Source organism: Tenrec ecaudatus, chromosome 1 (genome assembly GCF_050624435.1).
Source record: "Tenrec ecaudatus isolate mTenEca1 chromosome 1, mTenEca1.hap1, whole genome shotgun sequence".
Taxonomy (NCBI): Eukaryota; Metazoa; Chordata; class Mammalia; order Afrosoricida; family Tenrecidae; genus Tenrec; species Tenrec ecaudatus.
This window is the reverse complement of record NC_134530.1, coordinates 58,298,597-58,370,685: the sequence shown is the minus strand read 5'-3', so window position 1 is coordinate 58,370,685 and position 72,089 is coordinate 58,298,597. Positions and strand designations below refer to the sequence as shown.

Below are 72,089 nucleotides of genomic sequence, written 5' to 3'. Positions count from 1 at the left end.
ATAGGCCTTGGAATTGGGAGTCCCTGGTTGGTGCAGATAGTCAACATGTTTCATTACTAACCGAAGGGTTGGAGTTTCAAGTCCACACAAAGTGCCTTTGAAGAAAGACTGAAACCCTTTGGACTGCAGTTCTCTTCTGACACACAGGGGGCCGAAGAGCAATTATTACTATGGTTTCGGTGGTGCCTGATGCCGTGTGATGGGTGAGGGAGATGATGAAGTAAGTCCTAGGGTGCGGGTTTGAGCCCCAGAAGAAAACTCTGTGCCATCCACTCAGACAGGGACGACGGCAGGGAGGGCCGACTCTTCTCCTTAGCATGCCCTGCTGTAATCACCAAATGCTGTCTGTCCCTTCCAACTGCAAGGTGAATCTGTCCCAAATGGTCTTCCCCTGTATGGTCCAGGGGCATGCCACCTGGCAGGAGAAGCAGCACTGAGGGAGCCAGCCAAGACACAGGGGAAATGGGGCTCATAGTGGTGGACTCATTGATTGTTGAAGTTCTTTGGGCATTTGAATTTTTATTGGTCACTAAGGCCTCTGTGCTTGTGGCCTATTTCCATAAAAAATCGTCACAGAACTTAAATTTTTTAAAAAATCAGGTCAGTTAAATTAAGCTTCCTTCTCTCTCTCTCAATATCCTGGAGAGACTGAAGGTCAGTGACTCCAGTGCCAGCACTAGCTAGTGACTTTGAGATGCACAGACTCCTCCACGTAACCGTTAGGTAGTTAACCAATTCTGGTGACGTTCGTTCAGCTGAAATTGACAGATGGAAACAGAAGCAGCTTTGGGGTCTGGGGCAGGAGCCAGGACTGAGTCAATATTTGGTTTGTATTGAGAATAAAATCAGAATTGCTGAGCTTATCGGGGCTGCCCATTGGCAGGGCGCCTACATTCCCTCGGCCACCTTCCCAGTTCAGGTACTTGTCACCTGTCACCTGAGCCGTCCTGAGATGTCTTAGGTGATGCTTTGCCTTCCTTTCCCTCATCGTTCCTCAGAGACAACACCGATGGAAAGCTCTGTCTCAAGTGCCAGGCAAGGAAGATCGCATCCTCCCATAGAGCCTTTCCCTTAATAGAACATTTTGTCTTTAAGCCTTTCCCTGTCTTCTCTTGCTCTCTGCTTTGTGGTGCCCAACAGTGCTGACACCTTGCTAGACCCTGTGCAGGCCCTGCTGACTGCCATCTTTACCTCTGTTGGATTCTCTACAGAAGATAGCTTCCTGCTTCCTCTCCACCTGAGCTCCGAGGGCCTCTGTACTCATTACGTGTGTAGACCCTGGGATAAGACCCCGGCTCTCTCACAAGTTGGATCTGTCACTTATATGAAATAAAATAGAGAGGGTGCTAACCCAGAGCATGACACATAATAACTGTGTAGGCAATTTGTCCTGTGACAGTCTTACTATTCCTAGGTATTGCAAAAGCAGTAAGCTCATTATCATCAAGTCAATTCTGACTCATAGCAACCTTATGGACAGAGTAGAATTGACCATGTGGGTTTCCAAGGCTATAAACCTTTATGGGAGCAGAAAGCCTGCTTTTTCTCCCACAGAGTGGCTGGTGGAGTTGAACTTCTGATCTTGTAGTTATCAACCCAATGTGTACCAAGGTGTAACCCAGTATGCCAGTAGGGCTCCTATGCATCACCTCCTTTTATTCCCATGATCACTTCTTTCAAGAATTCTTTCCTGAGTGACATCAGACTGGTCATTCACAGGTAATAAAACCTCCCTGGCCAATCAATTTAGGGCAGGAGGCTTTTCAGAGGCTCTGAACCTATGAATAGAACCAGGATTATTTTTTCTATTTCTGACTCCTTTGGACCCAATAATCAGTATGCTTTTGGTGAATTATTGAAGAATTGAGGTTTTCTCTTAGTATCAGATTACCCATCCATCCACTCACTCACTCACTCATCCATGCATGCATGCATCCACCCATCTATACAGTTTCTCCCTTCCATCCATCCATCCATCTTTTCATTCATTTTCCCAACTATCCACTCAACCATTCAGCAATATTTGGAATACCTATTATGTGTGCAGTAGAGTCCTGGTAGCATAGTAGTTATGCATTGGGCTGCTAATCATAAGGTCAGCAGTTCAAAACTACAAGCTGTTCAGCAGGAGAAGGACAGGGGCTTTCTACTCCTGTAAAGCATGGCAGTTTCAGAAACACATGGGCAGTTCTACCCTGCCTTCTAGGGTCACTATGAGTCAGCATTAACTAGATGGCAGAGAGTTTGGTTATTGGTATTATGTGCCAGGCACTGTGTCAGGTGGAGTGAGGTGGACAAGACAGACCCTGCCCTGTCTTCCTGAGGCCATAGTCCAGTGGAGAGACAGACACGTGCATCGGCAATTATAATACAGGGTTGCACATGCTCTGATGAGGGATTCCTTCCCAGAGGAAGCAAGTCAGGATGACTAAACGATGGCCAGGTGAGAGGTAGGGGTGGGGGGGGGCTCAGGTGAAGAGTACTTCAGTTGAGGCCACTGTGTGAAAAGACTCAGAGGTGAAAGAGAGATAGGGTGTTGGAAAGCTGGGCGGGATGTGGTGTTCATGCATGTTTCTATGTTAGTATTTGCCTTTGTGTATTTATGCCTGCACTTTGGAGGTGGAAGCATGGGATGAGGCTGGAGAGGCAGCCAGAGTACATGATGTGCAGGGATTGATAAGCCATACTAAGGACTTTGGACTCGGAAGGCGAGGAGTGACGGGCAAGGCATAAATGTGGGCTGAGAAAGTGCTCAGGAGTGTTTCAGTAGCAGGATGGCCTGATCGGGTGGATAGTTTAGAAATATCGCGTTGGCTGTAGCACAGAAAAGGCAACGGGGCTGGTTTGTCAGTCGCTGGGACAGAGTCTGCCTCAGCTCCTTCCTCAAGCACTCCTGTGTCCACCTGGGCTTGAACCCCATCTGCTCTGTTTGGCTCTTGCTAGCCCTGCCCCTGGGGCTTAGACTCTGACTCTTCTTTTGAGCTGTTGGCACAGTTCCTGCCCCAGATGGGCAAGTGAGTGAAGCCAAGATCTTGCCACTCTAGCGACAGTCTGGGGACTACTGCCCACTTGACTGAATCACTTGCATATTGATTTTTGGCTCCCAGTTTGGTCTGATCTTGAGACAACTGCATATCTTTGGACCGCACAGTTGGGACCTCTGGATAGCACTGCATCACCCACCTAATCATTTGTCTCAAGCATTACCTGGTTTTCTACCAGGCCCCACAGTGATGTGCTAGATCCTGGCCACTCAGTGGTAAGCAAAGCCAGTATAGCTCCATTGCCTATGACAATTACAAGAACTGATCCAAAAAACACAAACATGAATTATCCGATCTAATAAGGTACCAACCACGTGACAAAGGGAACCTGACTTACCTTGGATGGCATGTCAGGTATTTTATTTTTGATCCTTCAGATGCTATATTCTTGCCACCCTGGCTTCTGTCTTATTTGGCTGACCTGGAATTGGCCACCTCAATGGGGTCTCTTACCACCCTTTGGATACTGGTTGGGCTCAGCCAGAGGGAAGCCCTAGTAGGAGATTAGAGAGTGAAATTGGAAAATGTATTTCCCGAGCTCTTCCCGTGCAGGTGGCCCTGGGCTGGTTGCCTCTGTTTTCCTGACCATCATATTTATAACATAGTGTTGGCTCCACCCTATCCCTGGTGGTCCTCTTTGGTCTTGCTCAGATTATTATAAGTAATTCTTCTTTCAAATATCTTGAATTGCCCTAATGTGCCTGTGCCATTGTTTTCTGCCAGGACCCAATGAATACAGATGGCAACAGAAAACTTCGTGAGGAAGTGACATTTAAGCTAGACTTGTGGGATGAAGGAGCCAGCCATGTGAAGAACGGGGGAGGAGTGACACTCCAGGCAGAAGGAAATTGTGTGTGAAAACTGAGGTGGGAATGAGCTCAGTGTAGTGTTCAAGGCACAGAGACCAGGGCAATGTGTCTAGGGCACAGGGAGCAGGGGAGATGGCAAGAAAGATATTTAGGAGTTAGCTAGGAGCAGTAATTGCAGTTTCGTGAGCCCAGTAAGAAATCTGGATTCCATCCTCACCACAACTAGACAGTCCCGTCTTCCTGGTCACTTCTGGCCTCCTGGCAGTCTTTCCAGAGACAAGTGTGGTGACTAATGCTCACTAGAGGGGCATGGGTGTATCAGGGATAATGTTCTCCCCTTCCATGTGGAAGACCCATGTTCCATTCTGAGCCACCGTAATGCAGCCAGATCTCACCTGTCAGAGAAGGTTTGGATGTGGCCGTGACGCTGAGCGCCTAACAGCAAAGCTTCCGGACTAAGATGGTCTGGGAAGAAAGGCCTGGGGACCAACCTCCCAAAGTCAATGAAAACCTCCGCATCGTACAGGTCTCGTCCCACCTGCCATTGATCATTTCATTCCATTGTGCATGGGATAGCGATGAGTGAGGGGCAGATTCTACAGCAGTGGCTAATACCAGCAACAAATGATTAAACACTCCCTGTGTTCCAGGCACTGTTCTGTGTACTTTAGATGCACTGGTCCCTTGAATCCTTCAACAATCCCCTGGGCCTTGCTCTTTTCCACACTTCACAGATAAGTCAACCGGGCTTCAGAGAGCTTGAATAATTTATCCAATGGAACAGCTGGGATTTGAGAAGTCGGGTAGTCTGGAGCCAGGGCTTAACCTAATCACTTGGCAATATCTCCCGGAAACACATGATTGGGATACCTCTACTCCAACTTGCTCCTTATTTTATGGGACTCTGCACACCCATAGTGCTTTCCTTTATCAATGACCTCGAACGGCGTTCTGTTTTGTTAACTGCTTAGTAAACTGCACATTTATTCAGCTCTCCGAACTATGGATGGACTGGAAGACCTGGATGGAGTCTTTGAATTCTCCACACCCCGTAGAAATGTGCAGACGAGTGAACACAAAGAAAGTGCCCAGAGACGCTTTTGGAATGCATGCTTGATCTAAATTAAACAATGAGTGTAAAGTAATAATGCCTGGAAAATAGAAGGTGTTTAACAGATGGAACCTGTCACTTGTGCTTATTAGGAAGGAAGCACGAAGGAAGAAAATTCGTTTCCTTGGAAATGGATCCCACATGAGGTCCTCGGATCCCCACACTAGGTCATCTCCATGGTGCCTGCCGCCCGGACTTCGTCTTCGCCAAAGGGGCTAAAGGGCGGATTAGAGGAGCGCAGTATTGTTCTCCTACATTCCGCGGAACACCGCTGTTCTCTCTCAAGAATCTAGACTGTCGCTGCAAGTCTGGGAAGCCTATGTTAATTCCCAGATGCATCTCCTCTGTGGAGGATGAGTTGGGTAACTGCTTCCCACTGCGGGAAGGAGCACTTCCTTTTATTGGTCCTGGATTTACTTCCTGCAAGTTTGAAACAACCCTCCCCCCATTCTCCCCTATTTCTTTATCTTCTTTGGGAACGAACACCTGGGCATGGTGGGCAATGCCCTATCCTCCACCCCCAGTGCTGTTCTTGGTTCTCCAAGAGGTCTCCCCTCCTCTGCCAGCCCTACACACCCTACTGCAACGCTATTATTCCTCCAGAGAGATTGGTGTTTTTCCCTGGTCTTCAGGCCGTTTCTTTCATCTCTCCTTGGCAAGGTGGAAAGAGTAGAACAGCCTTCCAAAAAGTAATTTTCCTCAAAACGAAGGCAATTTTTAGGAAAGAAGCAGAAAATACAATGTTGAAATTGTCCAGTGGCCAACACATGAAGCCCTCCATTGAAGCAGAGAAGCAGCTCCCCACGTCTCCAGTTCTCAGGCACCAAGAAAACCATGCTCATTTTTCAAATGCTTGGCTCACTCGCCACCTGATTTCTTGCCTGTCCTTTGGCCAGGTGGTTCCCAGAGACTTACCTGCTTCCTTGTAAAAACTCGCTTGCCATCTTGTCCCATAAGCAAAGCATGTTGACAGAGAAAACACTGTTTATATCAAAAAGTAAAAATACACAAATGAATTATTTTTGTAGTATAATTATGTTTTCTTAAAAGTAGTTTCTTTTTAAAAATATCATTTTATTGGGGGCTCATACAATTCTTATCACAACCCATACATACATCCATATGTCAAGAACATATGTACATTTGTTGACATCATCATTCTCAAAATATTTGCCTCTACTTGAGCCCTTAATATCTGCTGCTAATTTTCCCCTTCCTCCCCATTCCCCCCTACCTCATGAACCCTCCATGATTCATAAATTATTATTTTGTCATATATTACACTGTCTGACGTCTCTCCCCGCCTTCTTCTCTGCTGTCCCTCCCCAAGGGAGGAGGCTATACATAGATTCTTGTAATCAGTTCCCCCTTTCTACCCTACATTCTCTCCACCCTCCAGGCATCACCACTCTCACCACTGGTCCTGGAGGAGTCATTTGTCCTGGATTCCCTGTGTTTACAGTTGCTATCTGTACCAATGTACCAATGTACATCCTCTGGTTTAGCCAGATTTGTAAGGTAGAATTGGGATCATGATAGTCGGGGTGGGAAGTATTTAAGAACTAGAGGAAAGTTATATGTTTCATCGTTGCTACCCTGCACCCTGCCTGGTTCATCTCCTCCCCACAACCCTTCAGTAAGGGGTGTCCGGTTGGCTACCATTGGGCTTTGAGTCTCCACTCTGCACTCACCCACATTTTCAATGATATGATTTTTTGTTCCTTGATGCTTGATACCTGACCCCTTTGACAGCTCGTGGCCACACAGGCTGGTGTGTTTCTTCCATGTGGGCTTTGTTGCTTCTGAGCTAGATGGCCACTTGTTTATTTTCGAGCCTTTAAGACCCCAGACACTATATCTTTTGATAGCACCATCAGCTTTCTTCACCACATTTGCTTATGCACCCGTTTGTCTTCATTGATCGTATCACAGAGGTAGGCACCCACTGATAGGGTTTTTAGCTCTTTGATGTCTGATAACTGGTCCCTTCTACACCTCGTGGTCAGCCAAGCTGGTGTGCTTCTTCCATGTGGGCTTTGACGCTTCTCAGCTAGATGGCCTCTTGTATATCTTCAAGCCTTTAAGACCCCAGACGCTATATCTTTTGATAGCCGGGCACCATCAGCTGCTTCACCACATTTGCTTATGAACACATTTTTCTTTTAGTGGGGAGCCAGTGGAGGGGCTTGAGGGCTTGGCCCCCAAACCAGCTACGTGGACAACTGTCCCTCACCCCAGAATAATTTACTTGAGAGGATGGCACTGAAGCTATAGTTAGGGGAGAGGGGCATGTCAGATCAGCACAAATGGGAGCAAAAGAAGGGAGAGGAAGAGAGAGTGGAGCACATCCTGGCCCATCAAGCCTGGAGAATGATATCCCCGCTCTGAACAGCCAATGGACAGAGTGGACAATATGGCTGATCCCACTAGGAGACACACCGTCCATTGTTGTCCCAGGGCCCTAAGGGGGACAACACTGTAGACTCAGGGCCGGGATTGGCCCAGACTGGCCCTGTGACACTGAAGCAAACCACTGAAAGCGTGCGACACGGCAACCGTGGGAGCAGAGCAGGGAGCCCCCAAGGGAGTACAAAGGACAGACTCTGGGGCCAAAGCACAGTATCCCATTGGACCTGACTTTAGGACATCCCTAGAGATAAAAAATCAGACCTTTATCTATTTACAGGTTTTTCTTTCTTTTTAATTTTTTCCTTTTAATTAATTTATTCTCCTATGGGTAATTGGTTTGCCTTTTTATTGTCATAGCTGTGTTCTCACTCATTGCTATCTTGCAATGACTTAATTTTTGGTGCATATTATTATCTCTACAGATCTATCTAGATAAGATAGACTGGATGAATAGTCTGGAGGAGAAAACAACAGGACCAATGGTTCTGGGGGGACATGGGAGAGGGGGGGAGGGGTCAAGGAGGTGGTGCTGACCAACCCAGGGACAGGGGAGCAATAAGTGACCCTAAATCAGTAGCAAGGAGGGTGTGAGTGGCCTGGTAGGGATTCAGCAAGGGCAAGGTAACCGAGAGAAATTACTGAAACCCAAATGAAGGCTGAGCATGATAGTGGGACAAGAGAAAAGTAAAAGGAAATAGAGGAAAGATCTAGGTGACAGAGGATATTTATAGATGTCCAAAGACTGGAATGTACATATGTAAATATATTTATATGAGTGTGGGGAAACAGATCTGTGTGCATATATTTATAGGTTTAGTATTAAGGCAGCAAATGGGCATTGGACCTCCACTCAAGCACTTACTCAATGCAAGAACACTTTGTTCTAATACATTGGCATTCCAGGATGCACACCTTCCCGACACAACTAATTAAATTGTATAACCAAGTAGTCAACATTTCAGACATCCCTGAGTCTCTCAGTCCCGGTGTCTTGCTCCTTCTCAGAACTATCCCCTTTTCCTGAGTTTCATTGCATTCTGACCTTGGCTTCAGGGTCTACCCTTGGGTTACTAGTCCATCCTTGTGAAATCAGGTAAGAGTGTGGGATGGGTAGTCATGCCATATATGGTATCTGCCCTTCTTAGAGGTCATGACCACATGGGTAGGGTAGGCAATGAATAAGTCTTGTAGAGGGGAGGTGTCAGTTGCACACTTAAGGAGGGGGCAGGGGCTGAGGGACAAAGATAGGAAGGCTGATTATTCTTTAGACCAAATCAGAAATAGTTTTCTGAATGATAATGTCGATTTATTGATTTCAAAATTTCACTTCCCATAGAAACAGTGGTTCTTAACCCTGGCTTTGTATTAATAGCCCATGGGAACTTTGCACAAAACAAGCAGAGCAGTATCTTACTTCCCCCAATAACCCTATCACCCCAATGGAGGTAAATCAGAAGCTTTAGGGTCGGTACCAAGCATTAGGATTTTTAAAAAGCTGCCAGATGAGTCTTAAGTACATCAAGGGGTAAAGTGCAGACAGACAAGCTCTTATCCTCCAAGCATTCTCTCACTTCTGTCTGTGCTGCATGTCCATAGCCCCAGGGTTTAATGGGTGGGGATGAGAGGCAGTGCTGAAGATGTGTCAAGGGGTTTATTGTTCCTGGGACATTGATCAATGAGCTCTGTATTGCCACAGGTTTTTAGTTTAATTACTTTACTGTAATTTTAGGACCCAGTTCCATTTTCTATCCTGGAGCATATCTTGGTTTATAACTGAGTTATAGGGTCCACTCAAACCCATTCATTAATTTACTCATTTATTTGTACATCCATCCATTTATTTACTCACTCACTCACTCACTCACTCACTCACTCACTCACTCACTCACTCACTCACTCATCTATCCCTCTGCCCATCCCATCCAGCCATTTATGTATCCATTGATTCACTCACTCACTCACTCACTCACTCATCTATCCCTCTGCCCATCACATCCGGCCATTTATGTATCCATTGATTCACTCACTCACTCACTCACTCACTCACTCACTCACTCACTCACTCATCTATCCCTCTGCCCATCCCATCCGGCCATTTATGTTTCCATTGATTCACTCACTCACTCACTCACTCACTCACTCACTCACTCACTCACTCACTCATCTATCCCTCTGCCTATCCCATCCAGCCTTTTATGTATCCATTGATTCACTCACTCACTCACTCACTCGCTCACTCACTCACTCACTCACTCACTCACTCACTCACTCACTCACCTATCCCTCTGCCCATCCCATCCAGCCATTTATGTATCCATTGATTCACTCACCCACTCACTCACTCACTCACTCACTCACTCACTCACTCACTCACTCACTCACTCATCTATCCCTCTGCCTATCCCATCCAGCCATTTATGTATCCATTGATTCACTCACTCACTCACTCACTCACTCACTCACTCACTCACTCACTCACTCATCTATCCCTCTGCCTATCCCATCCAGCCATTTATGTATCCATTGATTCACTCACTCACTCACTCACTCACTCACTCACTCACTCACTCACTCACTCACTCACTCACTCACTCATCTATCCCTCTGCCTATCCCATCCAGCCATTTATGTATCCATTGATTCACTCACTCACTCACTCACTCACTCACTCACTCACTCACGCACTCACTCACTCATCTATCCCTCTGCCTATCCCATCCAGCCATTTATGTATCCATTGATTCACTCACTCACTCACTCATTCACTCACTCACTCACTCACTCACTCACTCACTCACTCACTCACCTATCCCTCTGCCCATCCCATCCGGCCATTTATGTTTCCATTGATTCACTTGCTGTCCCATTAGTTTTTCTTTCATTTCTTCAGATAGTCACGAGCTCATTCGTCTCTCCTGCATCCACCCATTCACTCACTCAGTCGCTTACTCATTCATTCACTCATCCTTTTTCCATCTATCACTTTTCCACCACTCTCTGACACTGTGAGATGAAGTTCTTGAACCTGACTCTGGGGAACTCCGATGGATGCACAGGCAATGGGTTTGTATTTGGAAACAGAATTTACTCATTATGTGGGGACAGAGAACCCTGGCTTTTTGCTGCCCTCTGTGATCAGATATAGACAGTTGGGTGGGCAACTTTTTACCTTCTTATTGGGAACTCTCTACAGTCTCTACAGCTTCCCCTAGGACAGGAGTGAAAAGTCACCTTTGGGCACAGAAAACGTCCCTGAAGTGTTAACTGGTAGGGAAGAATGGGAGGCAAAATGAGTGACTGTTAATGTTTGTGGTTTAGGATGAGTCAGCTGGTTAGAGCTATGCCTTCTTACAATGGATCCCCTTTTCAAGAAAACAAAATAAATGATAAGAAAGTGGGCTGAAATCAACACAATAAATGGAGAAGAGAGAAAGGGGTAAAACCAAACTGCTGTTGTAAACACAGCACTTAAACAACACAAATATCAACCCTCCAGAGACCAGTGGGACTTGGAGGGTCAGTTCAGTGAAACTTACCTGGTGGGGGTTCAGGACAAGATTGGTATCTTCTAGATGTAGACTGAGGTTCCCTTGATTGCTCATGGTTAGGTTACCTGGCCCTGAGTTCTTAGGAAGCAGGTTCTAGCTCTTCGTGTAGGTGTTTGATAAGAGAAATGGACTCATTATTTCATCAAATGTTTTCAGAGTGGGTGGTCCACTATCTGCTTGCAGCTTACGGCGTAGTAAGGAAGACAGACGGCTGGACAAGTAGTTATACTCACATGTGATGAGCACCATCATATGCGAAGGAAACATAGCATGATACCACTATCTGCCTGGCATGCCAAGTACAAGAAGAGAGGCAGGAAAATAGAAGTGTGCTTCATCCACTGTCTTTCCATCCAACAAACTAACTGAGAACGGCTACTCTTTGCGTAGTTCTAAGTACGGTGCTGGGAATGCGAAGACAAACGGCGGAGGAAGCACCATGAGGAATCTGCTTTGTTTCTTGGGTGCTTCATGGTCCAATGAAAATACCTCAAAGCAGGCTTAACCAGACAAAACAACAGAGCATCCTGACAAATGGCTAACCGGACCATCTCACTGTGTGGGGGTTTCACACCAGTGGGACTCGGCCCAGAGAGGCAGTCGTGGAGCTAAAAGATGGGGATGGAGACGAGAGTCACCTTGTGCAGCTGAGCCTCAGGGCAGTAGACTCTTGCAGGCTCGGCTTTCCCAGGATTGCAGTGACAATGTGCAGACTGGAAGGGGCCAAAGACTTGAGAGACATTGGCATGTCGATCTGTATGGCCAAGTTGAAGTGCCACCAGAGAAGACCAGGTGGTCTGTTTCTCCCAAGGATTTACAAAGGAAGCATTTTTCTTTGTGAGTTCGACCAGGCTTGGGTTTAACCTTACAGGTCATGCCCTAGAATTGTGTAAAATGGCCAACAAGCTTCATGAGAGGTTGATGTTTCGCCACAGGCCCCACCGAGCCAGCTTGCCAACCCCTCAGAAGAATGGAGACTTCCGTGTCTGGCCTGAGCATTCCCGCCCAGGCCACGCCACACTAGACATGAACTTAGACTGCAGTCAGAAGCACACTGGGAGCAGCAGTCAGCATTCCGAGCTGGAAGCAGAAGCTCTGGCTATTTTAAGAACTTTCTGTATTGTGTGGAATTCAGTCCTCCCTCAAATTGTTGGCAGTCTAAAGCCGGGCCTCCAAGGATGTCTGAGTTTGGAAGGAACTCATCAGGGGATGTGCTGCTTTGGACAATATCTGGGTGATGTGGGATCGGTGCATGTGTGTGCGCGTGCGCAAAAATCACGGAGGTCAAGAGTACCCTGCTGTGGCTGTGACCTGGGACTCAGGAATCCTCTGCTACTGTCCAGTCGCCTAGACACTGAAGCATAGAGCGTGCCCAAACCTATGGGGTCTCTATCGACTTGCTCGTTATCAGAGTAGCAACAGAGTAGGGAGAAGGTCCCTGCCCTCGCGTTCTCCTTCCAAATCTCACCTAAAGCCAGCTGCCAACAACTCAGTTCTCACTCATGGCGACCCCCTGTGAGTGAGACTAGAACTGCATTTCATGAGAGTTTCAACGACTGGTTTTCCAGAAGTAGATTGCCAGAGCTTTCTTCCAACTCACCTCTGGAGGGACCACCGGTCTCTCAGCTAGCAGGAAGCACATGGGCCCTTTGTACAACCCAAGGTGAAACAGCAAATCCATTCCAACTCATGGCAGCTACCCAGGGGCTCCAAAATCTCACATGCATTGGTGAAACCTCTTTCTCAATCAGAAGCCTATGCATGAAGGAGTCTGGGACATGGAGGTCTTTCTTCCTTTTAGCCTTTCCAGGACAGGAATGCCCAGTTTCAGGAGGAGGGGAGGCATCCTGAAAGAGACTTGACCATTTGCAGCACATGTAGAATTAGGACTGACTAATGTGAGGCTAAGCCATCCTGAAGAACCCACCTCTACATTTGTCGCCAATATGTTGCTAGAAACGGATGGGTCTTGCGGTGGGCCACGAAGACCTGACTTTGGTTAGGATGGACACTTCAGTGGTCCCCTAAGTCCCTCTTCTTATTCTGTGCCTCTGTGGCTGACCAGTCCCATTTGGGTCCACAAATAATTCTTCAGCTGTAGCACTCCAGTCAAATATTTGGAACAACTTGGTGATCTTGGAAAATCCTTGTACAATTATTTGTACCCTTATGTTGCATAAGCGTGACTTGCAGGATACAATCATAAAGCAACCTTGTTTGGTTCTCCCGTTGTCCCAGTTTGAGCCCATTCCGTGGGGGTTACTTTCTTCATCTGTCTCTGGATGACAACCCAGCCAGGTCCACGGTACCTGTAGCTGTCACAGGTCTTTAAAAAATCCTCTGGTTACTTCATTTTAACTAGATTTCTGACTTAGGAATTCAACCAGGCAGCCCCATCATCTTGCCTTACCAGTGAGAAGTCTTCCTTCCGTCAGGCCTGCTGCAGGCAGGAAGCTGGTGAGAAGGACGTGTGTGGTTGGTGTCTTCTCCCTGTCTTCACTTAGTGATTCCGGTGCACTCCCATCTGGCTAGACCTGTTTGTGATGCCTCTGGGGTTCGACTGGGGAGAGATTAGCAAGGTCAGAGGGTTAGGGACCTCTTCCAGTGGCCATTCACACAGTGAGGATCCAACATGGACATTTGCTGGATTGAATAAGTATGTACAGTGGATTTTCTCTTATGGGTGTTTTTCTGGGACTTGAGGGATGCCCACATCCTCATTAGGGTGGCCCCCATGCAGCCCCAAGCTTAGTTGAATGGCTACCTGTTGGCTTGCTTCTGCCGATGTCTGCTTTCCCTTCTGCATAACCCTCTAGGACAGGACCTAGGATGACCCCACAGTGGCGTACTATTGTACTTGACTGACTTCAGACCTAGCGGAAACCCTTGCCATTCCTTTGCGATGGCCAACCCTGGAAGCGCAGTTATTTCCCACGCCCTAGCCCTCTCCTCTGCTGTTGCAGACTGCCACAGTCAACTCTTGACAATGAAAATCTTCACGTGAAACGACACGGGACTCGCAGGAAGGCCAGTGGTCCCTCAAAGCCACAGTCTCTTGATTTGGGGGTGGGCTGCAGCACCTATATGCTCATCAAACTAGGTGATGGTATGCAGAGTTAAGAAGTAGCCACACTCCCCGACAACCAAAGTGGTGAGTAACAAAAGTGAATTTCTTGCTCTCATCTCATCACGGATCCAGGCAGCCCTTCAGGGAAGTGGCTCTCAGAAGGTCAAACTCAGTCTCTTATGGTCTTCTGGCACTTCCATGTCACATGTGCTTCGTCCTAGCAATTCCACGCCAAAGTAGGTGCCCAAGAGACTGGAGAGCAGTGACTCAAGGAGACTCTGGTGCGACCGGGCTGCTTCAGCCCTACTCCAGTGCCAGAAGATAAACACAACGAAGGGCCCATCAACGGATGGGTGAATGAATAAACGAAATGCTGTCTGTACATATAATGGAATAGTCATCAGTCGTAAAGAGAAACGGAGTCCTGATAATGCCACAACATAGGTTAACCTCGAAAGTAATGCTGAGTGAAGTAAGTCAACCACCCAAGGACAAATATTTTATCATCTCACTAATCTGGAATGCCTAGAATAGCAAATGCAGAGAGACCAGAGTCGAGTAGTTTTGACCAGGTGGCGGGGGGCTCACTGTCTAGGAAGTCATGAGTTTCTGTGTGCGGTTGTGAGAAATTTGAAACAGATATTGGTGATGACTATATAACACGATTGATGTGACAGGGTTGACCAGATGGCTGTGGCTGTTGTCATTGGCCAGCACGTTGGCCCCTGACACACGGGGACCCCTGTTTTCCAGAGTTTCTTGGCTGGAATCTTTATGGAAGTAGTTAGCCAGGCTTTTCTCCTGTGGTGCTCCGGGGTAGGCTGGAGCCATTAACCCTTAGCTTAACAATCTGTGGTGAGCCACTCTCACCATTTGGCTCCTCTCAAACCAAAGTGCACATGTGGAAAATGTTGAACTGGCTGATGTTGTGCTACCTACATTTTAACACCCAAACGCACCACCATGGAGTCAATTCTGACTCCTAGTCACCCTAATGAGCGTTTCTAAGCCTGTTCATTTTTATGAGAGTGGAAAACCTCATCTCTTGCTCAAGAAGTGGACAATGGAGTTGAACGGCTTACCTTGCAATTAACAGCCCAATGCTTGCCACCAGAGATCAACATTAAAAATTTTTTTTAAAGTTTTTACAATTGCTATTGCATGAGCCAGATAAAGATGAAGCTATTTACCTACTCCTGTAAAAAATAAAATAAAATAAAAACTCTCTGAAACACATGGAGGAAGTTCTACTCTGTTCTATGGGGTTTACTGTGAGCTGGAATCAGTTCAACAGCAGTGAGTTTGGTTTGGTTTTGACTGAGTGGGAGAGGAGAACTGGTGGGCCAGGAAATGCTTGTTGTTTTTTCTGGAAGAGACATACTGGTTAGCCAAAGCCAGTCACCAGGGGACAGCTGACTTCAAAGTCCTTGTCGGGTGGAAACCCAAAAGCTGGTGACCGGTAGCAGTGCCTCCCACTCCTCCCCTGGGCAGGGGCGGATGCCCAGAACATTGACAACCAAGTTTCCACTAAAATATTGACCCCTCATTTAACTCTTGACCTGTGTATACACAGATGTGAAACTGCTTTTCACAACTTCCTTTGTAAATTCTGCATATGGTCTAATGCCTCCTTTGAAATATGAGAGCTGTTGTCTCTTGGTGCCCTGGCCAACCCTTCTACCTTAACCTCTGTTATTTATTTGCTCGTTGTCATTCTCTCACACCTGACATAAGGCCATGGAGATCAGGGACAGCAGCTGTCTTCTTTCTGGGACTGTGTTTTAGGCTGAATGCCTAGAACTGCACTGAATAGGTTGTACATTGTAGATGGTCTCTAGTTACTGCAGGTAGATGAGCAGGGAGCAAGGAGAGATGGAAATCTGGTGGGAGGAAAAGAGGGAATACAAGGAAGAAAGGCAGGGTGGAGTTGAGCCAGGGAGCAGAAAACCAAATTCCAGCATTTGGACTCAAAAATGAGATAGCTATCCACAGTACCAGGGGCAGATAGATGCAACATTTTAGGAAGTGCTGGTGAAGGAGTGGATGCTGAGGATTTGGGGACTGGCTGTAGGGGACTAGGCTCAGTGTTTGCTGGAGGAGAGATTTCACGCCCCCTTTGCTCCATCCACAAGGAGCCCTTGCTGGGGAGTGGTTACACAGTGGGCTGCTAACTGCAAGGTCAGCAGTTCGAAAGCACCAGCCCCTAACTAGGAGAACTATGGGCCTTTCTCCTCCTAGAAATAGTAAAGAGCTTGCGTTCCGGAAACTCACGGGCAGTCATACCCTGTCCCTGAGGGTCACTAGACGTGGGCATGGCCTTGAAGGCACTGAGTTGGATGTGGTTTTATTTCCTCCAGCCATCGGAGAGGGGAAGAAATGACAAATCCCTCATTTTCAAATGTTCGTTTTACTTGTATTATGATTTGGGTGAAAGTTTACAGATCAAATTGGTTTTGGATTTGACGGTTCATACACCTTTTTACTCACGATACAGACTGCCATTCCCACAATGCCCCCATCCTCTTCCCACGGCCTCCCTGGGTTTACACTTGCCCTCATCCCTCCTTCCTGGCCCTTCCCGCTTTCTGAGCTGTGTGCTGGCAAAAGTTGCCTTTGCTCTCATCGGTGTTCTAAGGAGTATATACCCCTGGCTGTATTGTTCACCTTCTAGACCTTTTTATCTGTGTTTGAATATGACTAAGGGCTGAAGTCCTAAGGGCTTGACCAGTCTCTCAATGTTTTAGACAACATTTTCCTCCCGCTCTATCCAGGGCCTCCTATTCTGATTCCTTTCAGTACCAGTCAGCAGTGGAGGCTGAGCACCATCTAGTACTTCAGGTCTCTGGCTGAGGTCATGGGGTTCACATAGTGTATCAGCCTCTGGACTTATTGAAGCAACACTATTTGTTGAATGCTTACTCTACACCAACAAGCACACCAGGGACTTCTCATAAGATAGCTTACCAAGCTTCCACAATAACTTTGTGGTTGCTCGCTTCTAATAAGCCAGTTCCCAAATCATGGGGACCTCATGCGCTCCAGAAGCAGACTGGCTTTCCTCGGCTGACTTCCGGAAGTAGATAGCTAGGCTCTTATTTCTAGTCCATGTTCATTGGGAAGCTCTACGGAATCCTGTTCGTCATCACAGCAACATGTAAGCCTCCCTCCACGCTCCGGTAGTGCCTGTGCATGACTGGAGTGCACCTGCGTCTCCTGAACCACCACTGATAAAGGGCAAACTGAGTCTTAGGAAGTTCAGTCATTTGCCCAAGGTCATGCAGCTGATCCATTCGGTGGGAACCCAGATCGGAGCGTCTTAGCACCTGAACTGTTTTCATTTATAGTCTGTCTCAGTCATCTCTGAGGAACCCTCGTCCCATATCTTCCCTCTTTCCTTCCTCCCTCTCTTCTCTCTCCCTCCCTCCCCCCCTCTTCTCTCTCTGCCAGCTCCCCCTCAGGTGTAAGAGAACATTCACTTTTCCATTGCTTAACTTGGACTATGTCAACAGCCATGGTGAGAGGCATGCAAGAGCTTGTGGATAAACGTGCCTGTCTCCCCTAACCCAGGCTTTGACCTGCCTCTCACGTAGGACCTCTGGGCTTGCTAAGCAAGTAGCTTGAAATGTTTTCCTTGGCACCGTCCGTGTATTTGTGCCTGAGAGGGAGTGCAGAATTATTTATGCTGTGTCAGCTGCCTGTGGTCTGTGCTGTGCAGCACATGCTGTGTGGTGTGTGTGTGTCTCTATCAAGTTGTCCACAATCCACATTCCCCCCACAACCTCTGCCTCACCACTGCCCCAGGGCTGTTTACATTCAGAGTGAGTCACTGTCAGGCTGCCCCTCAGGTGTGAAAGCGCAGTCATGGATTTCATGATCTTGTCTTTGTGGAGTTCTCACAGACAAGTATGTGGCTCCCGGCTCCTGTGGGGGAGTCTGTGGGGTTAGGGTTTGTGATCCTAACCCCCTCAGGCAGAGATTGGCCATTAGTAAGAGCTGCACGCACGAGTAGACACTCTGAGCCTCTTTTTTTTTTTTTTTTTAAGGATTGCCAACTTTCTTTCTTTCAAAATCATCTTATTGGGGGCTCGTACCACTCTTATCACAATCTGTATATACACCCATTGTGTCAAGCACATTTGTACATTTGTTGCCATCATGATTCACAAAATATTTGCTTTCTGCTTGAGCCCTTGGTATCAGTTCCTCATTTCCCCCCTCCCTTCCCGCTCTCCCCTCCCTCATGAACTCTTAATAATTTATAAAGTATTATTATTTTGTTATATCTTACACTGTCTTATATCTCCCTTCACCCACTTTTCTGTTGTCCATCCCCCAGGAAGGAGGTTATATGTCCATCTTTGTAATCGGTTCCTCCTTTCTGCCCCACCTTCCCTCTACCCTCCAGGTATTGCCACTCTCACCACTGGTCCTGAAGGGATCATCTGTCCTGGCTTCCCTGTGTTTCTGTACCAGTGTACATGCTTTGGTCTAGCCAGATTTGTAAGGTAGAATTGGGATCATGAGGGGGGCAGGGGGGAAGCATTTAGGAACTAGCAGAAAGTTGTATGTTTCATCATTGCTACCCTGCACCCTGACTAGCTCGTCTCCTCCCCTTGACCCTTCTGTACGGGGATGCTCAGTTGCCTACAGATGGGCTTTGGGTCTCCACTCTGCACTCCCCCTCATTTACAATGATATGATTTTTTGTTCTTTGATGCCTGATACCTGATCCCTTCTACACCTTGTGGTCACACAGGCTGGTGTGCTTCTTCCATGTGGGCTTTATTGCTTCTGAGCTAGATGGCTGCTTATTTACCTGCAAGCCTTTAAGCCCCCAGACTCTATATCTTTTGACAGCCAAGCACCATCAGCCGGCCTTCATCATATTTACTTATGCACACCTTTGTCTTAAGTGATTGTGTCAGGAAAGTGTGCATCATGGAATGTCAATTTAATAGAACAAAGTGGTCTTGCATTGAGTAAGTACTTGAGTGGAGGTCCAATGTCCATCTGCTGCCTTAATACTAAACCTATAAATATATGCACATAGATCTATTTCCCTACCATCCTATATAAATATATTTACATCTGTATAGGCCTGTATTTAGACCTCTATAAATGCCCTTTGCCTCCTAGTTCTTTCCTCTATTTCCTTTTACTTTCCTCTTGTCCCACTATCATGCTCAGCCTTCATTTGGGGTTCAGTAATTTCTCTCAGTTATGTTGCCCTTGATGAATCCCTACCAGGCCTCACACACCCTCCTTGTCACTAATTTTGGATCACTTGTTGCTCCCTCATCCCTGGGTTGGTCAATACCACCTCCTTTCCCCTACCTCCCCCTCTCCTATGTCCCCCCAGAACCATTGGTCCCATTGTTTTCTCCTCCAGACTGTTTATCCAGCCTATATTATCTAGATAGATCTGCAGATAATAATATGCACCAAAAAACAAGGCATAGCAAGGCAAAGTGACAAAAGAGAACACAATGATGACGACAATAAAGGAAACCAATGACCAAGAAAAGAATAAATAAATTAAAAATAATAATAAATAAAAAGAAAAAACCCTCTGTAAATAGATCAAGGTCTGATTTTTTACCTCTAGGCATGTCCTCCCATCAAATCTGATAGGGTGCCATGCTCTGGCTCCAAAATCTATCCTTTGTACTCCCTCGGGAGCTCTCTGCTCTGCTCCCCCCATTGCTCTGTTGCACGCTGTATTGGACAGGGTTCTCTAGAGAGACAAACCAGATTGCTAGTAATTATATATAAATATATTTATAAAGATAGATATATAATTCAAGAAATAAACCGTTAAATAATATACAGATAGATAATACAAGAAATTAACAGTTAAATTATAAAGCAGTGAGACACTAGCAGTCCTTCAAGTTTTAAGAGCTGCCAGGTGCCAGTCCCCTTCTGTAGAGAGAGCTGGGCTATATATACCCAGGCAGCAAACAGCAAGGCAGGTCCCCAACTGTCATCAACTGTCAGTCCCCAGCTCCAGAGATGAACATTCCAATCGTGTGGGCTTAAAGGGACCTCAACTTGCAGCGACACAGTCCACAGGCTAGGCATCCCACAGGTAGTGTACCCCTTTAAACTGAGGCACAGAACAACCAAGGTGAGGCTCACCGAGCCATTTATTCCTCTGCCCTTCAATTAATCCTACTTGTGTTTATCAGCCAGGCTGGCACAATAAACTATAGCACACGCCTTTGGTGTTTTGCCTCGGTGTTGCGAGGTCAGTTTGGGCCAGTCCCGACACTGCGTCTCCAGTGTTGTCCCCCGTAGGGCCATGGATCCGCAAGGGACGTCGTGTCTCATAGTGGGATCAGCCATATGGTCCACTCTGCATTGGGTGTTCGGAATGGGGATATTGTCCTCCAGGCTTGGTGGGTCAGGATGTGCTCCACTCTCTCTTCCTCCCCCTTCATTTGCTCTCGTCTGCTCTAATCAGACATGTCCCTCTCCCTGAGCTGCAGCGTCAGTGCTGTCCTCGAAAGTAAAGTCTTCTGGGGGGAGGGACAGTTTTTCACGTAGCTGGGTTTGTGGCAGGGCCCTCAGGCCCCTCCACTGGCATCCCTCTACTTGCTGGTACACTGCATTCACATCTGCTCCAGGTCTTTTTGATGAGGACAGTTGAAACCGGGTTGGCCAGTGGTGCGTGTGACCTGTGAGCTAGCTGTGAGGGGAGAGGAGCACCGTGGGTGGTGAGACCTCCCTGGGCACGCTGGGGGAGGGGGGTACACCTCAGGGGGTGGCAGCAAACATTTGTGGATCGTGTCTGTTTGGCATTTGGGTTGTATCAGCATGACACCGAGGCAGCCAATGGATGTTGAGGAAAACACAGCATTGTTGTGGGTATTGGATTTTTCAGATGATTTCACCTGTATGCCTTCTTATGGCTCTTTTTGCTACAATTAACAATGAAAGCAACAAAAGGTCAGGAAAAATAACTGTAACATCCCTCCTACCTCCCTCATGCTCTCTCTCTTACCCCTGGCCAGCAGCATAAGAGCGCCTAGCTTGGGGGTCTTGGCGATCTTGGAGAGCCTCCCTCTCCCCAGCACGATTCCTGCTCTGGTCCCTGGGGAGCCAGACAGCTGAGAGGGGCCACTGCAGGTTAGAGGGAGGGAGGAGAGGGGCCTGCATGGATTCTTCAGGGCCTGGGTGGACTACCCTGGGGCTGAGGATTTAATAGGTCAGCTTGAGCTCCTGGGAGTGGTGTTAATGGCTTACTAGCTACTACCGAGCTCAGAGGAGCCCTGGTGGTCCAGTGCTTCCAACCCTCCACTTCTAATGGAAACATCAGCACTTCCAGCGGCCCCACTGCTCCACAGGATAAAATCATGGGGTCAGCTGCTTCCACAAAGAGCTGTCTGGGAAATCCCATAAGGACTTCCACTCTGTCCTCCAGGGATCTTGTGAGTGGAAATAAATTGGAGAACCTTGGATTTAATGGGGGCAGAGATGGGCAAGCAATAATCCGGGGTCAATTCCAGCCTTTTGCTGGTTTTATATGGTCCTAGAGCTAACGGTAAAGTTGTTGGGGGAAAACAAAAACCAACTAAAACAAGAAGAATATTTAGAGATATATGAGCATGTATGCCAAGTTCTGTTTTTCAATACCCATAAAGTTGTTGTTTTTAATAATTTTATTGGCAATGCTCACAGCTCTTACCACCAGCCATACATCCATTGTGTCCAGCACATGTGTACCTATGTTGCCATCATCATGTTCAAAACATTTTTTTTCTGCCCGAGCCCTTGGTATCAGCTCCTCACATAAATGAAGCTTTGCTGGAGCACAGCTGCACTCATGTAGTCAGGTGTGATCGATGGCTTCTGGAGCCCCTCCCGTGCCTTTTATGCAGGACAGTGGCGGCGGCTCTGCTGTCGGCTGGAGGAGAGAGGGTGACTGAACTGACAGCAGCCTGGGGTGATGCGGTGGGAGAGGGAGCAGGGTGTTGTCTGTATTGAAAACCTGAACGTTCGGACCCAGAAGCTTCATGGACGGGAGAGCATGGGAGTCAAAGGACGGCTGTGCTAGGCAACGTTTCTTTGCCCCTCTGGTCTTTTCGCTGTCCTCTGCTACTCTGCTCAGTGTCTTCGGGGCCAATTGGCGTTGAGTTGATGCTGACTCTTCGTGACCCTCGGGCTGTTAGAGGATAACTGCATGCCACACAGCTTTACATGGCCGGTTGAGCCATTTTTTTTTTCTGTGTGTTTTTTTCCAGTCGGTCACCAGAACTTTCTTTTGGGGCCTCTGAGTGGACTCAAATATTTTGGTAAGTAGCTGAGCAGATGCACCCAGAGACCAACCTGGATGGACCTCGCTGCCCTCTGGGGCCACTCGGACACGGTCCATGGGGAGCACTGGGAGATGTTAGCGAGAGCGAAGGTCTTTATTTCCCTAGACTGTCCTTGATGCACTATATTGGCAAGACAGACTGTCCTCTTACCCAATGCCGCAGCTCCTACAGACACAGCCCTCTGACAGGCTGGCCGGACTGTTAGACCTGGCTGTTGCTCTAATCATCCCTGGCCTCTTCAGGCCCATCATGGCATCTGGCTGTGACCAAAGTCTAGAATGATGCATTCGGCCTGTAGTTTTCCGGCTCTTCCCCTTCTTTTTCTGCAAACAGCCTCTTTGTTATGTCTTCTCAAATCACGCAACTCCCGACACCTTTTCCCTCACCAGAACTGTGACTGCTAGGCTGGGCTGGGCCCCTCAAAGGCACTGCACACAGGACTTGGAGTCTAGCGCAAGCTAAACAAGGAAAGAACCATGGTTGGGAGCTCATTGGCACTAGCTAAGGTGGTGGCCCGTGACATCAACAGTGGGTCAGTGGTGTCTGCCTGTAGTAAAGGTCCTGTCCAGATACTGTCCTCTGTTTTGGCCCTTGGGAGAACCCTTGAGTTTTGTTGGGTTTTTCTTTCCCCTTACTAGTTCCCAGCCTCTAACAATTGAGTAAGCCCTAATATTGTTCCATAAATCACTAGGGGTTAAAACAACAAAGATACACAGATGTCTTTAATGCCTACAGCCAAGACCAATCAAGCAGGCGTTTGAAGCCTGATGCAAAGCTTTATTTTCTAGCCAACTTGGACTGTAGACAATGTCCGTGGTCCCCAGCAGCCCGTTTGTAACCAGGAGGTAATTGCAAGGAAAAGGCCAAGAATAATGTAAAAATCTTGGCTTGAGATTTGCACCAAGGCAACAACAACCTCTTCTGGGAGTCTTACCACGGGAGAGAAAGAATCAAACTCTTCTTGGTTTGGACCATTGCTGCTCAGATGAATATGAAGAAGAGCACAACTCTTTCTGTGTTGTTTTCTTTAATCTTTATAAGCAGTCTGCTTGTTTGAAGTTACACAAGCCCGCCATTCTGGTGCAGAGAAGCAACAAGCCCACATGGAAGAAGCACACCACTGGTGGTGCGATCATGAGGAGTCATTGGCAGGACTGGGTAATAGGCATAAGAAGACACATATCAAACAAACAAATAATAACATATTGTTGAGAACAAGGGTGGTTGGAGCAGAGTTCCAAAGCCCATCTGTAGAAAATGGAACAATCCCCTCACAGAGGCGCCACAGGGAAGGGATGAGTCAACCAGGGTGCAGGAAAGCATCGATGAAACACACCATACTCCTCACATTCCTTGAGGCTTCCTCACCCCCCACTACCATGACCCCAGTGCTGCTTCTCAATTCAGACTAGACTGGAACAAGTACACAGGTATAGAAAAGAGATGGGGGCTCACACACACAGAATCCAGGAACAGGAGAGGGAACAGTGATACCAGAAGGGTAGGAGGGGCCAGACCTTCACAGAGCCGCAGAGATCTCCTGCTTCAATAGTGCTTGAACAGAACCCGGCGCTCGCCAGCCTCTCCCACCCACTCCACCAGCCGCCAAGCCCGCCGCCCAGCACCTCCTCCCGCCACACTCTCGACGCCCCGAGGCCTCCTCCGCAGCTGTGACCCATCTCCCTCACAGGTGCGCCAGAACTACAACCAGGACTCAGAGGCCGCCATCCAACGCCAGATCAACCTGGAGCTCTGTGCCTCCTACGTCTACTTGTCCATGTCTTACTACTTCGACCGGGATGACGTGGCTCTGAAGAACTTGTCCAAATACTTTCTGCACCAGTCTCACGAGGAGCGAGAGCACACCGAGAAACTGATGAAGCTGCAGAACCAACGAGGGGGCCGCATCTTCCTCCAGGATATCAAGAAACCAGACCATGACGACTGGAAGAGCGGGTTCAAGGCCATGGAGTGTGCCCTGCACCTGGAAAAGAACGTCAACCAGTCTCTGCTGGATCTGCACCAACTGGCTATGGAAAAGAACGACCCCCATCTCTGTGACTTCATCGAGACACATTACCTGGATGAGCAGGTGAAATCCATCAAACAGCTGGGCGACTACGTCACCAACCTGCGCAAGATGGGGGCCCCAGATTCCGGCCTGGCCGAGTATCTCTCCGGCAGCATACCGTGGGAGACAGTGGTGGAGAGAGCTAAGCAGCAGCCCGGCCTTCCCCAAGTCACCAAGGCAGCGCATGCATGCTGGGTAGACCTGCCCCTTTTCTAGAAATTGTGCCCAATCATCCATTCCGTTCTTCCATTTGTACCTTTCCTTCAGATAAAGTCTAAAACCATTTGATACCCAGCTGTTGTCTCAGACATCTTGGCGGGGAGGAGCCAGAGAGCCGCCCTGGGCCCAGGCGGTCAAATTTTTTAAGCACCCCAGGTCCACTGCAAAATCCTACTTAATAAAATGGAGCTTGCGCAGGAAAAAAAAAAAAGGTAGGAGGAAGAGGAGGAGAGGTAGGAAGAAAGGGGGAATGGATCATGATTGACACATAGCCATACACCCCTCTCCAGGGGGAAGAACAACAGACATGGGGGAAGGAGACAGCGGTCTGTGTGAGACATGAAGATAATAGTTTACAATCTATCAAGGGGTCATGGGGGGAGAGAGGGAAAAAAGAGGAGCTGATACCAAGGCTCCATAGAAAGTAAATGTCTAGAAAAGAATGAAGGCAACATATGTACAAAGTTGCCTGATAAAAGCGATGTATGGATTGTAACAAGAGTTGCAAGAGTCCCCAATAAATTGATCTTTAAAACAAGAAAAAGAACTCTGCTTGAGATTGTATTATCTCTGGAGAAACAGAGACTTGCAGTAGTGAGTCTAAATTCACACAGCTAGTTTGGGCAGAAGGATAAGTCAAGAATTCATGAGCACATCTTCTCCTTTTTACCCATGAATGTATTCATCTCTTCAACAAGAGATTCCTTAGCGCTTCTCTTGTTCCAGGCTCAGGAGCCACCTGGGAGAGATGAAGGAAGCCTGGTTGTCACTGAGGGGTACAGGAGAGGGACTGAACAAGGAGGCAAGAGAGGAGTGGACACACAGGTAGGCGGAACAAGCAGGAGGGCTTGGTGATGGATCGACACAGAGCGTTACGGGACAGAAGGATCTTTAGAGCAGCCCCTACGGATTGGGGGCTTGAACTCCTGGAAGAAAATGCACGGTCACTACTGAGATAGAGACGGTCAGAAGAAAGGCAGATATAGGAGGCAGAGGGGAGGGAGCTGGAGGCAGGTGACCGTGGGTAGAATGGATTTCCGAAGTAAGGTTGCTCTTGGTAAGCATGAGCTCCAAGGTGTTGTCATGGGAATGAGGACTGAGATCAGGCGACTGAAGGTCCAAGATGTTCCTTGCTGGTCCCACAGAATTCACCTTAACGGTTCAACACCTCCTCCCCCCAAGACATCGGGTGAGACTGGAGCCACCAGGAGAGCTATGCCCTCACAGAAGGCCTGGCAACACCCCCTACCTCTCGCCTGGCATTTCCTGGGCTCCGGTTCAGCATTCTAGTCGATCTTCTCATTAGGAGAAGCAGCTCCCTGGGCGCACAGGACCATTCGCTGTATGTAAGTGAGCCAGCCCCAGGGTTCCTTTGGGTAGGGAGTGCTTACGGCCAACATTAGCCCCCACTAGAGCCGTACTTACTGCTTAATGATCATCAGCTGCCGGGCCTGGGGGGCCTGGACACATGGAGGTCAGGGAGGAGCTTCCCCACGAAGAGGCCATTCCAGAGCACTTCTCCGGAGACTCCAGCACTCAGGCTGCTCTGTCCCCGGGCACAGGACTGGTTACAGCTCTCTGGCCCAGCTTAATAGGAGCAGGTAGGAACCGGTGTTGGACAAATCTGTGACCAGAGGGGAAGAACTTGATGTTCCTGCTTCCGTCCAGTGGGTGGGAATTTTAAATGTTTGTGTTCTCTCTCTCTCTCATACATGTTGGACTATTAACCACAAGTTTAGCAGTCCAAATCCATCAGCCCCTCTTAGAGAGAAAGATGAGTTTTCTACTCCATTAAGTTACAGTCTTGGAAACCCACAGGGGCAGTTCTGCCCTGACCTATAGGGTTGCTCTGAGTTAGAATTGGCTCCGTGGGACGGGGTTTGGTCTGGTGCGGTGCCGTGCTGTGCACAGAGGGATCCATTGGGCTGTAACACAAGTCATTCCATTTAAACCAGCAGCCTCTCTGAAAGAGAAAGAAGAGGCTTTCTATTCCCGTGAAGATTACAGTCCCAGAAACCCACGGGGACAGAACTGCTCTATCCTTATAGGGTTGCTATGAATCAGAATGGACTTGATGGCAGTGAATTTTTTTGTTTTGATTTTTTACTGTGAGTTCAACAATCAAGTTTATGAAATCTCAGTCTATCAGCCTGTCGGGGTAAATAAGGTCATAAAGGTTAGAAATAACTCAAATTTTACTACCTCCAGTTCTCACTTTAGCCCCTGGCAACAATCTCCTTTCAGAGCTTCCAGAGAGGGAAGAGTCCATGTTCCCTGCTCTGGCCAAGCGTACTACAGTGTCATGAATACCAGACTCGCCTCTAGGGGACGCTACTGACCCATTGGTCATGACTGGCCCCTGTGCACATCATCACTGTTCTGCAGGTGCTGGAAGCTTCTGGCACTGTTTCTATTCTGCTGGACACTGCAGCCTCTTCCTCTCCCTCCTGGGAAACGCTTGATCTCAGCGGCTAGTCAGCCAGGCGCAGCAGATCCCACCAGGCTCTGCCACTGACCCCCTAGTGCTTCACGGTTACTGCTGCCGTATCTCCAGGGCCCATACTGTGGAAGGTGAATGTGGAGAGCATGTGAGACAGCCTCTCTCCCCTTGGCGCTTCCCTGTTTTAGAGTCCTCCCAAATTTCTACCGAGCTTGGTAAAAGGGGTCTTCTCGGCTTTACTTAGGCACATTCTTGCTCAGCAAATATTTATTACCTGCCACCAACCTCTGTGACAGGAGCGTCCTACCAAACCACCGAGGTTAGGCTTGGCCAGGTGACTTGCTTTGCCTTATGTTAGCGGATGCGGAGCAAGACAGGCTTGGCATGTGCCGGTGTGGCTGCACTTGCCTTTGGGGACTTCTGTCTTTGTCAGGAGAAGATGCCCTCCTGGATACACTGCTGCTCCAGGAGGATGGAGTCCTGGGGAACAGCCGGGAACAGTAGTCTGTGACTTGAACTAGACCCTCCCAGGCTGAAGCCAAAGTGAGGAATATATGCTTATTGTGGAGTGCCGTCGAGTTTTGGGATGGCATGTTATATAGCATTGTTGAAGTTACGTAACCACAATAATGAGCTATGTCCCCTGCTATGGATTAAATTCTGTATCCCTCAAAAGATATGTTGTGAATCCTAACCCCTATACATGTGGCTAAGGCACCCCGGTGGCTATGTGGGTTAGGCATTGGGCCATTAGCCACAAGGTTCATGATTCAAATCTACTAGTCACTCCTAAGGAGGAAGGTAAGGTTGTTTGCCCTGGTAAAGATTTACCATTTTGAAAAATAGGTGTGTTCGTCTGGGTTGACTAGAGAAACAAATACAGAGACACTCATATGTGTAATTATATATTAACAAAACATTCCAGCTCAGTCCAGGTCAAGTCCATAGTCCGATATTAGCCCATATGTCCAATACCAGTCTATAATTTCCTGTTCAGACGCACGGAACACATGCAATAATGCCAAACGCAGGAAGATCACAGGCCAGTGGGTGGTAACTCTTGTGGATCCAGTGGTGGTAGAAGCATCTCAGTGCTGGTGTGGGTCTCCACATGGCTCCTCCAGCTCCAGGGCTCTGGCTCTGTCAGTGTGGCTCCATGTGCTTTGTCAACAGGAATGTCTCCCAGGGAGTGTGTGGGTCTGGTCTCCAAATGAGGTCCTCAAGCTGTGATCTGATTGGCAGGCTAAACTCCACCCCTTCACTCTTAATAGTTTCAAACTGACACCAGGTGATGTAACTACCACAGTAGGAGTGAGTGGGAATGGACCAAAGGGCAAAAGGTTTTGATTTTTGATATAGGTGTATTCTCAATCAGGGACTATGGTTTTCTCTGTTATGTTATTGAGTCATGTTAAATGCCTTTTGTTTTGTTAATCAGTGTAGGGTGCATCTTAAACCCATCACTTGTGAGATATGAAAGGAGCTTTTTAGGCACAGAAGCAAGGAGATCATTAAGGAACCAAAGAGCAGAAGAGGAAACAGGACTAGGATCATGATTCCACAAGAGCCCACACAGAAAACCTTCCTTTTAAGGCCATGCCCTGAGTACCGTTCAAGGCATCCACTTACGGTTTCTCTGTCCTATCAGCCCTAACACAGATACCCTCTCTCCTCCAATGTGCAGACACCGGACACCGATCCACGGGAATTAGCCGAGGCTGGGGTGAAGGAGGCCTGGTGCCACTATTGGTGCACATTGGCCTGCTAACCCACCAGATATTCCACAGGGGAAAATGCGGCTGTCTGTTTCTGTAAGTAACAATGCCCAGCTTCAGAAACCCACTGTTGGATCACCATGAGGCTGAATCAACCCATTGGTAATGGGATTTGTTTGAGTTTGGGTGGGGGGGGGAGGGGTGGTGTTGAATTTCCAGCCATTAAGCTGTAATGAGAAACTTCCTTCTAAAACTTCCCCACTGGGTCAGACTCTAGGGCTGTCCCTTCTCAAGATGGGTTCTTTCAAAAGGCTCTTAGCTCTCATAAATATCATGCAAGCGAGTGCCTTGGCCTCTATGAGTCCTGCATGGGGTGAGGCTGTATATCCCTCTACCTGCAAACTTCTGATTTGTTGACTTTCATGTCCTCTCCTGAACAGAGACTGGCACACCTTTTCTTTGATAGGCTAGATAGCAAATTCTTCCAGGTTTGAGAAGCCTCAGGCCTCACTTGCCATGGTGAGGTCCAATTCTGCCTTCATTGCTTTAAAGCCAGTTTAGCCAGCACCTAACTGAAGGACTGTGTTTGTGTTTCAATAAAACTTTATTTCAAACTTTATTATAAACTAAGTTCCCTTACTGTGTGCAGAATGAAAGCATTTTAACTCTTCCTGCCACCAACAGATGGCAGTAGCGGCCATGATTGGTTTTCCCTTGGTAGCGAAGGGCCTATTAGTGGTGTCTGTGCTCAGACGAAGGTGTTTTACACCCGATGTCATCATCATGACCAATAAGTACAGGAGCAGGGAGCGAGTATGTGGAAAACGCTAGTTAGCAGAGACATATGGTTACGATGGAAACCAAAGTGGAATGATAATTTCAAAAATTGAGAGTGGTGAGAAAATGAATGTTGCAAGTGAAAATGGGATACATGTTTTGTTTCTGACAGTGGCCTGATTCTGAAGGGCCAAGAGGAAATTGGGCAGCAGGTACACGGGGCTGTGATGATGCCACTGGCGACCCCCAACAACATCCAAGAAGCAATTGCCAAAATTTAAAAAAACAGAGAAAGAATGAAAGAAAGGAGAAACTTTTGAGGGTGAGGCTTGAGGGGAGCAGCTTGAGCCGAGGGTCCTCCTTAGCCAGTCGACTGTGAAGGCAGAAGCCCAGGAGAGTGTTTGAGAACACAAAGGCTAAGGGGACAGTGCTGCCGCTGGTGGCAACCCATGAGGGATGCTATCCACCCTGGGCCTCTGCAGTCTACCAAAGCCACCACGAGCAGCAAGGCCAGGATGGTGAGACTAGCTACGGCTGAGGATGTCTTTTGCAGAAATCTTGAAGGAGAGATTTGCTTGCCTCGACAGATTTTCAAAGTGGAAGCAATTGGGCTATTTTGAAGAAGCGCTAGAGCGAAGGAGATGTGTGTGTGAAGCACCAACTCGCTGGCCTCTTTGATGACAATGCACCTGGGGACTACAAGCTGATGCGCTCACCCCTGCCAAGTTGCTTTGGATTTGCAAATGAATGGATGTAGAAATAGCTGTTTGGAACTGGATTTATTTTTCACATATATGATGTGTGTGTGTGCGTGCGGGCGCACACATGCAAACAAACATGCATGCATGCACATTCATAAAAGGGAGTGGGAAAATTAAGGACAGAGTTGGTTGGTCTTGTGCAAAGCACAATCGTCAGACTGGGCTGAGGGAGACTCTCAGTTCAGCCACTCATTTCTCATTCTGAGGCTGGAAGGAGGGTGAAGGAGACGGTTTGGGAATGGAAAATCACCATGCAGGGGAATGGGCCTGGGGTTTGGGGGGCCAAGTAGCCTTGTTACTTGTGTGACTGTGGACAAGTCATTTGTTTGAGGAAATTTAGCTACTGGGAGAAGCTTCCTGCTCCCTCAAAGCAAAGGGAGAAGAAATACATTTCTGGGAACAAGGGGTGGACACCTCTGCTTTGTAACCTGGGAGCGGGGACAGTCTGGTTATAGGGGGGAAAGTCAAGGGACTAATACACCATGTCACTTTCCAGGTTCCAATGGTAAATAAAGGATCGTGGGAGGGGTGGGAACGAAATGAAAAATCACGTGTTAAAAGGGCAAATCCTAAGAGGGTGGCAACGGGGTGGGAGCCATCGTAGGAGGTGGGCTGAGCATCAAATCTCTTCCATTGTGGTCCAGCACGAGGACTGGCAGTGATGAGTAGGAGACTCGAAGGGTCTGCTTCTGCTATCTCAGGCTTCCCCAGCTGTGTTGGCTAGAGTTCTTTTAGTTGTTGTTGCAAGTAAGAGAAACCAATTTGAGATAGCTTAAGGAAATATGTGTTTGATTTGTTGGGAAAAAAAATACAAAAGTGTCTCACCGAATCTAAAGAAACATCAGGCAATCGAGCTGAAGGAGGAACGCAGCGATAGGAATGCACGGGCTTCTTTCCTTCGAGCAAAAGTTCTCTGAGTTGAGTGGTCATGAGAGTCACAGAGAGGACTTGCTGGGCTGTGGCCCAGAGTGTGTGCTTCAGCAGGCCTAGGAGGAAAGTCCATGGGCAGCGCAAAGGAAATGAGATAAAACTAAAAGGTTGGTGGATCAAGTTCACCTGTAGGCACCTCAGGCAAAAGGCTTAGAGATCTTATTCCAAAATCTCAGTCCCCCAAAGCCCGATGGAGCCCAGTTCTACTCTTATACACATGGGCCACCACAAGCTCTAGGGTCGGCCTTGGGAGGAAGGGCTTATTTTCTAACACCGTTCCACATGCTGGTGCTGGTTGACAGATGAGCACAACTTCTGGAAGGAATCAGCCCTCAGCTTCCAGTTCGGTCTCTCAGTTGAAATTTTTTTAGAGAAACATCAACTGGCCTAGTTGGGTCCAATCATCTATGTCTTAGTGGTGGAGGCCGCCCCAGTGTATCATGGAGAAGTTCAGTAACAGGAAGGGATTCACACATGCTTCATGCTTTGACTTCTCTTAAATGTTGTTGCCGTTAGGTACCAACAAGTCGGTCCCACAGCGACCCTGTGCACAGCAGAAGGGAACACTGCATGGCTCGGTGCCATCCTCACATTGTCCCTGTCCTGGAGTCCTCTGTTGCAGTCCAATCACTGTGTCAGCCCATCTCCTCTTTATCACTGTCTGTCCACTTTACCAAGCAGGATGTCCTGTTCTAGGGACTGGTCTCTCCTAACAACACATCCAGTATACAGGTGATGAAGTCTCACCATTCTTGCCTCTGAGGATCACTCTGGCCAGGCCATACTTCTTCCAAGACAGATCAGTTGTCTTTGTAGCCGTTCATGGTACTTTCAGTAGTCTTCTCCAAATGCATTGGTCTTCCTTATTCAATGTCCAGCTTTCACATGCATATGAGGCAATGGAAACTGCCATGGCTTGGGTTAGGCACATCTTAGTCCTTGATGTAATATCTTTGCTTTTTAATTCTCTAAAGAGGTCTTGTGCAGCAGATTTACCTAATGCAATATGTCTTTTGATCTCTTTTTTATTAATAATTTTATTGGAAGACTTACAAATCTTACAACAATCCATCATTCAATTGTATTAATTAAGCACACTTGTACATATGTTGCCATCATCATTTTCAAAACATTTTCTTTCTACTAGAGCCCTTGGTATCAGCCCCTCTTCCCCCCTCCCCCACCCCTGATCAATCCTTGATCAATTATATATTATTATTGTTAATCTTTGGATCTCTTGACTGCTGCTTCCATGAGCATTGATTGTGGATCCAAGCTAAACAAAATCCCTGTCAACTTCAATATTTTCTCCATTGATCGTGGTGTTTCCTATTAGTCCACCCGAGAGGCTCTTGGTCTTCTTTGCATTGGGCTGTAATCCATTCAGAAGGCTGTGCTCCTTGGTCTTCATCAGTAAGGGATTTCAAGTTCTCCTCACTTGCAGCAAGCAAGGTTGTATCATCTGCATATCACAAGTTATTAATAAGCCTTTCTCCAATCGTGTTGCCACATTCTTTTCATAGAATTCAGCTGCTCTAATTATTTGCTCACCATGTTGACCGAATATGGTGATTGGATACAACCTCATCTCACATTTTTCCTGACTTTAAACCATGCAGCATTACCTTGTTCTCTTTGCAAAACTGCTTCTTGATCCAGGTACAAATTCTCCAGAAGCACAATGAAGTGTTCTGGAATTCCCATTCTCTTAAGGTTATCCACAATTTGTTGTGATCCACATAGTTGAATGCCTTGGCATAGTCAACAAAACACATGTAAACATCTTTCTGGTGTTCTCTGCTTTCAGCCACGATCTATGTGACAGCAGCTGTGACATCCCTTGTTTTTCTGAATCCAGCCTGAACCACTAGCAGCTCCCTTTCAGTGTACTGTTGCAGCTATTGTTGGATGGATTTCAGCAAAATCTTGCTTACATGTGATACCAATGAGATGGATCTATAGTTTGAGCATTCTGTTTAGTCACTTTTTTTTGGAATGGGCACAAATAAGGATCTCTTGCAGTCAGTTGGCCAAGTAGCTGTTCTCCAAATTTCCTGGCATCGAAGAGTGAGTGCTTCCAGTGCTTCATCTGCCTGTTGAAACATTTCTGTTGATATTCTATCAATTCCTAGAGTCTTGTCTCTGGGTAATGCTTTCAGTGTATCTTGAACTTCTTCCTTCAGCTCCACGGGTTCTTGCTCAGGTGCTACCTCTTGAAATGGTGGGATGTCAACCGGTTCTTTTTGGTACCGTGACCCTCTGTATTCTTTCCATCTTCTCTTGATGCTTCCTGCATCATGCAATATTTTCCCCATAGAATATTACAATATGGTAATGCGAGACTTGCATTTTTTCTTGAGTTCTTTCAGTTTAAAATATGCTGAGCTTATGTTTCCTTTTTGGTTTTTTTAACTCTATAACATTTCATTACAACATTGACTATGTCTTCTCTAGCTCCCCTTTGAAAGTTTCTAGTCCGCTCTTGGACTTCTTCAGATCTTAACTGTGGCATCCAGGAATGTGAATCTTGAACTTTAGAACCTGTTCCTTAATATTTGTCTTTGAGCTGCCTCTCTATACTTTGGGATTCCTCTCCCTAAGATTGACCTTCAAGTGGGGCTTTCATCTTCCTGGTTCTTTGTTTGTGACTCCCTTCAAATAAGCAGGGCACTTACATTTTGAGAATTTTATTGCCAGTAAACCCAAACCAAACTCACCCTGTCCGGGTTCCTGAGGCTGTAGATCTTTACAGGAGCAGAAAGCCTCGTCTTTCTCCCATACAGTGGCTGGTGGGTTCAGACTGCTGACTTTATGGTTAGCCGCCCACTGCACCAGAGAGTTCCTTTACTGATATCCACACCGGGAACTGTAGAAGCGAGAATAAATCTACCTAGCCTATGAGAAGTTCCACATGTTCGAGCATAACTTTTGGTGGTGGTGGTGTTGAGTCAGTTCAGATATGGTTTTTAACTCTTATTTCTCTTCCAGCATGGTGAATGTGTTGTTGGAAGCCATAGTGTACCCTTGGTTTTCAATGCCAGGAAGATCTCTCGTAAGCAGGGCAAAGATGTGGGACCTCCCTCCTCTCCAGCACTTTATTATGCCTTAAAGGACGGCATAGGGTGCTCGTCAGTGGCTTTGCCTCAGGATGTGAATCCGGAGGAAGAGAGCTGCAGATTGCCTGGGCCCCTGCCTCTTCTGCTTACTCACATCATCTGTATTTATTTCTTGGAGGGTCACCATTCTTTTTAAGGGATACAATTTTCTTCCCTGAACTAAGCTCTCCCTTTGTTTAGAGCGGGAAGCAAACCATGAGACAGTCCTTTCATGTCTTCATAGGAAGACTGAACAAAGCAGATTTCTGCTCCACTGGACACAGTGTTTTATACCCCCTGCCTCCCCTCCCCACAAAAAAAAACACAAACAAACAACCCAAGGGTTCTTAAAGAGACAAGAGCACAGAAGATGTCACCAGAAACTGTAAGAGAGCACAGAAAGTGGACACAGGGCTGGGGAAATCCGCGAAAGAGTCTCACCTCTCCTATTCCACCTTTTGCTCACTTTCCCCTCCGACATTTCCAGTGATGGAAAACTCATCAGTTGTAGTTCAGTCTGTTCTTTCTTAGGCAGGTTGGACTGGTAGACAAATGATCCTTACACCAGCCTGTAACTTCGCTCTTATAAGGCTCACACTCACTTTCGTGGTCATGAACTTTAGGTTCCTTCATAGTTGGGTGCTTACACCCGTCTGGAGCCCAAAACATATAGACCAGACCATGGAAAGTAAGAGAATCAGATGTCAAATCAGCATTTCTCCAGTTCAGAAAACAAAACAAAAGAACCCTAGCCTTGTCCCAAGTTCCTTCACACAGAAAACAACACAAGGATTAAATGCAAGTGGTACTCAAATACATAGGCAGTCGGAAAAGGCCCCTTATAATTAAGCGCATGTCTGCTGAAGACCCCTGAAGAGGGTGGCGAAGTCGGAGAAGAGACAGCGTGGGTGTTTTCTCAGTAGCCCTGGGTCATGTGAGTGACCATCCCTCCTTTACTTCCCACTGGACTCTCCTCACCCCCACCCATACCACATGCACTCACTTTTATTTTATTGGAGTAAAGGACTCCCTTTTGAATCAGAGAAAGCTACAGATCCTGATAGTTCAGGAAGCTTAAGGAGGGAGGAGGACAGACCACCAGTTCCTTTTGTTTGTCTGTGTCTACCTTGGCGCTCACTGGAGGAGGACACAGATGGGAACCAGTTGATCCTTTATGCTGGTGCTCATTGACAATGTGCATACAAATGGGGTGCTTTGTCTTTGGTCAAGATCAGGAGCTTTCTGTGGGGGTTTGTTATGTGACGATGATAAGGAACTTCAGGCAGAACTTCCACCTACTCTTACGGGACTTTAAGACTCAGCACTGGAATGGTATGGTTTTCCCAGAAACCCAGTCTCTGTGAGGAGAAGACACAGATCACAGCAATCCCATTGAATTATGGTGTTGGCAAAGAACATTGATGCTACAATGAGCTTTCCGAAGAATAAATCTGTTTTGGATAAAGTACAGCTAAAATAGTCAACAGAAGGGAGGCCAGAGAGATTCCATATCATGTACTTTGCACAAGTTACTCGGAGGGATTAGTCATTGGAGAAGGACAGCGTTGGTGAAGTTGAGGGTCAGTGAAAAAGGAGAAGACCCTCAACAAGACGAACTGAGACAGTGACCGCAGTAACGGGTTCAAGCACAGCTCTATGATGGGGATGGCACAGGACTGGAAAGGACTTTGTTCTGTTGTGTCTAGGGTTCCTTTGAGTTGGAACTGACTTGTAGGCACCTAATGGCAACAAGAAGTAACCCCGGTGATGTAGTGTTTACCCATTGGGTTGCTACTGTAAGGTCAGCAGTTCGAAACCACCAGCCCTCCTCGAGCAAAAGATGAGATTTCTACTCCTGAAAAGAGCTACAGTCTCAGAAACCCACAGGGACGGTTCTACCCTGTCCTATAGAGTCATGATGAGTCAGAATTGACTCTATGGCAGTGAGTTTGGTTAATGACAACAGCAGCACTCTGGTCTTGGATTTTGACATTGATAGAGTCTCTGGTGCTAGTTTTGACTTCAAACTCTGTTTTCCATGGGATTGTTCTAAATTCATTGCCAGTGAGTAGATTCCAACTCATAGTCACCCTATGGGCCAGAGTGTGACTGCCTCATTGGGTTTCTAAGTTTGTAATCTTTATGAAAGCAGACTTCCATGTCTTTCTCTTACAGAGACTTAACCACTGTGCCCTGGAGGCGCCTCAAGAGAGAAGACATGCCCATTTTATCGTCCATTATGGTATTCCCAGGATCTTGCCTAGTGCCAGGTCTGAGGCACCCAACACATTGTCTATAATAGCCTAGTTTTTATAGTGGATGGACAAATCAATAACTTGATACTTATGCTGAAGACTGGACAGCTTTGGAGAGAAACCATGCAATAGGTTTCCTCTTGAGGGACAGGGGGCAAAATGGTATCGTAAGCCCTGCACCAGACACACTTCAAAAGCAATTGATCACCAGTGGACCTTCTAACTTCCTGTGTTCCTAGGCCAACCCTATGAAAGAGCAGTGATTAATGTTCAATTCCTTGTTTCCCTCACTCTTCTTAACCTGGAGGAGCCTTCCCAGAACCAATCCACCTGAGACAGCCACTCAGCTTCACAGCATGAACAAAGAGGCTATCAGGGCCTACCTCTCAGCCAGGGATAGCTCTGAGGTGTTGTCATGGCAATGCGGAGTCAGGAGTCACTCACTGTGACTCTGACTTGACTATAAAAAGTGAATTCCTGCTTCCTTTTCTCTAAAGGGTCAGGTGAGACCTTCCCTGCTGTGGGGCAAGGGTGGGGGCAGTGATGGCTGGTGCAGGTGATTGGGCATGAGTCATTTCTGAGCTAGCCTGCCTGGGCTCCCAGGAAGGGGGGTACTCACAAAGCATCACCTGCCAAGACCAGGAAGCAGGGTGTGTTAGTCCGGGTAGATTAGAGAAACAAATCCATTGACACACATGTGTGTATAAGAAAGAGACTTATATACAAGAGCAATTGAACATTGAGTAAACATCCCAGCCCAGTCCAGATCAGGTCCATAAGCCCGATATTAGTTCAAATATCTGATACCAATCTATAAAGTCCTCTTCAGACTCATGAAACACATGCAATGAAGCCAAAGGCAGGATGATCGAGAGCCAGTGGGTAGAAAGTCTTTTGGTCCAGTGGCGTTATTAGCATCTCAGTGCTGGCAGGGGTCTCTCTGTGGCTTTTCTGGCTTCTGAGGTCTGGTTGCATCCATGTCTTGTCTTCTGCGGTATCTCCCAGGAAGTGGCAGAGAGAGAGGTGTCTTCTGCCTCCAAGGAGGAAGTACCAGATTTCCCAGAATTCTCAGGAGAAGGCCATGCCCACAGAAATCTCATTGGCTAACTTCAGATTGACAGCCTAGACTCCACCCCTACACTCTTAATCCTTAAATTGACACCAGATTAGGTGACTGCTCCACAGGGATTCACACACATAACCAGTCACGTCCTCGTCCAGATTCTCAGTGCCTAAAAAGTCCTATATCTAGTTTGAAGGTGACTTCTGAAGGAACTTGTGAGGTCACTTTGTTTATTCTGAGTCAGTGAGGTCTGACTAGGGAGTTGGCAAGAGTCCCCTTTTAACACCATCGGTAATAAACATGATAATGATAAAACTTTGAAAACACTTGTACAGGGCCTTCTTGGTGTCAGACATCGTTCCAAGGCACATGGTGCAGAGTTTGGGTTGACTACAGTTATGCATGAAAACCCAGTACCTGCTGTGTTATTTCCGGCTGCTGATGCCACCTCTGGCTTCTTCTAGTTCGTCTACTTGACTTCTGTTGCCATCCTAGAGTGGCTGGGCTTACTTCAACTCTGGACTTAGGACATGATTGTCGAGCTGCAGGGCCTAGCTCAGGGAAATCCCTAGAGCTGCCCTCCCATCCCCCTCTGCTATCACTCATGATATTGCCTCTGGACACACACATGGACTTCCTTCAGTACCAGACCGTACAGACTCCTCAGTAATGTTTCTGATCACTTTTAATCGTAGAATAATATGTGATAAATGTTGCTTTAAGTTGCTTCAGTATAATTATTTCTTAGATTATATGAACACTAACAATACAAATGTTTTACAAAATCTTTCTACAAGAATCACAACATTATTAGTTCCAACATCATTAGCATCTGAGAAGTCTTAATTTCTTTTTCTCCTCCCCCCTCCCTTTGCTTTTCAGAAACAGAGCTGTGGAGGCATCGTGGCTACATGGTGGGCTGTGGACTGTGAGGTCCATTAGTAGTTTGCCACTCCCAGAGGATCCCCAGGAGGAAGATAGGCTTTCTGTGCCCCAAAAGAGTTACAGTCTCAGAACCCCACAGGGGCAGTTCTAGCCTGTCCTATCGGGTCACTATGAGTCAGAATTGCCTTGATTGCAGTGAGTTTGGGCTTTTTTATTAACAGAGGTTCACACGTACTGATTACTGCACTGTCTTAGCTAAAACTCCAGGAAATGTAACAACATCATCTCACCACTAAGGAAACCGACTACGAAGCCACAGTACTGAAAGCATGCCCAGTAGTTGGGTGACAGTAACAGGACTGACTGGAGAACATGAGAAAGTTTCAAAAAGTAAGAATTTTAGCCTTGTTGGCTAAAGGCTTATCCCAAAATGTTTTGCTGTGATAACTAAGCATTTGGATATTTTTATTAAAAAAAAACAAACAAAAAAACTTCATGCTGGTATGCGGCACGAACATTTTATAGACCTTTTTTTTTGGTGTCATCTCCTCCGACAGTGTCACCCAGTGCTGTCTGAACCCTACCCCACCCCCACCCTGCCCTAGTGCTGCCCCTGACCAAAGTGGATATTTTACTACCTTATTCCTAGTTCTCCTGAGCAGTTCCCTGGCTCACCCTTCTATTCTCTGTGGGGCGACCCCTCCTTGGGAGATCAAAGTCCTGGGCTGGACCCCTGTCCTCATGGCCAGTGTTGCCCAGATTCATCTCAGAGAAGCCTCCAGGTTGCATTTGTGTCCCAACGCCAGGCTCAGCATAATGTCATTGACAGCTCAAGTAAGCAATTGGCCAATTTCCTTCGGGAACGTTTGAAATAAAAAACAGTTTGTCTGAATGGAGGAAATTGTGAGAGCCCCAAATGGAATTGCTTAAATTTATTGCTGGAGAGTTTTTACATATTGAGCCAAAGGCATATGTTTTTGGCTCTCGGTCTTGGGTTTCCAGGAGTGTCGCAGTGCACCAGAGATGGAGAGGCCGGGCAGGCACCAGAGTTGGCTGGTGGGAGTGTAAACCTTCAGCCTTGGGTTTGCCCCACGGCAGTGGGAAAGACTGGAATGTCAGGACGAGAAGGACTCCAGTCTCAGTCTTTCCCTTGGGAAGCAGAGTAGTATCCGTACCTCCAAAGAGGGTGCGGCCAAGACTTTGCAGCCTTAGTATCAGCCATGATTCTTAGCTGCGGGAGGGTCACAAGATGATCGTACCTACGACAGAATGAAGCATTGACTAGTGCCGCACCACCTTCATGATTGTTGTTTGGCTTGAGTCTCTTGTTGTGTTGTGCCTTCCGTCCTAGTGTGCCCATATTGGACAGTGTTCTGTTATCTTCCCTAAGGCTCTCATTGCCAAGTCTTTAGTCCTAGTCTGTCTTAATCTGGAAGTTCTGCTGAAACCTGTCCATCATGGGTGACTCTACTGGCGTTTGAAATACCAGTGGCATTGCTTTTAGCCCCACGGCAGCATCAAGCCCCCTGCAATGACAAACTGGTGGATGGGAAAGAAGGTAGTGGACATGGCTTTTCAAGTGGCCTTTTAGTCGTGGAGTGATAAGATCATGAGGTAGAAAACGACAGGGGTTCCAGAAAAGAACACCTCAAGATGTGTCTCCTGATTAAGATAGATAAGTGTTGATCTCAAGTTTTGGAAGATGCTGGGAAGGTTGGGGTGGTTTTTTTTCCCCTGGTCTTTCTTTCCCCCCCTATTGAAGCATTTTATTTTTATTTAGGTGAGAGTTTACAGAGCAAATTGATTTTCCATTTAATGATGAATACACATTTTGTTTTATACCATTGATTACAATCTTCACAATATAGCAGCACTCATCCCACTTCCTCCTTGTGCTTCCCATTTCCCTCCATCCTCTTTCCTATCACCTCTCCACTTCTGACTCGGCTCCAGAGCAAATGCTGTTCTCAGGTTTGAGCTCAGGTGGTTGGCTGTGCTAAGGAAAGGAGGATCTATCTAGTAGCTTTGCTCACTTTATAGGCCTGTCTATTGTTTGGCTGAAAGGGAAGTCACAGGGCAGAGCTCAGTCCAGGCTTGAAGGGTGGCTAAGGGGCATAGTATAGTGGGTTCAGCACATATCTATCCTATCCTATGATTTTTGAGTTTGGTTCCACATTTTTATCTTGCTCTATCCAGACTCATCTAAAGTGATGCTCCTTTCAGAGTGGTTGGGTGTTGCTGGGCATCATCCAAGTCTACTAGGCTCCAAGGTGTGGACGCTGGTGATCACGTGGGCCATTAGTCTTTTGGACTAATTGTTTCATATGCTTTTGATTCTCTTTATTCTTCTTTTCTTAGCTCCGCATGGGGAGACGGCAAGAGTTGCACATTGGGTGGTCACTCACAAGTTGTTAAGAACCCGGGGGCTACTCATCAATGTAAGCTCTAGAACATTTTCTTTGTGGAAGATGTGATAAAATTGCCCTTATTTGCTCTTTATCACTGATAGTACTTCTTGTCTAAAGCCTATTTTTAAAAATAAGATATGTATTTTTCTCTTCCTTTCAGTTTCAAATCATATGTGTTTTTGAATCTAAAACATACCTCTTATGGACAGCAGACAGTTGGGTCATGCTTTTCAAATCAATCTGACAATCTCTGATGTCTGTCTGTCTGTCTGTCTATCTATCTATCATCTATCTATCTATCTATTCTTTAACTTCTTAATTTGAATTGGATGAATGTTTACAGAGCAAATCCATTTTCTAACTTTAAAAAAATCATTTTATTGGGGGCTCTTATCACAATCCATACATTCATCCATTGTGTCAAGTACATTTGTTGCCATCATCATTCTCAAAACATTTTTTTTCTACTTGAGCTCTTGGCATCTGTTCCAAATCCCCCCGCTTCTTTCCCCACCCTCCTTCCCTCAAGAATCCTTTATAATTTATAAACTATTATTATTTTTTCATGTCTTACACTGACCGATGCCTCCCTTCACCCACTTTTCTGTTGTCTGTTCCCCAGGGAGGAGTTTATATGTAGATAATTGTGATCAGTTCCCCCTTTCTCTCCCACCTTCTCCTTCCTCTCGTAGTAGCACTACTCTCATTATTAGTCCTGAGGGGTTATATCTATCCTGGATTTCCTGTGTTTCCAGTTCCTATCTGTACCAGTGTACATGCTCTGGTCTAGCCAGATTTGTAAGGTAGAATTGGGGTCATGATAGTGGGAGAGGGGACGGGCAGGAGGAAACATTAAAGAACTAGAAAAAAGTTGTATGTTGCATTGGTGCTATGCTGCACCCTGACTGGCTCATCTCCTCTACACAACCCTTCCATAAGGGGATGTCCAGTTGCCTGCAGATGGGCTTTGGGTCTCCACTCTGCACCCCACATCATTCACAATGATATGATTTTTTGTTCTTTGATGCCTGATACCTAAACCTATTGACACCTGATGATCATACACGCTGGTGTCTTCTTCCATGTGGGCTCTGTTGCTTCTCAGCTAGATGTCCGCTTGTTTATCTTCAAGCCTTTAAGACCCCAGACACTGTACCTTTTGCTACCAGGCACCATAAGCTTTCTTCACTGCATTTGCTTATGTGCCTGCTTTGTCTTCAGCGATCATGTTGGAAAGGTGACCATCATAGAATGCCAGTTTAATAGAACAAGAATTCTTCCACTGAGGGAGTACTTGAGTGGAGGCCCAATGTCCATCTGCTCTCTTAATACTAAACCTATAAATATACACACATAGATCTATTTCCCCATCATCATATATAAATATATTTACATATGTACGTGCCTGTAGTTAGACTTCTATAAATGCCCTTTGCCTCCTAATTCTTTCTTCTACTTCCTTTTACTTTCCTCTTGTCCCACTATCATGTTCAGCCTTCATTTGGGTTTCAGTAGTTCCTCTGGGTTACATTGCCCTTGATCAAGCCCTAACAGGCCTCCTATAGTCTCCTCACCATCAATTTTGGATCATTTGTTATTCCCTTGTCCCTGGGTTTGTTAACACTCACTTCCTTTCACCTGCCTCCCCCTCTCCCATGTCGCCTTGGAATGGTCGGTCCTGTTGTTTTCTCCTCCAGATTGTTTATCCCACTTATCTTATCTAGTTAGTATTGCAGAGATAATAATTTGGTTTTTGATGTTTTCTTTTGTTGCTTTGTTTTGTTATGTCTTGTTTTTTGTCCATTTTCTATTTAACAATTCTTACATATTTTTTGTGCCCTTGATTGTATAATCCCTACTGTGTTAGACTAGGTTCTTAAGAGAAGCAAAACTAGTGATGTTTGCATGTATAGATAGAGAAACTTATATCAAGAAATGACTCACACCACTAAAGAAGTGGGTTAAATCCAGTCAGGTTCAAGTCCTTGTGTCAGATGGAAGTTGAAGGCTTCTCCTGATTTCTGTAGCTCAAGGAGATTATGAACAGGAAGATGAAGCAGGAAGACCACAGACAGGTTGGTGAATACTGAGCTGAATGCATCCAAGGTCGGCAGTCTGCTGATGACTCCTGGAGTCAGCAGGCAATGTAACGGGTCAATGAACCAGATTCAGGATCTAAATCTAGCCTTGGAAATCAGCCTATTTCCACACCGTAAGCTTATACTAGGAGTAGGCCACAGTCAATATGAAACCTCCCTTAATTGTGTCAAGACTGTGACAAGATTAAAAACAAACCAAACTCAATGCCATCAAGTTGAAGTCAACTCTTAGCGAAGCTATAGGACAGGGTAGAACTGGCCCTGTGAGTTTTCAAGATTGTAACTGTTTATGGAAGTAAAACGCTTTGTCTTTCTCAAAGAGTGGTTAGTGGTTTTGAACTGCTGGCCTTGTGGATCATAGCCCAATGCATAGCTGTGCTGCCAGGGCTCTAGGTGACCAGATTCAGGAAGTCTCCTCTCCTCATTAATACTTGACTGCTTCTGAGAGGATCCTATCATGAAGCTGACCACACTATGTTAATTAGATCATACCATGAGAGAATCTGGACCCACCCAAAGTGACATAACATCTAACTATCATACCTACAAAGTAATACCACTTAAATGACTTTCTCCCTGTTTCCTGTTTCTATGCTTCCTTCTTCCTGAACCACCTGAGCTTTGTCCTTGGGGAAGCCCTGCCTTTTATCTCTTGTGGTTGATTATTCTAAGGTGTACGTATCTTAGAATAATGGTGTCATGATTCACCTTATGGGCTTTTATATTGTTTGGCTGACAATTGAGCCACAGGGGTGAGATCATTTCCAGACCAATGGCTTATCCGGTGACTATGGATTAGAGTCTCTAGGGTTCCACCAGTCTCTAAGTTACTAGTAAGATTTTCTTGATTTGGGTTCTGTTTTCTTAGTGATTTTGAGCTTTGTTCCATAATTTTCTGATGCTGTAGACTTCCATTCAAGTTAACATGCGTGTACAGTATTTGTAGCCCAGCAGAAGAATGTAGAAGAAGGGCATGGACAGGTTATCAGCAGACTTGTGATCTAGGCTGAGTTTGCCAGTCATCGCTTTTCCTCTCTAGGCCTCCATTTTTCTGTCAAATGAGGGTGTTGGATTCTAATCATCGGAGGTCTTGCCCAGCTTTAACGTGCAGTGGTTTGAACCTTTGTGCTGATCACAACCTACAGCCTTCTTTCTTTCTGTCTCTCTCTTCAAAGATAACTAACATGTTTTATACACTTGAGTTCCTGGTGGTACAAACTATTAAGCTTTCAGTTACTAACCTAAGTCTGTCAAGTTGAACTCATCCAAAGGAGCCTCAGAAGAAAAGCCTGGTGATCAACTTCTGAACGATGACGGCCGTTAAAAAACCCCCGTGGAGCTCACGTCTACTCTGAATTGACTCAATGGCAATGGCTTATTTATTTATTTGCTTATTTATTTCACACACATTGAAGCACTCCTCATTGCAATGGCGACCTCATTTCGATATCCTGAGTGGGTGCATCCAGGCACAGCGGGAAAAGCGTGAAGCTAGGAGTCAGTCAGATCTTGGCACAAGTCGGGGTTCACTGTGACCTTGGGCAAGTTACTTGTCCTTTTTGACCTCCACTCTCTTTATCTCAGTGTAGGAGTACTGCTGGGAGGATGAAATAGCCAGCATCATAAATCATCCAGGAACTGGCTGAGCACATGCAGGTGCTTACCCAGGAGGAATTTCCTTCTTTTTCTTGTGCTCAGGACTAAGTGACCCATATCACCTATGGCACTGACCCTGCCTTGATTTTAAGTATTATCTGCTTAAGCACTTCAACGCTAATGAGGAAGCGTTACCTCTCCTGATATCCTCTTAGCAACTGGATAAGAGATTCTTAGACTAGATGAAAGGTGTGCTTGAACAGTTACTTTGATAAACAGTTGGGTTGGGGGTTGGGTGAGACCCCTCTGGATTGTCCTTAAGTACAATAGATGACAGCTAAACTTCCACTTCAAAAGAGCAGTTCCTAGTCTTTACAGGATGCTGGTCTTGCTGAGTCCAGGGCCTGGCTGGAATGTGAGTCTGGGAACAGAGTGGCATTGCTCTCAACAACAGTGGAGAAGGGTATTTGTAGGGCTAGGGGAACTGCCAAATGTTGAAACAAGAGAAGAGAATTTAGGGAAAACATTTCATGGGGACTTTAAGTAAGCAGTCATCTCTCTTGTATCAATACACATGTACAGCAATGCTCTATCACATGGAAACTCAGGCATCCCAACATGCAGATGTGCAGTTACATAGACTCATGTGAAGGAATCTCCATGCATGTGTGCATATGTGTGTATATGAACACATGTGCTCTGACACGTAAGGCAGCTACCTCCAAGTCTTATGGGCACTCAGTCTGTTGTATTCCTTCCCTTTTTTGCTTCCCCGCATCCCATGCAGCCTGGCTGGGGTCAGATGGCTCTGTCTGTAGAAGTTGGGCTCAGAGCCTTGCACTGGCTTCACAGAATAATGCAAAATGCTGAAGTATATAGACATCGTGATATTTCTTGCTCAGCTGCAGTTGATGCTCTGAATGATAACATCTTTTTCCCGTTTATAGAAGTCATATGCTCGATCGTTACTCTGCACCAGGTTCTGTGCTAGGCACTGGGAATATAACCCCAAATCCATGACTGTTGAGGTGCTTGTGACCCATATAGCACTTGTAGGACAGAGTAGATCTGCTCCCCAGGGCTCCAGAAGCTGTCATTCTTTATGGAAGCAGACTGTCTCCCTCAAAGCAGCCAGTGGGTTTGAAACACTGACCTTTCAGTTAACAGCCCAGCACTTAACTGGGCATATGACAATGAGAAAATCAGGTGCAAACTTTCTTCTCTCCACTCATTGAGTTTATATTGTTTGGGACATGCGATGGGTATCATGTTTGGGGTGTTCTGAAAGTGAATGACAAGCGGATAGGCTCTTTACTTGAGCATCTGAAAGGGACTCAGACTGTGTGGAGCAAGGACTAGGAATGGGAAATGACAGAAGACAAAACAAGAAATGGAGACAGGCTAGAGCGCAGCGAGATGGCAACCTGTGCTCAGGGATTCAAATTTCACCTGCAGGCCCACTAGGAGCCAAGGAAGAGTATTTAAGTAGACAAGCAGAGCAATAACCTGCTCGGTTTTGCTTGCTAAAAATATTGCGTGGGCTTCAATATAGATTTTGAGTGCTTCCCCTAAAGCCAGGGTCCTCTTAGAGAGCCCAGGACAAAGACAGCACCTAGCCAAGACTGGTCACAGAAAATGGGTTGATTTTCCCCTCAGACCCTTGACTTTGTGTGTGCAGTCTGAGGCTTTGCGGTGGCAACATAACATTTCTCATTTTAGGAGATGCCGTTCTAATGAGCATTTACTACATCACTAGAATTTGCCAGGCTGGGTTGAGTCATTTCATGCTCACAGCAGCCTTATGAAGCACACAAAACAAATCTCCCTGTAGAGATGAATAGAAGGAGGAAGAGGCAGGAGCATGATGTTGGGCCAGCCCGACCAGATTCTCAGTACTGAGCTTGCCTTACCCAATTTCATCTGAACAGCTACAAAATAGGAATTGATATCTTCATTTTAAGAAGGAAACTAACTCTGGAGATGAAGTGGTTCGTTCAAGGACATCTACTTGGTGACTGATATGATTGGGATTGTATTCCAATTCTTGGCCTGCAAGTTTAGTTCGTTCTACAAGATCGTTTGCTGACAAGTTAACAGAAACCCTTTTCTTGCCTGGGAATCATCCCAGGTCCTGGGTGCCACCTGGGTAAGCACAATGAAGCTTAGACAAGGGCAACTAGAGTGGCATAGGGTATCCTCAGGGGAGCGCTTAGGGGTCGATGGGGAGTGGGAATTCTCCCTAGCTGCTCAGGGGTGGCATGGCCTCCTATACACTTTTGTAGTCCCCAGAGATCGTCTGCAGGGATAGAGGGTACAGGCCACAGGAGCAGGGATGCACACAGGCCACATCCACTGTCATCCCAAACTTTAGGCCTCTTAGGGTCCGTGGCTGAGAGAAAAACTAGAGGCATCTTGCTGTGTCAAAAGGCCACAGAATTGGGAGTCAGAATTCTCTTGGATTTAAATCTACGCTTTCTTATTTAGAATTCTTAGGATGCTGGGGCATGTGCCTTGAGTGTAGCATAATGGCAAAGAGCACAACCCTGGAGTAAGGCTGCTTGGGTTCGGATCTCAGCTCTGCCTCTTCCAGGACTCTTTTGTGTTGGCATTTCTTCCTCTGCAGCCACAGTGCACTCAAGTACGGTGGCTATTCATGAAAAAACAAAGTGCAGTAGTTCGGTACCCACCTGTTGTACTTGCTTAATATACGGTAACTATTATAACCCTTCATCGGAAAGGCACATCTGTAAAATAAGGGCAATTACGCCCTCGGCATAAAGTTTGGAGGGAGGTTTAGGAATTGAATGGCAACTTGTGTGTAAGGTATCACAATGACTACCTGTACAGTGCGTCCCATTGCATCGCTGAGAAAACAGAGCTCAGCTAGGTTGCAGAAAGCAACCGGTGGTAAGTAGTGCAGCCAGGCCAACCGTGGTCATCTCTGACCACCACCCACCACCACTTCTAGACTTCTCTTCCCATCTCTCTCCACGTCCTCCTCCTTCTGCACCTGTGGTCGACTCGGCTCAGGTCTCTGTCTCCGTGCTTGACCTTGCATCTGTGCCCACCTGGATCTCTGTGAGAGAAATCACCAGATGTTTTCACCAAGTGCACATATTGACTCAGGATTCTCCAGGCTGGTCCTTTGCTTTGCCAATCCTTTAGGGAGTAGCTTAGATTGTGTTTGCTGCTGCACACCCCTCTCTGTCTGCATGCTGGGCTGCTGGTAGAGTCATCAAATAACACAATTCATCTTCTCCCCAGACAGCAGTCCCCCATTACTTCACTTGATCAATCACACAAGTCTTTTGAACTGAGTTATCCCTGCCCTGATCACAAAGGGTAATGAGGGGTGAGTTCTGCTTTGTTATAATTTCAACCACAGAGCCTTACTTCAATTAGATTTTCAAGTCACCTCGACAAAGCAGAAGTTCTTGCTAGAGACGGTGAGATGGGATGAAAGGAGACTTCTCATTGCCTTGAAATTCATGCCTCTCTGTGTCCCTAAAATTGGCCACAAGGAGATTGGAGTCACACAGTTTTAATACATTGTTGTCAAATGAGGGAGCCTGGGGTGTTTGGAGATGAATTACCCTCTACTCAAGTCCCTTTGGATACCAGAAGTCAACCTTGACCTTCATAGCTCTCTCTATTGTCCTGTTCCCCTTCTCAGCAAAACTCCTCTTGAGTTACCAGTCTTGATCTCCACGTACTGCCCCCTCTTTCTCTTTTGGGCTCACCCAACTCAGACTTCTGTCCTTATTCTCCCACTGAAATAACTTTCTCCAAGGTCACCATTGTTGTTTTACCTACTCACTAATCTCAGGAACCATATCCCGTGACTTCTCAGCAGTAAGTGACATTGCTGATGACACCCTTTCTGGAAAGAGTTCTTCCCTTGGTTCTGGGTCATCTGCTTCTTTGGATTGTCTTCCTACTTGATTGGCTTCTCCTTTTTCTGTCTCTTCCCAACAAACAAACAAACACCCAACTCACTGTCCTGGAGTCCCTCTGACTCCCAGTAACCCTGCAAGACAGGGTAGAAGTGCCAGGGGGTGTTTCTGAGTCTGTAACTCTCTGTGGGAATAGGAAGCCTTGATTTTCTCCTCATTCTTTTCAGGTTCATCTAATGGTCCCAACTGCAGGCGCGTTTTCTCCTGTTTCTTTACATTCACCCCCTGCATGGCCTCACCCAGTAGGGTGGTTTTAAATAGCACCTGGATACCAACTCCTCTAAAATGTACATCTTGAACCTCCTCCCCGCAGCCCCCTAGTCTCATGTTTTCCTCCTTAATCGACTTCTCCACATGAGCACTTCAAATTCAACATGTTCTGCATACACCAAACGGGGGGTGTTTCCTTTCACAGTTGCTCCTTCATGTTGTGAGTGGAACCTCATTGTCTCTACTTCGGCCAAGTATCCTGGCATCATCCTTGCTCCTTTGCTTTCCCTCACAGCCTGCCCTCAGCTCATGGAAATGCATCACTGCTTTCCAAATATGTCCTACGCTTGTCTTTTTCAATATCTCCAAAGCTACTGCTTTAGTGACCCTCATCTTTTGCCTGAGGGATGAGAGAAACCTCCCACTGGCCTCCCTGCCTCCACAATTGCCCCTTCCTTCCTTTCTACCTTCCTTCCTCCTTCCCTCTTCCTTTCCAGAGAAAGCATGATCTTTAAAAAAAAAAAAAAAAGTTAGTTGACAGTACTCATTCAACTCTCATTTTCCAAAGATTCCCCATCTCTCACTGCCACGGAGTCAATTCTGACTCATAGCAACCCAGTAGAACAGAGTAGAACTGCCCCTGTGGGTTTCTGAGAGCAGAAAGCCATGTCCTCCTCTCTCAGAACTGCTGGCAGCTTCAAACCGTGCACCCCGGCTCATTACGCCCCATCTCAGAAGGAAATAGAAGCCTTTAGCATGATTTTCAAAGCATCCCATGGCCGGGCAGTGTTTCCAGTCTCATTGCTTGCCTACCCTACTTCCTTGCGATCTGCCTAGTGCCTAGAATGTTTACTTGACTTTAGACTCAATTGACTTTAAACATGTGACAGAATGAATCAGCATCTTAAGAAGATAGAGACCTGCCATGAGGGATGAAAAAATAACCAAGTCCAATTAAGAGAACGAGGCAGTAGTTTCTAAAGAAAATTGTATCTCGATCAATGATATTGAACCGTTTGAAAATACCATGCTTTAACTAGCAGGAAGGAGTTGGCAACTGGTCAAAGAGCAAGAAATGGCAAGATCTTTTCTGTTCTACACCTAGAAGTGAGGTAGATACGTATTGTAGCCTAGTGGGAAATGTGAGCCAGTCTGAGTCTAAAACCTGATCCTCTGGTTGATGCAACTCTGGCCTACTCACATCACCTTTCGGCATTTCCCTTTCCCTTTTCTAAAAATGGTAATAATTAGACTATCTGCCTCATAAGGTTGCTGTAAGAATTATATGAGTCATTCATGTAAAGCATGTATAATCGGGACTCCCATGATTCGTACTTAATTGGAGAGGCAGTATAATATTAGTAAAGAATTTAAAGTCTACAGCCAGACCGTCTGGGTGCATATCTGAGCTCTGTCACATACTGGCTGCATGATCCTAAGAAAATCACTTAATACCTTCATCTTCACTTTCTCTTGTTTAAAATGGAAGCAACAGTTCTCAACAGGTGTAGTGAGGATGCAATGAATTAATATTTGTACAATGTTTCGAGCAGAGACTAGCATGGTATACAGGCCATGTCATGTTTCTGTGGAACCAAATGGCTTAATGGTCATGACATTCAGTGTAAGTGTTAGAATAAATGGGGAATTGAGCCTAGTCAAGAGTTCTGGTTGGTGGTGTACTGGTTAAAGCACTTGACTGCTAATGAAAAGGCTGGCAATTTGAACCTACCAATGACTCAGTGGGAGAAAGATGCGATAGTCTGCGTCTGTAACGATGTGCAGTCATGGAAATACTGTGGATCAGTTCTTTTTGGTCTTCCTGAATCTCTGTGCATCAGAATCGGTGGGACAGCAGTGTTCGGTTGTTTTCGGTAAACTAGCCAAACGGGCACATAGCCATAGAATGGTTAAGCACAAGACTTGAACTTTAGGTTTCTAGTATGTAAATTAGAATGATCTCTTGGAGTTTGGATCAATCAGGTATTGCTGCAATTGTTGTTTTTAGGTCCATTGAGTTGGGGCCTGATGCAAAACAGAATGAAAAACTGCCTGGTCCTGCACCATCCTCACACTTTTCCCATGGATGTGCCCGTTGATGCAGCCACGGTGTCAGGCCGTCTCCCTGAGGGTCCTTCCTCCTTTTTGCAGCCCCTCCGCTTTATCAAACATGATGTCTTTCTCCAGGGACTGTTTTTCTCCTGGCAACATGTCTAAAGCATATAAGAAGAAGTCTTGCTATCCTTGCCTCTAAGGGACACCGTGGCCTGACTTCTTTCAATCCAGATTTCTTTTGTTCTATTAGCAGTTTGTGGTGCTTTCAACAGTCCTCTCCAGGACCACAGTTCAAATGCATCGTTCTTCTTTGGTCTTCCTTATTCAATGTCCAACTTTCCCATGAACAGGATGCAATGAAGAATACCATGGTTTGGGTCCAATAAACATCCTTGTTGTTCAATACTCTAAAGAGGCCTTGGGAAGCAGATTTACCCAATGCAACACATCTTTTGATTCTTGGCTGCTGCTTCCATGAGCATTGATTGAGGATACAAGAAAGACAAAATTCTCGCAACTTCAACCTTTTCTCCATTTGTCATGATGTTACTTATAGGTCAAGTAGTGAGGGGTTTGGTCTCCCTTACAATGCACTGTAATTCACACTGAAGCTACAGTCCTTGATCTTCATCAGGAAGTGCTTCAAGTGCTCCTCACTCTCAGCAAGCAAGCTTGTGTCATCTGCATAACGAAGGTTATTAATCAGCCTTCCGCTAATCCTGATGCCACATTCTTCTTCGTATAATCCAGCTTCTCTGATGATTTGCTCAGCATGAAGACTTAACAGGAATGGTGATAGGATGCCACCCTGATGCGTACCTTACCTGATTTTAAACAATGCAGCATTTCCTTTGTTCTGTTTTCACAACTGCCTCTTGATCCATACACAAGTTCTGAATGAGCGCAGTGTTCTGGAATTCCCATTCTTCTCAAGGTCATCCACAGTTTATTATGGTCCACACAATTGAATGCCTTTGCACAGTCAATGAAACACAAATAAACATCTTTCTAGTATTCTCGCCACTTCAGGGCTGTCTCGTCTGGACTGTGCGGGACCTGCGACCTCACCTTTCGTTCCTTACAGCATGCTCTGTTGGACCCTGGGTGCGTCGCGTGGAAGAGCCCCCTCACCCGGGACGAACCCTGCGGGAGCCTCCGACCATCCTTGAGGAGGATGACCGAGGCACTATGGGCCACGCGCTGTGTGTCTGCTCGTGTGGAACTGTCACCATTGACAACAAGCACTACCTCTTCATCCAGAAACTGGGGGAGGGGTGAGTGTTTGGAAATCACTTAGCCGCACCCCAGGTTGTGGTGATTGAAGGACACATGACAGGGGTGGGCAGGTTTATCTCCAATCCCCCTGAGATGGAGTCAAGGCCTGAGTCAAGAAAGTAAGTTCTGGAGCCAGGCCTCCAAGATGAGATTCGTCTTGCGTGACCTTGGTAAGCCACGGTTTGATTGTAATGCGTGGTGAGGATACTGATCATGTCTCCGGGATGGAGTTGTGGGCATTTACATGAGATAATGCATACGAAACGCCTAGCACCCGGCCCATAAACACCTGATGCATGTCAGCTCTTATTGATAGGCGTTGAGCATCCGCCAGGCACAGAGCACTGTGCTGTGACAGCAGGACTGTGGCCCCGTATTTGGGGGGGTGCAGGGTAGTCATCATGCCATGTCTTGGATGGGTTTCTACTAAATGGGGACTTCAGCCCCAGGGCAGTCTGGGCCCAGGCATGGCAGGAGATGACCGTGGCCCTTCACTGACCCCTTTGGCCTGCAGTGGGTTCAGCTATGTGGACCTAGTGGAGGGGTTACACGATGAACACATCTACGCCCTGAAGCGGATTCTGTGTCACGAGCAGCAGGACTGCGAGGATGCCCAGCGAGAGGCGGACATGCATCACCTCTTCCACCACCCCAATGTCCTTCGCCTGGTGGCTTTCTGTATGAGGGAGCGGGGCTCCAAACAGGAGGCCTGGCTACTGCTCCCCTTCTTCAAGAGAGGGACGCTGTGGAGCGAGATCGAACGGCTAAAGGACAAAGGGAGCTACTTGACTGAGGAGCAAATCCTGCCACTGCTGCTGGGCATCTGCAGAGGCCTGGAGGCGATTCATGCCAAGGGTTATGCACACAGAAACCTGAAGCCCACCAATATCCTGCTTGGAGATGAAGGGCAGCCCATTTTAATGGACTTGGGTTCCATGAATCAGGCAAGCATCCAGGTGAAGGGCTCCCGCCAGGCCTTAGCCCTGCAGTACTGGGCATCCCAGCGGTGTACCAACTCCTACCGGGCTCCAGAGCTCTTCTCCGTGCAGAGCCACTGTGTTATTGATGAGCGGACTGACGTCTGGTCCCTAGGCTGTGTGCTGTATGCCATGATGTTTGGGGAAGGCCCTTATGACATGGTGTTCCAGAAAGGGGACAGTGTGGCCCTGGCTGTGCAGAATCAACTCAGCATCCCACCAAGCTCCAGGCATTCTGCAGCGCTGCACCAGCTGCTGGCTTGCATGATGATTGTGGATCCGCAGAGGCGCCCTCGTGTTCCTGCCCTCCTCAGCCAGGTGGAGGCACTGCAGCCCGTGCCTCCTGGGCAGCACAGCACCCAGATCTGAAGCGAGAAAGGAGACCCTTGTGCCTTGGACAGAAGCTCCTACGCCTCTTCAGAACCTCCATCCAGTGTGCCCAGGACTGCTCTAACTGGGGACAGGAAGGAGGGGGACAGTCATCTCCGTCCCGCACCTATACTCTGGCCTCCAAGGGCAAACCACCGGGCAAGGTGCCAAACTGAGATGGGCCGAGACACAGGGCCGGGTCGGGTGGGGAGAAGGGAAGCTTATGAAAAATGGTAGGTGGCTCTGAGCAGGACTGCTGAGTGCACATCACGGTGGGCCTCCAGCCTGGGAGCAGAGTGCATTTGTCCACAGAATAAAGCGAAAGCCGGCTGGAAAAAGAAATAATGCAGTGGATGGCTTTAACAAACAGAAACTCGTTTTCTCATACTTTAGAAGGCTAGGAATCTGAACTTCGTGTGCAGCTCAGGGGAAGACGCTCTGTCACTCTGGAGGAAGGTCCTTGTCTTTTTAGCGCTGCTTCCTGGCTGGGTGGAGAGCTCCTTATATTTTGGCATCTATTTTCGCTCCATCTCTATTTTCTTAATCTGCTTCTTTCACGCATATTTTGTCAGGGATTGACTCATGGCACAGTCTACACTAATCCTCTTTCATGAATATCACAAACAACTCATTCCCAATTGAGCTTATAACCACAAGGGTAGAGGTTGGGCTTGATAAGGTCTTCTGGGAGGGTCCTTACCTTCATCCTGCAACAGGAGTCCTTCTTCTGACTTACAGGAAAGCGTGAAGTTAATGAATGTCAGACTTTGGTGCTCTTGGAGAATTCATTCGCCATCAGGCTATGCGATACAAAGGGGGGCAGGACCAGGTGCGGCCCTGTCCCGGTCAGGTTTATTGTTAGTAAAGGAAAAGGAAACAGGACTAAACCAGGTGCTTTCAAGTTGGTTCTGACTCAGGGCGACCCCGTGTCTGCCTGCGCTGCGCTCTGCGGGATTTTTAAGGCTGCGATCCCTTTGGAACAGGATGCTAGATCGTTCTTCTCTGAAGGGTTTGTAATAAAGTAGACAGTCATCAATTAAATAATTACCCATATTAGAAAACACCCAACAACAACAAACAAACAAACTCCTGTCGTGGAATAGATTCTGACTCATAATGAGACCAAAGGAGAGACTAGAGCTTCCTCTATGGGTTTTCTGGGACTATATCTTTACCAGAAAAGTGAGACTGGTGATTCTGAACTGCTGGTCTCGTGGTCGGCAGTCCAATGTGTAACCCACTCCATCATCAGGGATCCCCTAAAGGCCCCACCCACACAAGCCGAAGGGTGTGGAGTGCTTTCAGAGGAAGGAATGTGGACTACGGTAGCTTGGAACAGAGGGTTTGATCTAGACTAAAATGAAACAAAACCAAGCAAAAGCACTTTCAATTGAGTTGATCCTGACTCAGTGACCACATGTTTGTCAGAGCGGAACTGAGCTCCAAAGGGGTTTTAGTGGCTAATTTTCACAAGTCGATTAGTAAGTGTTTCTTCCAAAGGGCCCTGGGTGGCCTTGAACCACCAGCCTTTGAATGTTAGCTGCTTACAAGGCTAGTCAAAGGAAATGGCATTTGATTGGACATCTGAAGGCCATTTAGGCATTTGCCAGTCAAATGTTGGGGATGGAGAAAGTGTCTCAAATTCACTAATGTCCAGTCAATGACAGCACAAGGCAACCCTCATAGGGCAGATGGAGCAGAACCAGCCCTGTGAGTTTTCCATAACTTTCATGAGAGTAGAAAGCCTCATCTGCCTTCCATGGAGCAGCTCGTGGTTTCAAACTGTTGACTTTGCTGTTACCAGCCTAATGTGTAACTGACCATGCCACCGTGGGATTTATTGGTGTTCTTCAGGCTCAAGTATCCAGTTTCCTGTCTCAGGCCTTTTGCATTTGCTATTTCTTTGGCTTGGAAAGTCCTTTTGTACATACAATGAGATGGCTTGCTCTTTGCTCAAAGGTCACTTGTTTTTAGAGAGACGTTCCCTGTCACATTCTCTATCCATTATCCATAGCACTTTGTCATCCCCTGTCTTTATATTATGTACTTGCTTGCTTATTATCTGTCTAGTTTATCTGCTTGCTTAATGTGCTTCTTTCATATCTCAAAAGAGACACACCCTACACTAATTCTGTACATTAGCATAACAAAGACAACACATTCCCCAATGGGATTATTATAAGAGGTGTAAACACCACACAAAACCATGGGGTTTCACCAACTTCCTGGAAAAGTGAAATGAAAAGATAATGGCATTTCCCCTTGAACTTTTTGAAGGCCCTCGCATATTCAGGAGGCACTGTGCATTCAAGACATTACAGAGGGCTATTATAGTTTCCTAGACTAGGGCTGAAAGTGCCTTCCAGAGGGTGGTGGAGGTAGAGATGGGCGCAATCATGTTTAGAGGTATAATCCGAGGTTTGTGGAAATGTATTTGGAGGTAGAAGATGAGCAAGAAGGAAAGTTCAGGATCAGTTCCAGATTTCTGGTCCCTAAAACCCTTCACCAGAAGACTATGCTGTGGTCCTGCGACCTGGAATTTAAGATTTCAAAGATGGAGCAGTTCCAGGTGATGACTATGTCTGGGATTCATCCTGGAATGGATGGCTTAATTCACTCAATAACTACTTATTGAGCATCGATTTTGCTTCAAGCCCTATCATAGGTGTTGGTCTGCAGGCATAATAAAACCAGAATTTTTTTTGTTTTTTTCCTAGCATATTAAACTACTATGACAAATGAAAAAGCCTTTAATTTCACATAGTACGACGTGGAAAAGCAAAGCAAGGAAGATGGACAGCAAGCATAGAGTGGAGGACAGGCTCTACTTACAGGCAGGAAGTTCAAGGGAAGAAGGAGCCGGCCATGTAATCTTTCAGGATAGCATTCCAAGTAGAGGGGACAGTGAGTGAAAAACCTGGAGGAGCAAGCAGCTTGGCATGCTCAACAAGAAAGGCAAGGGAGCAGGAGCAAAGTGAGGTCTAAGAGGAGGCATATGAGAAAGGGTAGAACTAGACAAGCTAGATCAGGTCAGCCCGTTGCTGCCTGTGTTTGGGACTTGGACATTGATCTAGGAGCAATGTGAAACTCCTGGTGGGTATCAAGCAGTCAATCAGCCTCACCCTACACATACAATAAAAGTTTTTAAAAATGGTTTTATTGAAAAATGATTGACATATCATACAATTCAATAGTTCAGTCCTATTGAGAAGGGTTGCGCAATCATCACCCCTATCAGCTTTGGCACACTGTCTTCCTTCTTGGACCCACTGCTGTTTGTGCTCGGTGGACGTTGGTCTTCTGGCCACAGTGAGTCGGCAAGGATCCTCCTCAGGGTTGGGTGTCTTGCAGCATATTCTTTAAGTTTGTCCTTGTCCTGGAAAACCCTTGTCTCTCCTTCTATCTTAATAGATCATTTGACAGGGTAAAGGATTCTAGGGGAGGCGCTTTTTTCTTTCAGCTTTTGGAAGATGTCAATCCACTCTCTCCTCCTCGTCATAGTTTCTGCTGATAGGTGTGAGCATACTCTTACCTGAGAGTCCTTGTAGGTGACTGTCTCCTTTTTCTTACTGCTCTTAGGATTTCCTCTTTTTCCTCAAAGTTGGATAGTTTAACTATGAGTTCTTCCTGGGGTTTAGTTTACTTGGTGGCCTCTCTGCTTCCTGTGTGAGTGACTGATTCTCATTCATTAGGGTGGGGAAGCTTTCTTCCAGAAATTTCCTTGTTGATTTAGCTGTTGACTTCTGCGCTGTGTCTTGTTCTGGGAGGCCAATAATTCGGATGTTGTTCCTTTTCACAGCATCAGTCATTGATTTCAGGTTTTCTTCCGCCTCTTTTATGATCTTGTTTGATTGTCTATCATTTGCTGAGGTCTGCCTGATTGTCTTCAAGATCACTGATAGGTTTCTCAGCCTCCTCTAGTCTGTTCATGAGATCGGTGATCTTGCGTGCAGCTTCTGCAACTTCATCCGTTAGCGCCTGTATTTCCCTTTGGTGCATAGACATCATTCCCTCTATCGTGGACTTCATCCCCTCTATCATTGTATCCTCAGTCTGTGAAGCTTCCCAGGACCCATTGCTGTTGACTCCCCATTTCCCCCAACTTCCCCTTCTACGCCCCCCCGGGAATTATTAATCCAGTTGCTGTCTTCATAGATCCACTCATCCTGATATTCCTCTACAGAAAAACATACAAAAATAAGACAAAAAGCAAAAAAGGACCCAGTAACATTGACCCAAAAAACCAGAGGAGAACCTCAATTGAAAAGAAAGCAGAAAATAAAAAAATTTTTTAAAGCAATAAATTCAAAATGGATCGAAAGCGAGATCTAAAGACAAGGTGTTACACTTCAAGCTAACTACAGCTGCTAACACCCACTCTAAATGCTCTTTGTCTGGGATGAAGGCCATTCATGTTTCTAGACTGTGCGCAATGGGGATTCACTGGACACTCAATGCACAAAGGGACCTGGCAAGTGGATTTTGGACCTCCGTTATTATCCATATCATGTTTGAGAATTAGGTTGCTTGGATCACACTGGCTCTTCTTCCTTGTGGATTTAGCTGACTCCATATTTAGATGGCTTGTTTTGTAACAATACTTGAAGACCTTGGGTATTAATTTTTCTAATATCTGGACACCATCTGCCTTCTTCACCACTTTGATATGGCACCAATATCTCCAGAGATCTCCTCATGATGGTGAGTACTGAGTAGGGCCAAGTAGTAAGAACTAATTGATCTTATATTAGGTCTGCAATCAAGTGAAAGCTCACAATCCATTCATATACTTGTGGTTGATTTTAGAAGCACCGTTAGCATTTTAATAGAGTACATAATAAATTATACCCATGTGGAACAAAGTAATTCTATTGATAGTATCATTATTTTAAAAATTTATCTTATGTATATCTACAAATGTACATATCTATATTTATACCTATATACAATTTTAAAAATCCTTTTATTGGGGGGTGCTTACAGCTCTTATAACAATCCATACATCCATTTTGTCAAGCACATTTGTACATATGTTGCCAACATCCTTATTTTATTAATATTATTTCAGTCAATGGTATAGAATTTAACACATCATTGAGAAAAAATTTCATATATCTGTAGGGCAATTTTATAAACTACAATAAGTGCATTGCTAACTTTTATAGCTTCAGAACTTAGGTCACTGGATACTAGTTACTCAAAGCCTGAGGGTTGGAGATATGCTAACACTGTTAGTAACACTCATGTACAAAGGCAGAACCATGCCTGTAGACTAAGCCATATCATGAAAAAGCAGGAAGCATGAAAACAGCAAGTACAGGTTGCTCCTGTGTGGCCCTCAAAGCAATGGGTCTGAACTAAACAAAGTCCAATGACCACGAATCCCATAACCTTGGACTAGTGATCACCTGTTTCTCCCACTAGGGCATTTCAGCTTTAAGTTCAAGGGTATATGTTAGTTTCTTAGATTTGCTACTAGTGAATTTAAGGTAAAGCTCAGTTTGTTTAATAGAATTTCTAATTCAGGTCTGTGTTAGGTAGGGTTGTTTAGAGAAATAAATCTAGTGACATATATACCCAGTGTGTGTGTGTGTGTGTGTGTGTGTGTGTGTGTGTGTGTGTGTATGAAAGAGCTTTATATTAACAAGTAATCTTATATAAACAGAAGTCATCCCAGCAAAGCCCAGCTCAAACCCACTAGTCTGATGTAATCTAGGACGCTCTGCAGCCTCACAGCCTCACAGAGCTGCAGGCTGCTGGTGCAGAAAGTGGTGCAGAATGCTCATGGGCTGGTGGAAACAAGGCAGGAGCTGCCAGCTCTCAGGGTCTGCAGCAGAGTTCCAGCAGGAGGAAGGTGAAGATATGGAGAGGGATCACTTTCCAGAGTCCCTTACTCTTCTACAAAAGCCCACACCCCCAAGGAGGTGTCATCAAGCTACCACCTGGTTGACCAGTTTGATTCCACCCCTAGCCTAGCCATGAGTGTCCAGTTGACACAATATCAGCAAACTACCACAAGATGATCCTTCTGGTATGGGCTGTGAAGTGTGTTCTGCATCTCAAAGGACAGAGTCTAATGTCCCATTTGTCTATTACTTGTCTGGGTCACCAGGTGCTGGATGGAAACTAGGTCAAAAGTGCCCAATTCAGAACATAATAGCTGGCATATTTTACCCTTGGTGGTCTATGTTTCTCAATGGCAGGTTGCCCCTCCCAGTTTACTCATCATCAGAAGTATAATCATCTACTCCTATGCAGACATGTTGCTTCCCACTCCTTGATAAGAGTTCCCAGGAAGGTCCACTATTTACTCTTACAGAAGTGTCTATTGATTTAGGATGGCCATAGGACACTGCTCTACAGGAGGAATAGATTGATCTTCTCTCTCATCACAATATGGCAACCTGACCCAATCTGAAGTGAGGCCAGCCCTATTGAGGTGGTTTTTAATATTTACTTTCCCATGTTCATTGCAGCACAGTTCACAATAGCGAGAAGCTGGCATCAACCCAATTGTCCATCCAATGAAGAATGCTGAAAGAAACTTTGGTACATATGCAACATGGAATACTCTGCATCCCTAGAAACACTGTGGTGAAACCAGTAGACTGAGTGAAGTTAGTCAATCTCAAACGGACATATATTATCTGAGTCCACGGTAAAGACCAGGACCGAGGCAGTCAGTCCTCTGTTCTCAGGTCAGGGAATCTTCGAATCTGGTCCCTCAAACAATGAGGTAGTGTGCTCACCTAGTTCCCAGAAATGTTTTTTTTTAAGGCTATCCTAGCGGTCATGTGGGGCCTAGAGGGAAAGGGGCGAGAGTGGGAGACGGAAGTGCAGGGTGAGGCCACTGCAGGAATCTGGGTGAGAGGTGATGGTGACTTGGGCCAACCAAGGTGGTGGGGGTGATATGAGTGGAGCATCTTGCTGTGGAATACATTTGCCGGCATTGCTCCAGGACATGAGGTTGGTTGAGGTGCTGGGGTGAGTGTCAGTTTTGTCCTGAGTATTGAAGGAAGAACAGACTCCTGTCTTGGTTTCTGAGTACTGCTACAACAGACATCCCGTAAGAGTATGGATTGAAAGGACAGAGACTTATATTCTCAACATCAAGGAGACTAGAAACCTTTATCCAGGGTGCTTCTTCTAGGGGAGGGGTCTCTTTGCCCTCCATGGGAGAAGATCTCTTTCAGACTCTGCAGCCCTAGCAGACCTTGCTTCATGGTGATCTCTATGCAGCATGTCTCTTCTTTTTTGTTTGTACTTACTTCTCTGTGTCTAATGTGCTCCTTTTGCAGCTTAAAAGTGAGTGGGCTTAAGACAGATTCCCCACTGCAATGGCCTTATTAAAATGACAATGAAAACCTTATTCACCAATGGGATTACTTCCACAGGCAAGGGGATTAGTATTCCAACTCCTACTTTGGTGAACACAACTCAGTGCATTAAACGGTGCCCTTAATTAAGATGAATCACAGCCAGCGCAGACCTTCCCTGGATTTGAGACAGTCAAACTCCTGGAAAGGGACAGGGTTTGTTGAGTTCATACCAGCAATATGAGGGACACCACAGGAAGGAACACCACAGCCTTGGGTCAAAATTCTCTGTGGAGGTGAAAGAGTGAGTTCAGGCATGATGACAGTGAGGAGGTAAAGTGAGATGGCATGGTAACTGTGGTGAGGAAGACTAGGGTGGGGTGTTATTGTTAGGTGCTAATGAGTCAGTTCCAACTCATAGAGACCCTATGCACAGCAGAATGAAACACTACCTGGTCCTGCACCATCCTCACAATTAATTGTTCCTATGCCTGAGCCCATTGATGGAGCCAGTGTCGATCCATCTTGTCCACGATCTTCCTCTTTTCCAGTGCATGATGTCTTTCTCCAGGGACTGGTCTCTCCTGACAACATGTCCAAAGTATGTAAGACGAAGTCTCACCATCCTTGCTTCTAAGGAGCACTCTGACCTTGCTTCTTCCAGACAGATTGATTTGTCCTTTTAGCAGTTCATGGTGCTTTTGTTAGATCTCTCTGGAGATAGAGTTGCTCCTCGGTCCTTGGCTTTGTGCAAGAAAGAATTAACGCCGGAGCCTGGCTCATGATCCAAGTGAGTTTAATGAAAATTAGAAGACGTTTTAAGTTTTACGCGGCACCCATAGGATTCCTCCCGACCATGCAGCCTGGCAGAGACTGCTCGGCATCACACAAAGATATCTCTCCCTGGAACTCTATGTTAGATCTCTCCTAAATTCTCTTCTCCCAACTCTAGGCTCCTGCCTTTTCAAGGATTCCACAGGGAGGCATGGTGGACGACCCCAGGTCGATCCCATTGACTGAGTTGAATTCACCTGGCCCACGTAGGCCAGTTCAGGTTTAACACCCACTCATGCCCACCGGCGGGAAACCCTAGGCCTCTGAGCATGTGCAGTGAGCCGCCCTTTGTTCTTGTGCTTGTCTCTCTGGGCATGCGTTAATGGACATCCCATCACTACCCTATCTGCCTAACACTTTCAATATTCCTCTCCAGCACCACAATTCAAATGCTTTGAGTCTTCTTCAGTCTTCCTTATTCAATGTCCAACTTTCACATGCTTATGATGCAATGTAAAACACCATGGCTTGGATCAGGCGGACCTTAGTCCTCCGAATAACAAGCTTGCTTTTCGATCTTCTGAGGAGATCCCGTGCAGCAGATTTACTTACCGCAACATGTCCTCTCATCTCCTGACTGCTGCTTCCATGGACATTGATTGTGGATCCAAGCGAGGCAAAATCCTTGAGAAGCTCAACATTCTCCATTGATCACGATGCCACTGTTGGTCCAGTTGTGAGGATTTGGGTTTTTTTTATTTTGGATGAAAGGCTGCTGCAATCCTTGATCTTCATCAGCAAGTGCCTCAAGTCCTCCGCACTTTCAGCAAGCAGAGGGTCATTTGCATATCATAGGCTGTTAATAAGCCTTCCTTCAATCCTGATGCCACATTCTTCTTCTTTATAAAAGTGTGGTGGGGGTGAAGGGGTCTTTAGCTGGTGCCCTCTTCTAACCTGAAGCCCAGGGGAATTGTGGGAATGGTGAAGGAGATCTGGATTTTAATTACTCTGAGGAGTGGACAGAGAACCTAGGAGGAGAAGATAAAGTGTGTTAGGTTGGGTTCTCCAAAGAAACAAAACCAGTTGACTTGTGGATGAGTATGTGTATGGAAAGCTGTTTATATCCAGAAATGGCTTACACCGTTGTCGAAGTGGATAAGCTTAGTTAAGTTCAAGTCCCATGTCAGACAAAAGCTGAAGGCTTCTCTTGACTCCTGTAGATGCCGGAGCTGACAAACAGGTAGGTGGGAGATGAAGCAGGAAGACCACAGGCTAATAGATACTGGGCTTAATGAATCTGAGATTGGCCAATTGAATCCAAGCCCATAGTTCACTGATGCCTCCTGGGATGTTAGGCAATGTAACAGGAGGGCAACGAACCAGAGGCAGGATCCAGATCCAGCAGTCAGGGGCTTAGCCACCACACACTATCAGTTTATCCGAAGAGTGGGCTCTACTTTGAGTGAACCTCTATCAATCATATCAATGAGGTAGTCAGATTAAGGAGGTGGATTCTCCCCACAACTGCTTGGCTGCGTCACTGAAGAAGGTATCATGGAGCTGACCACACTATGTTAGAGCATACAATGGTAGAAGCCAGGCCCACTCAAGGTAACATCAAGCCTAACTATCAGAACAGTCTCATGTTTGATGGGTTCGGACATACAGTGAGGAGGGCACAGGACCGGGCAGTGCTTCCTTCTCCTGTCCATAGGGTCGCTGTGGGTTTGAACTGACCAGATGGCACCTAACATTACCACCAGAGAAAGGGAGCCCATGTACTGAGGGATGGGAGTGGAGAGGGTATGTGCAGGGGAGAGGCAGCCTAATCCAGTGGAGAAACAGGGGGAGGGGACAACAGTATATGAACTTTTGACATCTGGAATAGATCATCCTTTAAACTAGCGGCTCTCTACTTGTGGGTCGCAACTCCTTTGGGAATCGAACAACCCTTTCACAGGGGTCGCCTAAGACCATCAGAAAACACACATTTCTGATGGTCTTAGGAACCAAGACACCGCTCCTCTATCCATCTCCAGGCAGGTCTGCCCACATGCAGATTCGGTCACATGTGAATACCGGGCATGAAGACTGTTACCCATGCTACACCCTGCTTCAAGACAAAATTTCATTATTTGCAATTAGAAATAAATATTTCACAATATATAATTACATATTATTTTTGTGATTAATCACTATGCTTTCATTATGTTCAATTTGTAACAATGAAAACCCATCCTGCATATCAGATATTTACATTATGATTCATAACAGTAGCAAAATTACAGTGATGAAGTAGCAACAAAAATGATTTTATGGTTGGGGTTCACCACAACATGAGGAACTGTTTTAAACGGTCACGGCATTAGGAAGGTGGAGAACCACTGCTTTAAACAATCCCACTCCTCTACTTCGTTTAGCATTAATCATTAAATGAATGCAGTAATAATAATGGTCAGAGAGATGTTCAGCTTAAAAATCTTTACATACTATATTATCATCCCAGTAAAAACCAAACCAAAAAACAAAACAAAAGCCCCCAAACCCTATGCGTTTCTGAGACGGTAACTGTTTACAGGACTAGAAAGCCCAGTCTTTCTCCCCAGGAAATGGTGGTGGTTTAGAACTGCCAACCATACAGACGGCAGCACGATGTATAATTGCGGTACCACCAGGGATCCTATGAAGCAAATAGCCACATCACTACTCGTGCTATCCAGTCAAGTCTGATCCCTTGAACGGCACAGTAGATGTAACTTCCACAGCTCTTTCAAGGACTCATTTTACAGAACTGGCCCCAGGCATTTCTTCCAAGGCTCCAATGAGTAGACTCGAACTTTCTGGTGGGCAGCTGAGTATGCACACTGCTTGCACTCCCAGGGGACTCCAAATTAAATATTAGAGTACAAAAAGTAAGCGAAGTAATGGATTACAACATTTTACTTATATAAATGTGTTTAGAAAAGCTGGGCAGGGAGGGAGGGGAGGCACAGGCCTACTTATTGGACTGTCGTACTAACAACTTATCATATTTCAATTTCCTGCTCTTTTAACGTGTCCTTTAGTTCTGAAACCAGCCACAATTACAAAGGAGGGTTGGATTCTAATGCTAACGATATGATTCAAATCCAGTAACAGCTCATGTGTTGAAATTGGCACTTCCAAAACAACAACATAGTAATATATACCACCTGGCAGCTCTGCATTCTTGTTCACTGTTTTAAACAATGTATGCAAAATGAAATTCCATGTGTCACATCGAACGACAGACTCGAAGAAACTCAAGTCCGGTCTGTTTCTCAAAGACCCATCTTTACCACCATTGGGCTCTCAAGTCTTATGGTTTCTTAAGAGGCTTCTGCAGACACAAGGATATGCAGTTTCAGGGGAGCTGGTGACAGAAACTGCTCCAAGAGAGAGGATAATTCTGAATCATTGACTTGATCTCAAAATGAACCTGTGTCCATGCGTGAAGGGCCTACTGGATAACTGGGAGGGATCCTACTAATATTCATGAAGAATGTGATGTTTACTAACGGGCAAGTCATAAGCATGGACTAAGACGAAGCTTTATTATTTGCATTGATTTTTATCCCAACAACCATGAAGATGACCCAAGACCAGGCAATACTATCTCCGGTTGGCAAAATCACAGAACTAACAATAATGCATTTTTTAAACCATGATTTCGCAATGGTAACTACAGCAATTGTTAGAACTACAGCAATAATAGAAATTTTCAGGAAGACCATTTTGTCACTGACAACATTTTGAATTGGCAGTACACGGTGACAATAAAAATGATTGACTCTTGGTCTCTTTTGTTGTTGTTGCTGCTAGAATAATCTCTGGCGACAGTGCATGCCTTCATTTCCTGCGAGGAGCGGACTGGCTCCTTTTCCCTGCACTCTGTAGGCATAGGCAGGGAAGGGAGCCCAGATGATTGCTGGGTGGGGAGAGCCAAGGCTGAGACAGACAGCTGATGGGCTCAGTCTGGATCAGGGCTGGGGTTGGGGGTGGGGTGGAAAAGGATACCTGGGGGAGTGGTTTCCTCCAGGAGATCTTCTGGAAGCATGGAAAGGGGAGTGGGGGGTGGGGTGGGGGTGCGTGAGGTACCCCAGGCTTCTGTGTCCTCTACAAGTAGATGAGGAGTCTCATCACCTAAGATCTCTATGTGTGTCTAGTCTCTCGGTCCTCTGTCTACACGCCATTGTTTCCTCAACACTTTTGTGTGTCCTTCCTATATTTCCAACTCTCTCTGTCCCCCTCTCTCTGTCCCCCTCTCTCTGTTTTCCATCTCTGCCCGTCTTCCTGTAACTTCCTCTCTCTGACCTTGTCTGTTTTCTGCCTCTTTGTTTCAGGGTCCCGTGGCACCCCGCCTCAGTTTTTCTTTCTCAGCCTGGCTGACTCTCCTGGTCTCTGATACTTTTGGTCCATCTTTCTAGGCTCGGTGGGTCCCAGCTTCTCTGTGCAGAACCCTGTCTCCCATTTCTACAGGAGAGCTAAGGAAACGAAGGGAGCAGGTGACAGAATGCAGGCTTCACACCCCCACCTCTTACAGGGTGTGATGGTTAGGTGTTTGTTAACTAGACATGAAGGTAAGGGTGAATCCTAACCTATCAATCATGACACAGCCTGATGACACCTTAGTGTGTGGCCTTTTGTATAAGAGAGACCCTGAGCACAGCCACGTCCTCTTCTGTCCCTTTGCTTCTGTTGGTTCTGGCTCCTGTCCCTGGTTCATCAATTTCAGGTTTTGTTGACTGCCAATCCCAGGAGCTGCCAGTGGACTGCCGACCTTGGATTAATTCAACTGACCTTGAATTCATTTACCTCGGCATCCACCAGCCTCTGGCCCTCTTGCTTCATCATCCTGCTTCCTGTTCATCAGCTTCCACAGCTACATGAGTCACAGAAGACTTCAGCTTACATCAGACCTACAGACTTGAACCGAACCGATCTACCTACTTTCACAACCATTGAAACCATTTCTTTGTATCAATCCCTTTCTATGTACACACACACAACACATACAAGTATCACTGGTATTGCTTCTCTAGAGAAAACAACACAGGGGCACCCTTCCTCTCCCGCCGTGACCTTCCTGGAGGTGTTTCTAAAAGTCGGAGATTTTCCCTACCTTGAAGGTCATGCCCGGGTAATGACAGTTTTTCTCCTCTTCCACCCAGGCTGACCTGGGCTCAGCTAATTGGATGGCCGTAGTCTTTGGAAAGCCTAGTCTTTCTCCCAGGAGCTTCTGGTAACGATGTGGATCACAGCCTAATGCAAACCACGATGTCCCCAGGGCTCCTCAAGCACTATCCAAAGTGGTGACTAAATCAGCTCAATGCCACCCAATCACACCAATCATATTTTGGACATACAACATTGAAGAATTATAGAATTTAGGAGTATGAAATTTTGAAATCGCACATGAAGGATAGTAACATGGGGATTATGGATTCTCATTTATAGAGCTTTAAGCTCAGAACATTTACAGCTGAAAACTTGTCTACAGTCCATTGGAGTAATGGCTACATAGCCTTTTGACTTCTTCCAGGGACAGGGAAGTTCTTTCGAGGCAGACCTTCCTGCTGTTGGTAGCTCTGACCGTGAGAGTTACTGTTAGCATTGGATATTGCTTACTAGAGTTCTTGCTTCTCCTTCACCCTGACCAGTCCTGGAGCAGCAGAGGCCTCTGGCTCCTGCCTCCTGAAGACATGCTTGGCTTCACTCCCAGCCTGCCATGAGATGGACCTGAGGCTGGGGCACAATCCAGGTGGCCAAGCTGGCAGAGGAGGCATGTTCTGGCAATTCAATTTGGGCCCCTGCTCTTGAGGGTTGGGCAGGCTGCACCTGTCCAAGAGAGGTCCTAAGCTGTTTGCCCTGACATTCCATCTTCTCCCTGTCAACCGCATGCCCTTTGGAGCCCAGGGTGAGGATGTTGTCACGCCATCTTCTACAACTGCGGTATGCCTTGCTCACTCACCTGCTTGTCTCTTTGGGGTGCTGGATTTTTGGTAGGAGACAGAGGGCTCTCGGGAGGTACAGGTCATTTTGAGCTGGCCTCATAGGGTCCCTGTCCTTTGTAACCAGAGCTATTTTACCATTTGCGGGAGGGGGGACTGAGCATCTTGGCTCTCGCCTCCATTTCTGAGAATAGCTATCATCTCGGTCCAGACATGTTTTCCTTCTCCTACCCGTTACTGTTGCTCTTTGCATTGGAAAATTAGACCGTAAAGCCCGCAAGTGGCCCCAGAGGCATGTTTCTTCTTCTCTAGTGCCCTGCGGAGCCGGGAAGGAAGTCCTGGTCAGCCATGGGCAGCCGGCTTCTGAAAACATTGGTAAATCAAAGGCAGTTTGGGTAGAAGAGAAAAGTGGACTCTAGTGTGTACTCAGACAATTAGCAAAAAGCCCAGCAGTCCTCCTCAATCGAACATCTTCTCTGTAATGCACTCGTCTCTGTGAAACCACCAGTCTCATTCACGTGGACAGTGTTTTCGTGGATTCCTTCAGGAGCATGTGTAGCGTGGTCGCTCTGCAGGGTACAGACCTGGGCGTACTACTGAGGGTGCAGTGTGCCTAGGCCCAGACACAGAGTCAGATCACTGGATGCTTGAAACCCAAGTGAGCAGAGAGAGACCTTTTCCCGTTAGGAATTCTCGCTCCTTTGAGACATGGCAGTCAGCTGCCCTCCTGGCTGCCATCGGGGTGATTCAGACTCATTGCAAACCTGTACTGCAGGGAGGGACACTTGTATTTTTGCCAACGGCCATTTGGATGTTTACATCATCATTTTCAGGCCACACAAATGATCGACTTACAAGGTCGCCTGCCGTATTTGATTAACCATTTAATGAACTAGCCTCTAACGTGGTGGCTGCAACGGCTTTTCTGTGGTGAGGGGTGTGATGTTAGATGGTCTTGACAACTTCATAAGACTTCTCCAGCCTTCGGGCTGGATGTTACCACTCTGTTTATACACAGTTTCCAGGGCTGCAAACCTTTACAAGAACAGACAGCCTGATGTGTCTCCGCACGGTGTTGATGGGTTAGAACCATTGACCTTTTGCTTAGCAGCCTGCATTTGGACTTGAAGCCTCCTAATGGTCAGAGACGAAATGTATGGTTGTTGAAGCCATCCGTCAGTGGCATTTCTGGTTACAGACGCCCTCAATAACTAAGACCCTGCCTCATGCTGACCAAATCCAGCTGCTGGGATCCACAGATACAGACCAGCTTCTCAGGGCACAGAGTCGGTCAAAGAAGGCTGAGAGTGGATCTGGATGAGGCAAGGGGAGAACAGCCCTGGCTGAAATATATGAACACCTCAGACAGAGGCAGCTGTAGAGGAACTTCTGAGAGATTGACAGCATCGTTCCTCATTTCAAGATGAGTAAACCACATCAGGACCAAGGGTCATCAATGAGAAGATGCATGTAAGGTGACACAGATCATGAGTGCCAGTGCTTCCTCCACTGGGCATCCCTGACCTGGGCTTAGGATGTCTCAGGGTTTCTCTTCCCAGGTGTTTCTAGCCAGGGCTGCATTCAGGTATCTCTTTAAAGAGCATGGATATCTATTTTTAATTTCTAAGGAGTCAAATGGGCATATATGTGTCCTTCAATGCATGTTGCCTCCCACTCTGCCTGACATTCGGCGGGCCCACTGTGTGTTCCTTGGTCCGGCATCTTTGACCTCTATGATGCTCCTCTCCATCTTCAGCCTGACCTTTGCCTAGGTTTGACCAGAGGAGGTTTGGTCAATGCAGTCACCACTCGGGTCACTCCTACGGCCCAGGTCTCCAAGAGCCCTTGCTCTTGCTGTGTCGGCATGGACCCTGCTTTTGATGCTGTTGTGCCTGGTTCAGCACAGGCTCTCTGAGTAGACTCATTTCCAGTCAAGCACAGTTCAAAAACGCCCCAAGAATCTTCTGAACACACATCCCCTGAGAAACCTCAGTGCTTGCCTTTCTGAGAATATCTATATATCTCTATCTTTATCTCTATCTATATATGTGTTCCTTATGGACACTTGCAACCTTACAACTCTTTTGGACAGAAGGCTCTTCTAGGTCTCTCATTACACACACACCCACTCCCTCTCACGGCAACAGAAGCTGGTTCTGTTAAGTGAGGACTGGGGAGGCCTTGAATGTGGGCTCAGAGGCCAGCACAGCCTCTCCTGTAAACAGCAAAGAACAGGGAGAAGAAGCTATCTAGCTGTTACAGCAGCCACGCTGTGTGGCCTGGGTCCCAGCTGTGGGGCTCTATTATCAGCCAGCTGTGTGAACCGGGCTGACAAGGTGCGCAGCTGTGTGGCCTGGGATTCCAGTTGTGCAAACGGGATTGTTAGCCATCTGCAGATTGAGGTGTCAGCCAGCTGTGTGGACTGAGGTGCTTGCTAGCTGTCTGAAGTGCCCTCTAGCTTGTGGGCTGGCGTATCAACTGGTTGGGTGACTGCGGGGGCCAGGCGTTAGGCTAGGGATGCCAGTATTGGCCAACGTTGAGACTGGACCATGTCTCAGCTGTTTCTGGGATTCATAGTTTTCTCAAGCCATGTCAATAAATCAAGACCACTGAATCAAATTATCTTCACCCCGTGACTTTTGTGGCGGAATTGAAGATGCATTTCTCTGATGGGAGCAAAACAAGAAATGTCCTTTAGAATAATAAAATCATTCTTAGGAATGGGATAAATCTTTCAGATCATATTTTCAAGGGGAGGAATGACGATTTATGTGAAGATGCTTATTTGTTTAACGAGTATTTATTGAATGCCTACTATGTGCCAGACAGTATATAAATCATACTTAAAATAGGTGACCAAAGGTCAAGATAAAATGCCTGAAGTTGTTTTTATATTTGTGTGTTCTGCAAGTGATTACTTAATGGCCGAGGTTCTAATGGGTTGAAAAGGTTTCTCCATCCATTCTTCTCACAGAAAACATTTTTACCCCTTTGTCTCCAGGGTCCCGTTGTTCTCAGACTGGGTTTATTCAGGAGCAGACATGACGTCCCACAACCACGAAGCAGCGATTGCAGACACACACCGGGGAGAGAGAGATGCTGCTGAAACTATGAGAATCTCAAAATTTTTGCGAAAGACGCACTTCCCTGACTTCCCGGCTCAGCCAGCTTGGTTATTGTCACACATTCTGTACCCTTCCTCCGTTTTTCAGTCATGTTCTGGAAGGAAATGCACCAGGTCATCTTCAGGAAAGTGCCATTTCATAGTTGTTTTGAAAAAAATCAATTAACCAAAGGGACCAGCTCATGTAATCTTTCAAAAATCCATTGGAGATGGAGAGAAAGAAAGAAATCTCCAATTGATTGATAAATATGTATATATCGCTGGTGGCCTTGTGGATTCGGAGTTGGGCTGCTGGCCACGAGGTCGGCAGTCTCACCCCCAGTCACTCTTCCTGAGAAAGACCAGGCTTTGTTCACTTGTCAGATTCACAACCTCTAGAGAACACTGCTGCTCTGTCTATAGGGTTGCTATGATCTGGAATCGAGGTGATGGCAGCGAGTTTGGTTTGGCACAAACATATATATTTCTAGGTATATCGATGTAGACAATCCTATGTAGACACACCTATACTGGGGGCGTCAAAAGTTCATGGTAAGGTTCCATTATCTTTTCATGTCATTTTCCCACGAGCTTTTGGAAGCCCCCTTTTACATACCTACCCTAAATGATATGTTACTAGGAGGTTGGGGACTCCAGGCAGAGGCAAGAACTACTGATTAGAAATGACCTGGTGCTTCTTTTCTGAACAATGACTCCTGAAGATCAGCTTCCCGGAGATGTCTCTATGCAGGTGCTTGTTGAAGGGAGCGCCACTGATGCTTCTAAATCTGTTTCTCTCTTTACCAGCTTGTTTGAGTTAGACTCTGAGAGGAGCGTTACAATGGTTCTCCGGTGGACAGAGAATGGTAGCATGAACCGGGACCACGCATAAATCTAAAGCATTTAGATAAGACGAGGGGAAAAACAGCAAGTCCCAGGTGCTGGGAAGTCGGTGTGGCGTTTTAAACAGCTCTGGGTCAACATGCTGTAAAAATCAAGTTCTACTTTGGCTCGCATCCACTCATCTGCCCAGGTTCCTAAGTCAGACGTGTGAGAGGCATTCTCGTCTACCCATTGGCTTTAGCTACCCCATGGTGCCGTAGCACATGCCATAGTGGGTGGCTTTAAGGAACAGAAACTTATTTTCTCACAGATCTAGAGGCTAAAGGGCCTCGGCAATGTTTCAGCCGCAACAATTTCTTCCTTGTTGGGAGCCCTGCGTGTTCTTGATTCCTCCCCGTTCCCCAGTTTGTAGACGATCTTCCCATGGGGTCTGCCTTCACTTGGGCTGGTCTTGTTATTACTCCGGAGATTGTAGGATCCACCACCCTACAACGGTATGACCTCGTTAACAGAGCAACAATCTCGTATTTCCGAACAAGATCACATTGTCCAGCACCAGGACCATAAGTTGAGACACAGTTGAGTCATAACTTCTTCTTTCCATGATTTTTGAGTGTTTACTTTA

At 46.5% G+C, this 72,089-nt stretch overlaps 1 protein-coding gene and 1 pseudogene across 1 annotated transcript; both read left to right on the top strand.

Moving 5' to 3' along the window:
- The first annotated feature begins 23,113 nt into the window (after positions 1–23,113).
- On the top strand, positions 23,114–24,523 carry LOC142423093 (ferritin heavy chain pseudogene; annotated as a pseudogene).
- Positions 24,524–35,579: 11,056 nt separating this feature from the next.
- On the top strand, positions 35,580–53,529 carry LOC142422994 (serine/threonine-protein kinase 16-like). The gene is made up of 3 exons (XM_075528208.1): positions 35,580–35,646; positions 51,923–52,112; positions 52,628–53,529. Exons 1-3 carry the CDS (start codon positions 35,580–35,582, stop codon positions 53,457–53,459), a joined length of 1,089 nt encoding a protein of 362 aa, XP_075384323.1. The 3' UTR covers positions 53,460–53,529.
- Positions 53,530–72,089: the final 18,560 nt, after the last annotated feature.

Excerpts from the sequence above, each read along its gene's own strand:
- LOC142422994 (XM_075528208.1), top strand. The coding sequence starts at position 35,580 with ATGATAAGGAACTTCAGGCAGAACTTCCACCTACTCTTACGGGACTTT. Across the intron at positions 35,647-51,922 it reads TAAGACTCAGCACTGGAATG|CATGCTCTGTTGGACCCTGG; the intron begins GTATGGTTTTCC and ends CGTTCCTTACAG. Across the intron at positions 52,113-52,627 it reads ATCCAGAAACTGGGGGAGGG|TGGGTTCAGCTATGTGGACC; the intron begins GTGAGTGTTTGG and ends TTTGGCCTGCAG.